This window comes from Corvus hawaiiensis, chromosome 1, assembly GCF_020740725.1.
Source record: "Corvus hawaiiensis isolate bCorHaw1 chromosome 1, bCorHaw1.pri.cur, whole genome shotgun sequence".
NCBI classification, from domain to species: domain Eukaryota; kingdom Metazoa; phylum Chordata; class Aves; order Passeriformes; family Corvidae; genus Corvus; species Corvus hawaiiensis.
Window position 1 is genome coordinate 79,094,244 of NC_063213.1, and position 71,560 is coordinate 79,165,803.

A 71,560-nucleotide genomic window follows, 5' to 3' on the forward strand; every position below is an offset into this window, starting at 1 on the left:
AGGGTTGAGAAAACCACAAAGACAGGAGCTCCAGGGACAATCACCATGCGAAAGGCAGGCCAAGTTGTGTACGGTACAGCCAAAACCTTGCTGCCCCCTCTTCTTTCTGCTTGGAACTCGCCACAGCCCAATGCCCGATTTCTGGCTCAAACGACAGTTAGGGTTAGGGTTACGCCTAGGGTTAGGGTTGAGAAAACCACAAAGCCAGGAGCTCCAGGGACAATCACCATGCGAAAGGCAGGCCAAGTTGTGTACGGTACAGCCAAAACCTTGCCGCCTCCTCTTCTTTCTGCTTGGAACTCGCCACAGCCCAATGCTCGATTTCTGACTCAAACTAGGCTTATGGTTATGGATACACCTAGAGTTAGGCTTTAGAAAACCACAAAGCCAAGGCCACCAGGGATACACACCATGCGAAAGGCAGGCCAAGTTGTGTACGGTACAGCCAAAACCTTGCCGCCTCCTCTTCTTTCTGCTTGGAACTCGCCACAGCCCACTGCGTGATTTCTGACGCACACTAGGCTTATGGTTATGGATACACCTAGAGTTAGGCTTGAGAAAACCACAAAGCCAGGAGCTCCAGGGACAATCACCATGCGGAAGGCAGGCCAAGGTGAGCGCAGTACAGCCAAAACCTTGCTGCCTCTTCTTTCTGATTGGAACTCACCACAGCCCAATGCTCGATTCCTGGCTCAAATGACAGTTAGGGTTAGGGTTAGGGTTACGCCTAGGGTTAGGGTTGAGAAAACCACAAAGCCAGGAGCTCCAGGGACAATCACCATGCGAAAGGCAGGCCAAGTTGTGTACGGTACAGCCAAAACCTTGCTGCACCCTCTTCTTTCTGCTTGGAACTCGCCACAGCCCAATGCCCGATTTCTGGCTCAAACTAGGGTTAGGGTTAGGGTTACGCCTAGGGTTAGGCTTGAGAAAACCACAAAGCCAGGAGCTCCAGGGACAATCACCATGCGAAAGGCAGGCCAAGTTGAGTACGGTACAGCCAAAACCTTGCCGCCTCCTCTTCTTTCTGCTTGGAACTCGCCACAGCCCACTGCGTGATTTCTGACGCACACTAGGCTTATGGTTATGGATACACCTAGAGTTAGGCTTGAGAAAACCACAAAGCCAGGAGCTCCAGGGACACTCACCATGCGAAAGGCAGGCCAAGGTGAGCGCAGTACAGCCAAAACCTTGCTGCCTCTTCTTCCTTCTGATTGGAACTCGCCACAGCCCAATGCCCAATTTCTGGCTCAAACGACAGTTAGGGTTAGGGTTAGGGTTACGCCTAGGGTTAGGGTTGAGAAAACCACAAAGACAGGAGCTCCAGGGACAATTTCCATGCGAAAGGCAGGCCAAGTTGAGTACGGTACAGCCAAAACCTTGCCGCCTCCTCTTCTTTCTGCTTGGAACTCGCCACAGCCCACTGCGTGATTTCTGACGCACACTAGGCTTATGGTTATGGATACACCTAGAGTTAGGCTTGAGAAAACCACAAAGCCAGGAGCTCCAGGGACACTCACCATGCGAAAGGCAGGCCAAGGTGAGCGCAGTACAGCCAAAACCTTGCTGCCTCTTCTTCTTTCTGATTGGAACTCACCACAGCCCAATGCTCGATTCCTGGCTCAAACGACAGTTAGGGTTCGGGTTAGGGTTACGCCTAGGGTTAGGCTTGAGAAAACCACAAAGCCAGGAGCTCCAGGGATACTCACCATGCGAAAGGCAGGCCAAGGTGAGCGCAGTACAGCCAAAACCTTGCTGCCTCTACTTCCTTCAGATTGGAACTCGCCACAGCCCAATGCCCGATTTCTGGCCGCCTCCTCTTCTTTCTGCTTGGAACTCGCCACAGCCCAATGCTCGATTTCTGACTCAAACTAGGCTTATGGTTATGGATACACCTAGATTTAGGCTTTAGAAAACCACAAAGCCAAGGCCACCAGGGATACTCACCATGCGAAAGGCAGGCCAAGTTGAGTACGGTACAGCCAAAACCTTGCCGCCTCCTCTTCTTTCTGCTTGGAACTCTCCACAGCCCACTGCGTGATTTCTGACGCACACTAGGCTTATGGTTATGGATACACCTAGAGTTAGGCTTGAGAAAACCACAAAGCCAGGAGCTCCAGGGACAATCACCATGCGAAAGGCAGGCCAAGTTGTGTACGGTACAGCCAAAACCTTGCTGCCTCTTCTTCTTTCTGCTTGGAACTCGCCACAGCCCAATGCCCGATTTCTGGCTCAAACTAGGGTTAGGGTTAGGGTTACGCCTAGGGTTAGTGTTGAGAAAACCACAAAGCCAGGAGCTCCAGGGACAATCACCATGCGAAAGGCAGGCCAAGTTTTGTACAGTACAGCCAAAACCTTGCTGCCCCCTCTTCTTTCTGCTTGGAACTCGCCACAGCCCACTGCGTGATTTCTGACGCACACTAGGCTTATGATTATGGATACACCTAGAGTTAGGCTTGAGAAAACCACAAAGCCAGGAGCTCCAGGGACACTCACCATGCGAAAGGCAGGCCAAGGTGAGCGCAGTACAGCCAAAACCTTGCTGCCTCTTCTTCCTTCTGATTGGAACTCGCCACAGCCCAATGCTCGATTCCTGGCTCAAACGACAGTTAGGGTTAGGGTTAGGGTTACGCCTAGGGTTAGGCTTGAGAAAACCACAAAGCCAGGAGCTCCAGGGACACTCACCATGCGAAAGGCAGGCCAAGGTGAGCGCAGTACAGCCAAAACCTTGCTGCCCCCTCTTCTTTCTGCTTGGAACTCGCCACAGCCCAATGCCCGATTTCTGGCTCAAACTAGGGTTAGGGTTAGGGTTACGCCTAGGGTTAGGCTTGAGAAAACCACAAAGCCAGGAGCTCCAGGGACAATCACCATGCGAAAGGCAGGCCAAGTTGTGTACGGTACAGCCAAAACCTTGCCGCCTCCTCTTCTTTCTGCTTGGAACTCGCCACAGCCCACTGCGTGATTTCTGACGCACACTAGGCTTATGGTTATGGATACACCTAGAGTTAGGCTTGAGAAAACCACAAAGCCAGGAGCTCCAGGGACACTCACCATGCGAAAGGCAGGCCAAGGTGAGTGCAGTACAGCCAAAACCTTGCTGCCTCTTCTTCTTTCTGCTTGGAACTCGCCACAGCCCAATGCCCGATTTCTGGCTCAAACTAGGGTTAGGGTTAGGGTTACGCCTAGGGTTAGGGTTGAGAAAACCACAAAGCCAGGAGCTCCAGGGACAATCACCATGCGAAAGGCAGGCCAAGGTGAGCGCAGTACAGCCAAAACCTTGCTGCCTCTTCTTCTTTCTGCTTGGAACTCGCCACAGCCCACTGCCCGATTTCTGGCTCAAACTAGGGTTAGGGTTAGGGTTACGCCTAGGGTTAGGGTTGAGAAAACCACAAAGCCAGGAGCTCCAGGGACAATCACCATGCGAAAGGCAGGCCAAGTTGTGTACGGTACAGCCAAAACCTTGCCGCCTCCTCTTCTTTCTGCTTGGAACTCGCCACAGCCCACTGCGTGATTTCTGACGCACACTAGTCTTATGGTTATGGATACACCTAGAGTTAGGCTTGAGAAAACCACAAAGCCAGGAGCTCCAGGGACACTCACCATGCGAAAGGCAGGCCAAGGTGAGCGCAGTACAGCCAAAACCTTGCTGCCTCTTCTTCTTTCTGATTGGAACTCGCCACAGCCCAATGCTCGATTCCTGGCTCAAACGACAGTTAGGGTTAGGGTTAGGGTTACGCCTAGGGTTAGGGTTGAGAAAACCACAAAGCCAGGAGCTCCAGGGACAATCACCATGCGAAAGGCAGGCCAAGGTGAGCGCAGTACAGCCAAAACCTTGCTGCCTCTTCTTCTTTCTGATTGGAACTCGCCACAGCCCAATGCTCGATTCCTGGCTCAAACGACAGTTAGGGTTAGGGTTAGGGTTACGCCTAGGGTTAGGGTTGAGAAAACCACAAAGCCAGGAGCTCCAGGGACAATCACCATGCGAAAGGCAGGCCAAGGTGAGCGCAGTACAGCCAAAACCTTGCTGCCTCTTCTTCTTTCTGCTTGGAACTCGCCACAGCCCAATGCCCGATTTCTGGCTCAAACGACAGTTAGGGTTAGGGTTACGCCTAGGGTTAGTGTTGAGAAAACCACAAAGCCAGGAGCTCCAGGGACACTCACCATGCGAAAGGCAGGCCAAGGTGAGCGCAGTACAGCCAAAACCTTGCTGCCTCTTCTTCCTTCAGATCGGAACTCGCCACAGCCCAATGCCCGATTTCTGGCTCAAACTAGGGTTAGGGTTAGGGTTACGCCTAGGGTTAGGGTTGAGAAAACCACAAAGCCAGGAGCTCCAGGGACAATCACCATGCGAAAGGCAGGCCAAGGTGAGCGCAGTACAGCCAAAACCTTGCTGCCTCTTCTTCCTTCTGAATGGAACTCGCCACAGCCCAATGCTCGATTCCTGGCTCAAACGACAGTTAGGGTTAGGGTTAGGGTTACGCCTAGGGTTAGGCTTGAGAAAACCACAAAGCCAGGAGCTCCAGGGACAATTACCATGCGAAAGGCAGGCCAAGTTGTGTACGGTACAGCCAAAACCTTGCCGCCTCCTCTTCTTTCTGCTTGGAACTCGCCACAGCCCACTGCGTGATTTCTGACGCACACTAGGCTTATGGTTATGGATACACCTAGAGTTAGGCTTGAGAAAATCACAAAGCCAGGAGCTCCAGGGACACTCACCATGCGAAAGTCAGGCCAAGGTGAGCGCAGTACAGCAAAAACCTTGCTGCCTCTTCTTCCTTCTGATTGGAACTCGCCACAGCCTAATGCTCGATTCCTGGCTCAAACGACAGTTAGGGTTAGGGTTAGGGTTACGCCTAGGGTTAGGGTTGAGAAAACCACAAAGCCAGGAGCTCCAGGGATACTCACCATGCGAAAGGCAGGCCAAGGTGAGCGCAGTACAGCCAAAACCTTGCTGCCTCTTCTTCCTTCAGATTGGAACTCGCCACAGCCCAATGCCCGATTTCTGGCTCAAACGACAGTTAGGGTTAGGGTTACGCCTAGGGTTAGGCTTGAGAAAACCACAAAGCCAGGAGCTCCAGGGACAATCACCATGCGAAAGGCAGGCCAAGTTGTGTACGGTACAGCCAAAACCTTGCCGCCTCCTCTTCTTTCTGCTTGGAACTCGCCACAGCCCAATGCTCGATTTCTGTCTCAAACTAGGCTTATGGTTATGGATACACCTAGATTTAGGCTTTAGAAAACCACAAAGCCAAGGCCACCAGGGATACTCACCATGCGAAAGGCAGGCCAAGTTGAGTACGGTACAGCCAAAACCTTGCCGCCTCCTCTTCTTTCTGCTTGGAACTCTCCACAGCCCACTGCGTGATTTCTGATGCACACTAGGCTTATGGTTATGGATACACCTAGAGTTAGGCTTGAGAAAACCACAAAGCCAGGAGCTCCAGGGACAATCACCATGCGAAAGGCAGGCCAAGTTGTGTACGGTACAGCCAAAACCTTGCTGCCTCTTCTTCTTTCTGCTTGGAACTCGCCACAGCCCAATGCCCGATTTCTGGCTCAAACTAGGGTTAGGGTTAGGGTTACGCCTAGGGTTAGTGTTGAGAAAACCACAAAGCCAGGAGCTCCAGGGACAATCACCATGCGAAAGGCAGGCCAAGTTTTGTACAGTACAGCCAAAACCTTGCTGCCCCCTCTTCTTTCTGCTTGGAACTCGCCACAGCCCACTGCGTGATTTCTGACGCACACTAGGCTTATGGTTATGGATACACCTAGAGTTAGGCTTGAGAAAACCACAAAGCCAGGAGCTCCAGGGACACTCACCATGCGAAAGGCAGGCCAAGGTGAGCGCAGTACAGCCAAAACCTTGCTGCCTCTTCTTCCTTCTGATTGGAACTCGCCACAGCCCAATGCTCGATTCCTGGCTCAAACGACAGTTAGGGTTAGGGTTAGGGTTACGCCTAGGGTTAGGGTTGAGAAAACCACAAAGCCAGGAGCTCCAGGGACACTCACCATGCGAAAGGCAGGCCAAGGTGAGCGCAGTACAGCCAAAACCTTGCTGCACCCTCTTCTTTCTGCTTGGAACTCGCCACAGCCCAATGCCCGATTTCTGGCTCAAACTAGGGTTAGGGTTAGGGTTACGCCTAGGGTTAGGCTTGAGAAAACCACAAAGCCAGGAGCTCCAGGGACACTCACCATGCGAAAGGCAGGCCAAGGTGAGCGCAGTACAGCCAAAACCTTGCTGCCTCTTCTTCCTTCTGATTGGAACTCGCCACAGCCCAATGCTCGATTCCTGGCTCAAACGACAGTTAGGGTTAGGGTTACGCCTAGGGTTAGGCTTAAGAAAACCACAAAGCCAGGAGCTCCAGGGACAATCACCATGCGAAAGGCAGGCCAAGTTGTGTACGGTACAGCCAAAACCTTGCTGCCCCCTCTTCTTTCTGCTTGGAACTCGCCACAGCCCAATGCCCGATTTCTGGCTCAAACTAGGGTTAGGGTTAGGGTTACGCCTAGGGTTAGGGTTGAGAAAACCACAAAGCCAGGAGCTCCAGGGACAATCACCATGCGAAAGGCAGGCCAAGGTGAGCGCAGTACAGCCAAAACCTTGCTGCCTCTTCTTCTTTCTGCTTGGAACTCGCCACAGCCCAATGCCCGATTTCTGGCTCAAACTAGGGTTAGGGTTAGGGTTACGCCTAGGGTTAGGGTTGAGAAAACCACAAAGCCAGGAGCTCCAGGGACAATCACCATGCGAAAGGCAGGCCAAGTTGTGTACGGTACAGCCAAAACCTTGCCGCCTCCTCTTCTTTCTGCTTGGAACTCGCCACAGCCCACTGCGTGATTTCTGACGCACACTAGGCTTATGGTTATGGATACACCTAGAGTTAGGCTTGAGAAAACCACAAAGCCAGGAGCTCCAGGGACAATCACCATGCGAAAGGCAGGCCAAGGTGAGCGCAGTACAGCCAAAACCTTGCTGCCTCTTCTTCCTTCAGATTGGAACTCGCCACAGCCCAATGCCCGATTTCTGGCTCAAACTAGGCTTAGGGTTAGGGTTACGCCTAGGGTTAGGCTTGAGAAAACCACAAAGCCAGGAGCTCCAGGGACAATCACCATGCGAAAGGCAGGCCAAGTTGTGTACGGTACAGCCAAAACCTTGCTGCCCCCTCTTCTTTCTGCTTGGAACTCGCCACAGCCCAATGCCCGATTTCTGGCTCAAACTAGGGTTAGGGTTAGGGTTACGCCTAGGGTTAGGGTTGAGAAAACCACAAAGCCAGGAGCTCCAGGGACACTCACCATGCGAAAGGCAGGCCAAGGTGAGCGCAGTACAGCCAAAACCTTGCTGCCTCTTCTTCCTTCAGATTGGAACTCGCCACAGCCCAATGCCCGATTTCTGGCTCAAACTAGGGTTAGGGTTAGGGTTACGCCTAGGGTTAGGCTTGAGAAAACCACAAAGCCAGGAGCTCCAGGGACAATCACCATGCGAAAGGCAGGCCAAGTTGTGTACGGTACAGCCAAAACCTTGGTGCCCCCTCTTCTTTCTGCTTGGAACTCGCCACAGCCCAATGCCCGATTTCTGGCTCAAACTAGGGTTGGGGTTAGGGTTACGCCTAGGGTTAGGCTTGAGAAAACCACAAAGCCAGGAGCTCCAGGGACAATCACCATGCGAAAGGCAGGCCAAGTTGAGTACGGTACAGCCAAAACCTTGCCGCCTCCTCTTCTTTCTGCTTGGAACTCGCCACAGCCCACTGCGTGATTTCTGACGCACACTAGGCTTATGGTTATGGATACACCTAGAGTTAGGCTTGAGAAAACCACAAAGCCAGGAGCTCCAGGGACACTCACCATGCGAAAGGCAGGCCAAGGTGAGTGCAGTACAGCCAAAACCTTGCTGCCTCTTCTTCCTTCAGATTGGAACTCGCCACAGCCCAATGCCCGATTTCTGGCTCAAACTAGGGTTGGGGTTAGGGTTACGCCTAGGGTTAGGCTTGAGAAAACCACAAAGCCAGGAGCTCCAGGGACAATCACCATGCGAAAGGCAGGCCAAGTTGTGTACGGTACAGCCAAAACCTTGCCGCCTCCTCTTCTTTCTGCTTGGAACTCGCCACAGCCCAATGCTCGATTTCTGACTCAAACTAGGCTTATGGTTATGGATACACCTAGATTTAGGCTTTAGAAAACCACAAAGCCAAGGCCACCAGGGATACTCACCATGCGAAAGGCAGGCCAAGTTGAGTACGGTACAGCCAAAACCTTGCCGCCTCCTCTTCTTTCTGCTTGGAACTCGCCACAGCCCAATGCCCAATTTCTGGCTCAAACGACAGTTAGGGTTAGGGTTAGGGTTACGCCTAGGGTTAGGGTTGAGAAAACCACAAAGACAGGAGCTCCAGGGACAATCACCATGCGAAAGGCAGGCCAAGTTGTGTACGGTACAGCCAAAACCTTGCTGCCCCCTCTTCTTTCTGCTTGGAACTCGCCACAGCCCAATGCCCGATTTCTGGCTCAAACGACAGTTAGGGTTAGGGTTACGCCTAGGGTTAGGGTTGAGAAAACCACAAAGCCAGGAGCTCCAGGGACAATCACCATGCGAAAGGCAGGCCAAGTTGTGTACGGTACAGCCAAAACCTTGCCGCCTCCTCTTCTTTCTGCTTGGAACTCGCCACAGCCCAATGCTCGATTTCTGACTCAAACTAGGCTTATGGTTATGGATACACCTAGATTTAGGCTTTAGAAAACCACAAAGCCAAGGCCACCAGGGATACACACCATGCGAAAGGCAGGCCAAGTTGTGTACGGTACAGCCAAAACCTTGCCGCCTCCTCTTCTTTCTGCTTGGAACTCGCCACAGCCCACTGCGTGATTTCTGACGCACACTAGGCTTATGGTTATGGATACACCTAGAGTTAGGCTTGAGAAAACCACAAAGCCAGGAGCTCCAGGGACACTCACCATGCGAAAGGCAGGCCAAGGTGAGCGCAGTACAGCCAAAACCTTGCTGCCTCTTCTTTCTGATTGGAACTCACCACAGCCCAATGCTCGATTCCTGGCTCAAATGACAGTTAGGGTTAGGGTTAGGGTTACGCCTAGGGTTAGGGTTGAGAAAACCACAAAGCCAGGAGCTCCAGGGACAATCACCATGCGAAAGGCAGGCCAAGTTGTGTACGGTACAGCCAAAACCTTGCTGCACCCTCTTCTTTCTGCTTGGAACTCACCACAGCCCAATGCCCGATTTCTGGCTCAAACTAGGGTTAGGGTTAGGGTTACGCCTAGGGTTAGGGTTGAGAAAACCACAAAGCCAGGAGCTCCAGGGACAATCACCATGCGAAAGGCAGGCCAAGGTGAGCGCAGTACAGCCAAAACCTTGCTGCCTCTTCTTCTTTCTGCTTGGAACTCGCCACAGCCCAATGCCCGATTTCTGGCTCAAACTAGGGTTAGGGTTAGGGTTACGCCTAGGGTTAGGGTTGAGAAAACCACAAAGCCAGGAGCTCCAGGGACACTCACCATGCGAAAGGCAGGCCAAGGTGAGCGCAGTACAGCCAAAACCTTGCTGCCTCTTCTTCCTTCAGATTGGAACTCGCCACAGCCCAATGCCCGATTTCTGGCTCAAACTAGGGTTAGGGTTAGGGTTACGCCTAGGGTTAGGGTTGAGAAAACCACAAAGCCAGGAGCTCCAGGGACAATCACCATGCGAAAGGCAGGCCAAGTTGTGTACGGTACAGCCAAAACCTTGGTGCCCCCTCTTCTTTCTGCTTGGAACTCGCCACAGCCCAATGCCCGATTTCTGGCTCAAACTAGGGTTGGGGTTAGGGTTACGCCTAGGGTTAGGCTTGAGAAAACCACAAAGCCAGGAGCTCCAGGGACAATCACCATGCGAAAGGCAGGCCAAGTTGAGTACGGTACAGCCAAAACCTTGCCGCCTCCTCTTCTTTCTGCTTGGAACTCGCCACAGCCCACTGCGTGATTTCTGACGCACACTAGGCTTATGGTTATGGATACACCTAGAGTTAGGCTTGAGAAAACCACAAAGCCAGGAGCTCCAGGGACACTCACCATGCGAAAGGCAGGCCAAGGTGAGCGCAGTACAGCCAAAACCTTGCTGCCTCTTCTTCCTTCTGATTGGAACTCGCCACAGCCCAATGCTCGATTCCTGGCTCAAACGACAGTTAGGGTTAGGGTTAGGGTTACGCCTAGGGTTAGGCTTGAGAAAACCACAAAGCCAGGAGCTCCAGGGACACTCACCATGCGAAAGGCAGGCCAAGGTGAGCGCAGTACAGCCAAAACCTTGCTGCCCCCTCTTCTTTCTGCTTGGAACTCGCCACAGCCCAATGCCCGATTTCTGGCTCAAACTAGGGTTAGGGTTAGGGTTACGCCTAGGGTTAGGGTTGAGAAAACCACAAAGCCAGGAGCTCCAGGGACAATCACCATGCGAAAGGCAGGCCAAGTTGAGTACGGTACAGCCAAAACCTTGCCGCCTCCTCTTCTTTCTGCTTGGAACTCGCCACAGCCCACAGCGTGATTTCTGACGCACACTAGGCTTATGGTTATGGATACACCTAGAGTTAGGCTTGAGAAAACCACAAAGCCAGGAGCTCCAGGGACACTCACCATGCGAAAGGCAGGCCAAGGTGAGCGCAGTACAGCCAAAACCTTGCTGCCTCTTCTTCCTTCAGATTGGAACTCGCCACAGCCCAATGCTCGATTCCTGGCTCAAACGACAGTTAGGGTTAGGGTTAGGGTTACGCCTAGGGTTAGGCTTGAGAAAACCACAAAGCCAGGAGCTCCAGGGACACTCACCATGCGAAAGGCAGGCCAAGGTGAGCGCAGTACAGCCAAAACCTTGCTGCCCCCTCTTCTTTCTGCTTGGAACTCGCCACAGCCCAATGCCCGATTTCTGGCTCAAACTAGGGTTAGGGTTAGGGTTACGCCTAGGGTTAGGCTTGAGAAAACCACAAAGCCAGGAGCTCCAGGGACAATCACCATGCGAAAGGCAGGCCAAGTTGTGTACGGTACAGCCAAAACCTTGCCGCCTCCTCTTCTTTCTGCTTGGAACTCGCCACAGCCCACTGCGTGATTTCTGACGCACACTAGGCTTATGGTTATGGATACATCTAGAGTTAGGCTTGAGAAAACCACAAAGCCAGGAGCTCCAGGGACACTCACCATGCGAAAGGCAGGCCAAGGTGAGTGCAGTACAGCCAAAACCTTGCTGCCTCTTCTTCTTTCTGCTTGGAACTCGCCACAGCCCAATGCCCGATTTCTGGCTCAAACTAGGGTTAGGGTTAGGGTTACGCCTAGGGTTAGGCTTGAGAAAACCACAAAGCCAGGAGCTCCAGGGACAATCACCATGCGAAAGGCAGGCCAAGGTGAGCGCAGTACAGCCAAAACCTTGCTGCCTCTTCTTCTTTCTGCTTGGAACTCGCCACAGCCCAATGCCCGATTTCTGGCTCAAACTAGGGTTAGGGTTAGGGTTACGCCTAGGGTTAGGCTTGAGAAAACCACAAAGCCAGGAGCTCCAGGGACAACCACCATGCGAAAGGCAGGCCAAGTTGTGTACGGTACAGCCAAAACCTTGCCGCCTCCTCTTCTTTCTGCTTGGAACTCGCCACAGCCCACTGCGTGATTTCTGACGCACACTAGTCTTATGGTTATGGATACACCTAGAGTTAGGCTTGAGAAAACCACAAAGCCAGGAGCTCTAGGGACAATCACCATGCGAAAGGCAGGCCAAGGTGAGCGCAGTACAGCCAAAACCTTGCTGCCTCTTCTTCCTTCAGATTGGAACTCGCCACAGCCCAATGCCCGATTTCTGGCTCAAACTAGGGTTAGGGTTAGGGTTACGCCTAGGGTTAGGCTTGAGAAAACCACAAAGCCAGGAGCTCCAGGGACAATCACCATGCGAAAGGCAGGCCAAGTTGTGTACGGTACAGCCAAAACCTTGCTGCCCCCTCTTCTTTCTGCTTGGAACTCGCCACAGCCCAATGCCCGATTTCTGGCTCAAACTAGGGTTAGGGTTAGGGTTACGCCTAGGGTTAGGCTTGAGAAAACCACAAAGCCAGGAGCTCCAGGGACAATCACCATGCGAAAGGCAGGCCAAGTTGAGTACGGTACAGCCAAAACCTTGCCGCCTCCTCTTCTTTCTGCTTGGAACTCGCCACAGCCCGCTGCGTGATTTCTGACGCACACTAGGCTTATGGTTATGGATACACCTAGAGTTAGGCTTGAGAAAACCACAAAGCCAGGAGCTCCAGGGACACTCACCATGCGAAAGGCAGGCCAAGGTGAGCGCAGTACAGCCAAAACCTTGCTGCCTCTTCTTCTTTCTGATTGGAACTCGCCACAGCCCAATGCCCGATTTCTGGCTCAAACGACAGTTAGGGTTAGGGTTAGGGTTACGCCTAGGGTTAGTGTTGAGAAAACCACAAAGCCAGGAGCTCCAGGGACACTCACCATGCGAAAGGCAGGCCAAGGTGAGCGCAGTACAGCCAAAACCTTGCTGCCTCTTCTTCCTTCAGATCGGAACTCGCCACAGCCCAATGCCCGATTTCTGGCTCAAACTAGGGTTAGGGTTAGGGTTACGCCTAGGGTTAGGCTTGAGAAAACCACAAAGCCAGGAGCTCCAGGGACAATCACCATGCGAAAGGCAGGCCAAGGTGAGCGCAGTACAGCCAAAACCTTGCTGCCTCTTCTTCCTTCTGAATGGAACTCGCCACAGCCCAATGCTCGATTCCTGGCTCAAACGACAGTTAGGGTTAGGGTTAGGGTTACGCCTAGGGTTAGGGTTGAGAAAACCACAAAGCCAGGAGCTCCAGGGACAATTACCATGCGAAAGGCAGGCCAAGTTGTGTACGGTACAGCCAAAACCTTGCTGCCTCCTCTTCTTTCTGCTTGGAACTCGCCACAGCCCACTGCGTGATTTCTGACGCACACTAGGCTTATGGTTATGGATACACCTAGAGTTAGGCTTGAGAAAATCACAAAGCCAGGAGCTCCAGGGACACTCACCATGCGAAAGTCAGGCCAAGGTGAGCGCAGTACAGCAAAAACCTTGCTGCCTCTTCTTCCTTCTGATTGGAACTCGCCACAGCCTAATGCTCGATTCCTGGCTCAAACGACAGTTAGGGTTAGGGTTAGGGTTACGCCTAGGGTTAGGGTTGAGAAAACCACAAAGCCAGGAGCTCCAGGGATACTCACCATGCGAAAGGCAGGCCAAGGTGAGCGCAGTACAGCCAAAACCTTGCTGCCTCTTCTTCCTTCTGATTGGAACTCGCCACAGCCCAATGCCCGATTTCTGGCTCAAACGACAGTTAGGGTTAGGGTTACGCCTAGGGTTAGGCTTGAGAAAACCACAAAGCCAGTAGCTCCAGGGACAATCACCATGCGAAAGGCAGGCCAAGTTGTGTACGGTACAGCCAAAACCTTGCCGCCTCCTCTTCTTTCTGCTTGGAACTCGCCACAGCCCAATGCTCGATTTCTGACTCAAACTAGGCTTATGGTTATGGATACACCTAGATTTAGGCTTTAGAAAACCACAAAGCCAAGGCCACCAGGGATACTCACCATGCGAAAGGCAGGCCAAGTTGAGTACGGTACAGCCAAAACCTTGCTGCCTCTTCTTCCTTCTGAATGGAACTCGCCACAGCCCAATGCTCGATTCCTGGCTCAAACGACAGTTAGGGTTAGGGTTAGGGTTACGCCTAGGGTTAGGGTTGAGAAAACCACAAAGCCAGGAGCTCCAGGGACAATTACCATGCGAAAGGCAGGCCAAGTTGTGTACGGTACAGCCAAAACCTTGCCGCCTCCTCTTCTTTCTGCTTGGAACTCGCCACAGCCCACTGCGTGATTTCTGACGCACACTAGGCTTATGGTTATGGATACACCTAGAGTTAGGCTTGAGAAAATCACAAAGCCAGGAGCTCCAGGGACACTCACCATGCGAAAGTCAGGCCAAGGTGAGCGCAGTACAGCAAAAACCTTGCTGCCTCTTCTTCCTTCTGATTGGAACTCGCCACAGCCTAATGCTCGATTCCTGGCTCAAACGACAGTTAGGGTTAGGGTTAGGGTTACGCCTAGGGTTAGGGTTGAGAAAACCACAAAGCCAGGAGCTCCAGGGACACTCACCATGCGAAAGGCAGGCCAAGGTGAGCGCAGTACAGCCAAAACCTTGCTGCCTCTTCTTCCTTCAGATTGGAACTCGCCACAGCCCAATGCCCGATTTCTGGCTCAAACGACAGTTAGGGTTAGGGTTACGCCTAGGGTTAGGCTTGAGAAAACCACAAAGCCAGGAGCTCCAGGGACAATCACCATGCGAAAGGCAGGCCAAGTTGTGTACGGTACAGCCAAAACCTTGCCGCCTCCTCTTCTTTCTGCTTGGAACTCGCCACAGCCCAATGCTCGATTTCTGTCTCAAACTAGGCTTATGGTTATGGATACACCTAGATTTAGGCTTTAGAAAACCACAAAGCCAAGGCCACCAGGGATACTCACCATGCGAAAGGCAGGCCAAGTTGAGTACGGTACAGCCAAAACCTTGCCGCCTCCTCTTCTTTCTGCTTGGAACTCTCCACAGCCCACTGCGTGATTTCTGACGCACACTAGGCTTGTGGTTATGGATACACCTAGAGTTAGGCTTGAGAAAACCACAAAGCCAGGAGCTCCAGGGACAATCACCATGCGAAAGGCAGGCCAAGTTGTGTACGGTACAGCCAAAACCTTGCTGCCTCTTCTTCTTTCTGCTTGGAACTCGCCACAGCCCAATGCCCGATTTCTGGCTCAAACTAGGGTTAGGGTTAGGGTTACGCCTAGGGTTAGTGTTGAGAAAACCACAAAGCCAGGAGCTCCAGGGACAATCACCATGCGAAAGGCAGGCCAAGTTTTGTACAGTACAGCCAAAACCTTGCCGCCTCCTCTTCTTTCTGCTTGGAACTCGCCACAGCCCACTGCGTGATTTCTGACGCACACTAGGCTTATGGTTATGGATACACCTAGAGTTAGGCTTGAGAAAACCACAAAGCCAGGAGCTCCAGGGACACTCACCATGCGAAAGGCAGGCCAAGGTGAGCGCAGTACAGCCAAAACCTTGCTGCCTCTTCTTCCTTCTGATTGGAACTCGCCACAGCCCAATGCTCGATTCCTGGCTCAAACGACAGTTAGGGTTAGGGTTAGGGTTACGCCTAGGGTTAGGGTTGAGAAAACCACAAAGCCAGGAGCTCCAGGGACACTCACCATGCGAAAGGCAGGCCAAGGTGAGCGCAGTACAGCCAAAACCTTGCTGCACCCTCTTCTTTCTGCTTGGAACTCGCCACAGCCCAATGCCCGATTTCTGGCTCAAACTAGGGTTAGGGTTAGGGTTACGCCTAGGGTTAGGCTTGAGAAAACCACAAAGCCAGGAGCTCCAGGGACACTCACCATGCGAAAGGCAGGCCAAGGTGAGCGCAGTACAGCCAAAACCTTGCTGCCTCTTCTTCCTTCTGATTGGAACTCGCCACAGCCCAATGCTCGATTCCTGGCTCAAACTAGGGTTAGGGTTAGGGTTACGCCTAGGGTTAGGCTTGAGAAAACCACAAAGCCAGGAGCTCCAGGGACAATCACCATGCGAAAGGCAGGCCAAGTTGTGTACGGTACAGCCAAAACCTTGCTGCCCCCTCTTCTTTCTGCTTGGAACTCGCCACAGCCCAATGCCCGATTTCTGGCTCAAACTAGGGTTAGGGTTAGGGTTACGCCTAGGGTTAGGGTTGAGAAAACCACAAAGCCAGGAGCTCCAGGGACAATCACCATGCGAAAGGCAGGCCAAGGTGAGCGCAGTACAGCCAAAACCTTGCTGCCTCTTCTTCTTTCTGCTTGGAACTCGCCACAGCCCAATGCCCGATTTCTGGCTCAAACTAGGGTTAGGGTTAGGGTTACGCCTAGGGTTAGGGTTGAGAAAACCACAAAGCCAGGAGCTCCAGGGACACTCACCATGCGAAAGGCAGGCCAAGGTGAGCGCAGTACAGCCAAAACCTTGCTGCCTCTTCTTCCTTCAGATTGGAACTCGCCACAGCCCAATGCCCGATTTCTGGCTCAAACTAGGGTTAGGGTTAGGGTTACGCCTAGGGTTAGGCTTGAGAAAACCACAAAGCCAGGAGCTCCAGGGACAATCACCATGCGAAAGGCAGGCCAAGTTGTGTACGGTACAGCCAAAACCTTGGTGCCCCCTCTTCTTTCTGCTTGGAACTCGCCACAGCCCAATGCCCGATTTCTGGCTCAAACTAGGGTTGGGGTTAGGGTTACGCCTAGGGTTAGGCTTGAGAAAACCACAAAGCCAGGAGCTCCAGGGACAATCACCATGCGAAAGGCAGGCCAAGTTGAGTACGGTACAGCCAAAACCTTGCCGCCTCCTCTTCTTTCTGCTTGGAACTCGCCACAGCCCACTGCGTGATTTCTGACGCACACTAGGCTTATGGTTATGGATACACCTAGAGTTAGGCTTGAGAAAACCACAAAGCCAGGAGCTCCAGGGACACTCACCATGCGAAAGGCAGGCCAAGGTGAGTGCAGTACAGCCAAAACCTTGCTGCCTCTTCTTCCTTCAGATTGGAACTCGCCACAGCCCAATGCCCGATTTCTGGCTCAAACTAGGGTTGGGGTTAGGGTTACGCCTAGGGTTAGGCTTAAGAAAACCACAAAGCCAGGAGCTCCAGGGACAATCACCATGCGAAAGGCAGGCCAAGTTGTGTACGGTACAGCCAAAACCTTGCCGCCTCCTCTTCTTTCTGCTTGGAACTCGCCACAGCCCAATGCTCGATTTCTGACTCAAACTAGGCTTATGGTTATGGATACACCTAGATTTAGGCTTTAGAAAACCACAAAGCCAAGGCCACCAGGGATACTCACCATGCGAAAGGCAGGCCAAGTTGAGTACGGTACAGCCAAAACCTTGCCGCCTCCTCTTCTTTCTGCTTGGAACTCGCCACAGCCCACTGCGTGATTTCTGACGCACACTAGGCTTATGGTTATGGATACACCTAGAGTTAGGCTTGAGAAAACCACAAAGCCAGGAGCTCCAGGGACACTCACCATGCGAAAGGCAGGCCAAGGTGAGCGCAGTACAGCCAAAACCTTGCTGCCTCTTCTTCCTTCTGATTGGAACTCGCCACAGCCCAATGCCCGATTTCTGGCTCAAACGACAGTTAGGGTTAGGGTTAGGGTTACGCCTAGGGTTAGGGTTGAGAAAACCACAAAGACAGGAGCTCCAGGGACAATCACCATGCGAAAGGCAGGCCAAGTTGTGTACGGTACAGCCAAAACCTTGCTGCCCCCTCTTCTTTCTGCTTGGAACTCGCCACAGCCCAATGCCCGATTTCTGGCTCAAACGACAGTTAGGGTTAGGGTTACGCCTAGGGTTAGGGTTGAGAAAACCACAAAGCCAGGAGCTCCAGGGACAATCACCATGCGAAAGGCAGGCCAAGTTGTGTACGGTACAGCCAAAACCTTGCCGCCTCCTCTTCTTTCTGCTTGGAACTCGCCACAGCCCAATGCTCGATTTCTGACTCAAACTAGGCTTATGGTTATGGATACACCTAGAGTTAGGCTTTAGAAAACCACAAAGCCAAGGCCACCAGGGATACACACCATGCGAAAGGCAGGCCAAGTTGTGTACGGTACAGCCAAAACCTTGCCGCCTCCTCTTCTTTCTGCTTGGAACTCGCCACAGCCCACTGCGTGATTTCTGACGCACACTAGGCTTATGGTTATGGATACACCTAGAGTTAGGCTTGAGAAAACCACAAAGCCAGGAGCTCCAGGGACAATCACCATGCGGAAGGCAGGCCAAGGTGAGCGCAGTACAGCCGAAACCTTGCTGCCTCTTCTTTCTGATTGGAACTCACCACAGCCCAATGCTCGATTCCTGGCTCAAATGACAGTTAGGGTTAGGGTTAGGGTTACGCCTAGGGTTAGGGTTGAGAAAACCACAAAGCCAGGAGCTCCAGGGACAATCACCATGCGAAAGGCAGGCCAAGTTGTGTACGGTACAGCCAAAACCTTGCTGCACCCTCTTCTTTCTGCTTGGAACTCGCCACAGCCCAATGCCCGATTTCTGGCTCAAACTAGGGTTAGGGTTAGGGTTACGCCTAGGGTTAGGCTTGAGAAAACCACAAAGCCAGGAGCTCCAGGGACACTCACCATGCGAAAGGCAGGCCAAGGTGAGCGCAGTACAGCCAAAACCTTGCTGCCTCTTCTTCCTTCTGATTGGAACTCGCCACAGCCCAATGCCCAATTTCTGGCTCAAACGACAGTTAGGGTTAGGGTTAGGGTTACGCCTAGGGTTAGGTTTGAGAAAACCACAAAGCCAGGAGCTCCAGGGACAATTTCCATGCGAAAGGCAGGCCAAGTTGAGTACGGTACAGCCAAAACCTTGCCGCCTCCTCTTCTTTCTGCTTGGAACTCGCCACAGCCCACTGCGTGATTTCTGACGCACACTAGGCTTATGGTTATGGATACACCTAGAGTTAGGCTTGAGAAAACCACAAAGCCAGGAGCTCCAGGGACACTCACCATGCGAAAGGCAGGCCAAGGTGAGCGCAGTACAGCCAAAACCTTGCTGCCTCTTCTTCTTTCTGATTGGAACTCACCACAGCCCAATGCTCGATTCCTGGCTCAAACGACAGTTAGGGTTCGGGTTAGGGTTACGCCTAGGGTTAGGCTTGAGAAAACCACAAAGCCAGGAGCTCCAGGGATACTCACCATGCGAAAGGCAGGCCAAGGTGAGCGCAGTACAGCCAAAACCTTGCTGCCTCTACTTCCTTCAGATTGGAACTCGCCACAGCCCAATGCCCGATTTCTGGCCGCCTCCTCTTCTTTCTGCTTGGAACTCGCCACAGCCCAATGCTCGATTTCTGACTCAAACTAGGCTTATGGTTATGGATACACCTAGATTTAGGCTTTAGAAAACCACAAAGCCAAGGCCACCAGGGATACTCACCATGCGAAAGGCAGGCCAAGTTGAGTACGGTACAGCCAAAACCTTGCCGCCTCCTCTTCTTTCTGCTTGGAACTCTCCACAGCCCACTGCGTGATTTCTGACGCACACTAGGCTTATGGTTATGGATACACCTAGAGTTAGGCTTGAGAAAACCACAAAGCCAGGAGCTCCAGGGACAATCACCATGCGAAAGGCAGGCCAAGTTGTGTACGGTACAGCCAAAACCTTGCTGCCTCTTCTTCTTTCTGCTTGGAACTCGCCACAGCCCAATGCCCGATTTCTGGCTCAAACTAGGGTTAGGGTTAGGGTTACGCCTAGGGTTAGTGTTGAGAAAACCACAAAGCCAGGAGCTCCAGGGACAATCACCATGCGAAAGGCAGGCCAAGTTTTGTACAGTACAGCCAAAACCTTGCTGCCCCCTCTTCTTTCTGCTTGGAACTCGCCACAGCCCACTGCGTGATTTCTGACGCACACTAGGCTTATGGTTATGGATACACCTAGAGTTAGGCTTGAGAAAACCACAAAGCCAGGAGCTCCAGGGACACTCACCATGCGAAAGGCAGGCCAAGGTGAGCGCAGTACAGCCAAAACCTTGCTGCCTCTTCTTCCTTCTGATTGGAACTCGCCACAGCCCAATGCTCGATTCCTGGCTCAAACGACAGTTAGGGTTAGGGTTAGGGTTACGCCTAGGGTTAGGCTTGAGAAAACCACAAAGCCAGGAGCTCCAGGGACACTCACCATGCGAAAGGCAGGCCAAGGTGAGCGCAGTACAGCCAAAACCTTGCTGCCCCTCTTCTTTCTGCTTGGAACTCGCCACAGCCCAATGCCCGATTTCTGGCTCAAACTAGGGTTAGGGTTAGGGTTACGCCTAGGGTTAGGCTTGAGAAAACCACAAAGCCAGGAGCTCCAGGGACAATCACCATGCGAAAGGCAGGCCAAGTTGTGTACGGTACAGCCAAAACCTTGCCGCCTCCTCTTCTTTCTGCTTGGAACTCGCCACAGCCCACTGCGTGATTTCTGACGCACACTAGGCTTATGGTTATGGATACACCTAGAGTTAGGCTTGAGAAAACCACAAAGCCAGGAGCTCCAGGGACACTCACCATGCGAAAGGCAGGCCAAGGTGAGTGCAGTACAGCCAAAACCTTGCTGCCTCTTCTTCTTTCTGCTTGGAACTCGCCACAGCCCAATGCCCGATTTCTGGCTCAAACTAGGGTTAGGGTTAGGGTTACGCCTAGGGTTAGGGTTGAGAAAACCACAAAGCCAGGAGCTCCAGGGACAATCACCATGCGAAAGGCAGGCCAAGGTGAGCGCAGTACAGCCAAAACCTTGCTGCCTCTTCTTCTTTCTGCTTGGAACTCGCCACAGCCCACTGCCCGATTTCTGGCTCAAACTAGGGTTAGGGTTAGGGTTACGCCTAGGGTTAGGGTTGAGAAAACCACAAAGCCAGGAGCTCCAGGGACAATCACCATGCGAAAGGCAGGCCAAGTTGTGTACGGTACAGCCAAAACCTTGCCGCCTCCTCTTCTTTCTGCTTGGAACTCGCCACAGCCCACTGCGTGATTTCTGACGCACACTAGTCTTATGGTTATGGATACACCTAGAGTTAGGCTTGAGAAAACCACAAAGCCAGGAGCTCTAGGGACAATCACCATGCGAAAGGCAGGCCAAGGTGAGCGCAGTACAGCCAAAACCTTGCTGCCTCTTCTTCCTTCAGATTGGAACTCGCCACAGCCCAATGCCCGATTTCTGGCTCAAACTAGGGTTAGGGTTAGGGTTACGCCTAGGGTTAGGCTTGAGAAAACCACAAAGCCAGGAGCTCCAGGGACACTCACCATGCGAAAGGCAGGCCAAGGTGAGCGCAGTACAGCCAAAACCTTGCTGCCTCTTCTTCTTTCTGATTGGAACTCGCCACAGCCCAATGCTCGATTCCTGGCTCAAACGACAGTTAGGGTTAGGGTTAGGGTTACGCCTAGGGTTAGGGTTGAGAAAACCACAAAGCCAGGAGCTCCAGGGACAATCACCATGCGAAAGGCAGGCCAAGATGAGCGCAGTACAGCCAAAACCTTGCTGCCTCTTCTTCTTTCTGCTTGGAACTCGCCACAGCCCAATGCCCGATTTCTGGCTCAAACGACAGTTAGGGTTAGGGTTACGCCTAGGGTTAGTGTTGAGAAAACCACAAAGCCAGGAGCTCCAGGGACACTCACCATGCGAAAGGCAGGCCAAGGTGAGCGCAGTACAGCCAAAACCTTGCTGCCTCTTCTTCCTTCAGATCGGAACTCGCCACAGCCCAATGCCCGATTTCTGGCTCAAACTAGGGTTAGGGTTAGGGTTACGCCTAGGGTTAGGGTTGAGAAAACCACAAAGCCAGGAGCTCCAGGGACAATCACCATGCGAAAGGCAGGCCAAGGTGAGCGCAGTACAGCCAAAACCTTGCTGCCTCTTCTTCCTTCTGAATGGAACTCGCCACAGCCCAATGCTCGATTCCTGGCTCAAACGACAGTTAGGGTTAGGGTTAGGGTTACGCCTAGGGTTAGGCTTGAGAAAACCACAAAGCCAGGAGCTCCAGGGACAATTACCATGCGAAAGGCAGGCCAAGTTGTGTACGGTACAGCCAAAACCTTGCCGCCTCCTCTTCTTTCTGCTTGGAACTCGCCACAGCCCACTGCGTGATTTCTGACGCACACTAGGCTTATGGTTATGGATACACCTAGAGTTAGGCTTGAGAAAATCACAAAGCCAGGAGCTCCAGGGACACTCACCATGCGAAAGTCAGGCCAAGGTGAGCGCAGTACAGCAAAAACCTTGCTGCCTCTTCTTCCTTCTGATTGGAACTCGCCACAGCCTAATGCTCGATTCCTGGCTCAAACGACAGTTAGGGTTAGGGTTAGGGTTACGCCTAGGGTTAGGGTTGAGAAAACCACAAAGCCAGGAGCTCCAGGGATACTCACCATGCGAAAGGCAGGCCAAGGTGAGCGCAGTACAGCCAAAACCTTGCTGCCTCTTCTTCCTTCAGATTGGAACTCGCCACAGCCCAATGCCCGATTTCTGGCTCAAACGACAGTTAGGGTTAGGGTTACGCCTAGGGTTAGGCTTGAGAAAACCACAAAGCCAGGAGCTCCAGGGACAATCACCATGCGAAAGGCAGGCCAAGTTGTGTACGGTACAGCCAAAACCTTGCCGCCTCCTCTTCTTTCTGCTTGGAACTCGCCACAGCCCAATGCTCGATTTCTGTCTCAAACTAGGCTTATGGTTATGGATACACCTAGATTTAGGCTTTAGAAAACCACAAAGCCAAGGCCACCAGGGATACTCACCATGCGAAAGGCAGGCCAAGTTGAGTACGGTACAGCCAAAACCTTGCCGCCTCCTCTTCTTTCTGCTTGGAACTCTCCACAGCCCACTGCGTGATTTCTGACGCACACTAGGCTTATGGTTATGGATACACCTAGAGTTAGGCTTGAGAAAACCACAAAGCCAGGAGCTCCAGGGACAATCACCATGCGAAAGGCAGGCCAAGTTGTGTACGGTACAGCCAAAACCTTGCTGCCTCTTCTTCTTTCTGCTTGGAACTCGCCACAGCCCAATGCCCGATTTCTGGCTCAAACTAGGGTTAGGGTTAGGGTTACGCCTAGGGTTAGTGTTGAGAAAACCACAAAGCCAGGAGCTCCAGGGACAATCACCATGCGAAAGGCAGGCCAAGTTTTGTACAGTACAGCCAAAACCTTGCTGCCCCCTCTTCTTTCTGCTTGGAACTCGCCACAGCCCACTGCGTGATTTCTGACGCACACTAGGCTTATGGTTATGGATACACCTAGAGTTAGGCTTGAGAAAACCACAAAGCCAGGAGCTCCAGGGACACTCACCATGCGAAAGGCAGGCCAAGGTGAGCGCAGTACAGCCAAAACCTTGCTGCCTCTTCTTCCTTCTGATTGGAACTCGCCACAGCCCAATGCTCGATTCCTGGCTCAAACGACAGTTAGGGTTAGGGTTAGGGTTACGCCTAGGGTTAGGGTTGAGAAAACCACAAAGCCAGGAGCTCCAGGGACACTCACCATGCGAAAGGCAGGCCAAGGTGAGCGCAGTACAGCCAAAACCTTGCTGCACCCTCTTCTTTCTGCTTGGAACTCGCCACAGCCCAATGCCCGATTTCTGGCTCAAACTAGGGTTAGGGTTAGGGTTACGCCTAGGGTTAGGCTTGAGAAAACCACAAAGCCAGGAGCTCCAGGGACACTCACCATGCGAAAGGCAGGCCAAGGTGAGCGCAGTACAGCCAAAACCTTGCTGCCTCTTCTTCCTTCTGATTGGAACTCGCCACAGCCCAATGCTCGATTCCTGGCTCAAACGACAGTTAGGGTTAGGGTTACGCCTAGGGTTAGGCTTAAGAAAACCACAAAGCCAGGAGCTCCAGGGACAATCACCATGCGAAAGGCAGGCCAAGTTGTGTACGGTACAGCCAAAACCTTGCTGCCCCCTCTTCTTTCTGCTTGGAACTCGCCACAGCCCAATGCCCGATTTCTGGCTCAAACTAGGGTTAGGGTTAGGGTTACGCCTAGGGTTAGGCTTGAGAAAACCACAAAGCCAGGAGCTCCAGGGACAATCACCATGCGAAAGGCAGGCCAAGGTGAGCGCAGTACAGCCAAAACCTTGCTGCCTCTTCTTCTTTCTGCTTGGAACTCGCCACAGCCCAATGCCCGATTTCTGGCTCAAACTAGGGTTAGGGTTAGGGTTACGCCTAGGGTTAGGGTTGAGAAAACCACAAAGCCAGGAGCTCCAGGGACACTCACCATGCGAAAGGCAGGCCAAGGTGAGCGCAGTACAGCCAAAACCTTGCCGCCTCCTCTTCTTTCTGCTTGGAACTCGCCACAGCCCACTGCGTGATTTCTGACGCACACTAGGCTTATGGTTATGGATACACCTAGAGTTAGGCTTGAGAAAACCACAAAGCCAGGAGCTCCAGGGACAATCACCATGCGAAAGGCAGGCCAAGGTGAGCGCAGTACAGCCAAAACCTTGCTGCCTCTTCTTCCTTCAGATTGGAACTCGCCACAGCCCAATGCCCGATTTCTGGCTCAAACTAGGCTTAGGGTTAGGGTTACGCCTAGGGTTAGGGTTGAGAAAACCACAAAGCCAGGAGCTCCAGGGACAATCACCATGCGAAAGGCAGGCCAAGTTGTGTACGGTACAGCCAAAACCTTGCTGCCCCCTCTTCTTTCTGCTTGGAACTCGCCACAGCCCAATGCCCGATTTCTGGCTCAAACGACAGTTAGGGTTAGGGTTACGCCTAGGGTTAGGGTTGAGAAAACCACAAAGCCAGGAGCTCCAGGGACACTCACCATGCGAAAGGCAGGCCAAGGTGAGCGCAGTACAGCCAAAACCTTGCTGCCTCTTCTTCCTTCAGATTGGAACTCGCCACAGCCCAATGCCCGATTTCTGGCTCAAACTAGGGTTAGGGTTAGGGTTACGCCTAGGGTTAGGGTTGAGAAAACCACAAAGCCAGGAGCTCCAGGGACAATCACCATGCGAAAGGCAGGCCAAGTTGTGTACGGTACAGCCAAAACCTTGGTGCCCCCTCTTCTTTCTGCTTGGAACTCGCCACAGCCCAATGCCCGATTTCTGGCTCAAACTAGGGTTGGGGTTAGGGTTACGCCTAGGGTTAGGCTTGAGAAAACCACAAAGCCAGGAGCTCCAGGGACAATCACCATGCGAAAGGCAGGCCAAGTTGAGTACGGTACAGCCAAAACCTTGCCGCCTCCTCTTCTTTCTGCTTGGAACTCGCCACAGCCCACTGCGTGATTTCTGACGCACACTAGGCTTATGGTTATGGATACACCTAGAGTTAGGCTTGAGAAAACCACAAAGCCAGGAGCTCCAGGGACACTCACCATGCGAAAGGCAGGCCAAGGTGAGTGCAGTACAGCCAAAACCTTGCTGCCTCTTCTTCCTTCAGATTGGAACTCGCCACAGCCCAATGCCCGATTTCTGGCTCAAACTAGGGTTGGGGTTAGGGTTACGCCTAGGGTTAGGCTTGAGAAAACCACAAAGCCAGGAGCTCCAGGGACAATCACCATGCGAAAGGCAGGCCAAGTTGTGTACGGTACAGCCAAAACCTTGCCGCCTCCTCTTCTTTCTGCTTGGAACTCGCCACAGCCCAATGCTCGATTTCTGACTCAAACTAGGCTTATGGTTATGGATACACCTAGATTTAGGCTTTAGAAAACCACAAAGCCAAGGCCACCAGGGATACTCACCATGCGAAAGGCAGGCCAAGTTGAGTACGGTACAGCCAAAACCTTGCCGCCTCCTCTTCTTTCTGCTTGGAACTCGCCACAGCCCAATGCCCGATTTCTGGCTCAAACGACAGTTAGGGTTAGGGTTAGGGTTACGCCTAGGGTTAGGGTTGAGAAAACCACAAAGACAGGAGCTCCAGGGACAATCACCATGCGAAAGGCAGGCCAAGTTGTGTACGGTACAGCCAAAACCTTGCTGCCCCCTCTTCTTTCTGCTTGGAACTCGCCACAGCCCAATGCCCGATTTCTGGCTCAAACGACAGTTAGGGTTAGGGTTACGCCTAGGGTTAGGGTTGAGAAAACCACAAAGCCAGGAGCTCCAGGGACAATCACCATGCGAAAGGCAGGCCAAGTTGTGTACGGTACAGCCAAAACCTTGCCGCCTCCTCTTCTTTCTGCTTGGAACTCGCCACAGCCCAATGCTCGATTTCTGACTCAAACTAGGCTTATGGTTATGGATACACCTAGATTTAGGCTTTAGAAAACCACAAAGCCAAGGCCACCAGGGATACACACCATGCGAAAGGCAGGCCAAGTTGTGTACGGTACAGCCAAAACCTTGCCGCCTCCTCTTCTTTCTGCTTGGAACTCGCCACAGCCCACTGCGTGATTTCTGACGCACACTAGGCTTATGGTTATGGATACACCTAGAGTTAGGCTTGAGAAAACCACAAAGCCAGGAGCTCCAGGGACACTCACCATGCGAAAGGCAGGCCAAGGTGAGCGCAGTACAGCCAAAACCTTGCTGCCTCTTCTTTCTGATTGGAACTCACCACAGCCCAATGCTCGATTCCTGGCTCAAATGACAGTTAGGGTTAGGGTTAGGGTTACGCCTAGAGTTAGGGTTGAGAAAACCACAAAGCCAGGAGCTCCAGGGACAATCACCATGCGAAAGGCAGGCCAAGTTGTGTACGGTACAGCCAAAACCTTGCTGCACCCTCTTCTTTCTGCTTGGAACTCACCACAGCCCAATGCCCGATTTCTGGCTCAAACTAGGGTTAGGGTTAGGGTTACGCCTAGGGTTAGGCTTGAGAAAACCACAAAGCCAGGAGCTCCAGGGACAATCACCATGCGAAAGGCAGGCCAAGTTGAGTACGGTACAGCCAAAACCTTGCCGCCTCCTCTTCTTTCTGCTTGGAACTCGCCACAGCCCACTGCGTGATTTCTGACGCACACTAGGCTTATGGTTATGGATACACCTAGAGTTAGGCTTGAGAAAACCACAAAGCCAGGAGCTCCAGGGACACTCACCATGCGAAAGGCAGGCCAAGGTGAGCGCAGTACAGCCAAAACCTTGCTGCCTCTTCTTCCTTCTGATTGGAACTCGCCACAGCCCAATGCCCAATTTCTGGCTCAAACGACAGTTAGGGTTAGGGTTAGGGTTACGCCTAGGGTTAGGGTTGAGAAAACCACAAAGCCAGGAGCTCCAGGGACAATTTCCATGCGAAAGGCAGGCCAAGTTGAGTACGGTACAGCCAAAACCTTGCCGCCTCCTCTTCTTTCTGCTTGGAACTCGCCACAGCCCACTGCGTGATTTCTGACGCACACTAGGCTTATGGTTATGGATACACCTAGAGTTAGGCTTGAGAAAACCACAAAGCCAGGAGCTCCAGGGACACTCACCATGCGAAAGGCAGGCCAAGGTGAGCGCAGTACAGCCAAAACCTTGCTGCCTCTTCTTCTTTCTGATTGGAACTCACCACAGCCCAATGCTCGATTCCTGGCTCAAACGACAGTTAGGGTTCGGGTTAGGGTTACGCCTAGGGTTAGGCTTGAGAAAACCACAAAGCCAGGAGCTCCAGGGACAATCACCATGCGAAAGGCAGGCCAAGGTGAGCGCAGTACAGCCAAAACCTTGCTGCCTCTTCTTCCTTCAGATCGGAACTCGCCACAGCCCAATGCCCGATTTCTGGCTCAAACTAGGGTTAGGGTTAGGGTTACGCCTAGGGTTAGGCTTGAGAAAACCACAAAGCCAGGAGCTCCAGGGACAATCACCATGCGAAAGGCAGGCCAAGTTGAGTACGGTACAGCCAAAACCTTGCCGCCTCCTCTTCTTTCTGCTTGGAACTCGCCACAACCCAATGCTCGATTTCTGACTTAAACTAGGCTTATGGTTATGGATACACCTAGATTTAGGCTTTAGAAAACCACAAAGCCAAGGCCACCAGGGATACTCACCATGCGAAAGGCAGGCCAAGTTGAGTACGGTACAGCCAAAACCTTGCCGCCTCCTCTTCTTTCTGCTTGGAACTCGCCACAGCCCACTGCGTGATTTCTGACGCACATTAGGATTAGGGTTATGGATACACCTAGAGTTAGGGTTGAGAAAACCACAAAGCCAGGAGCTCCAGGGACACTCACCATGCGAAAGGCAGGCCAAGGTGAGTGCAGTACAGCCAAAACCTTGCTGCCTCTTCTTCCTTCTGATTGGAACTCGCCACAGCCCAATGCTCGATTCCTGGCTCAAACGACAGTTAGGGTTAGGGTTACGCCTAGGGTTAGGGTTGAGAAAACCACAAAGCCAGGAGCTCCAGGGACAATCACCATGCGAAAGGCAGGCCAAGTTGTGTACGGTACAGCCAAAACCTTGCTGCCCCCTCTTCTTTCTGCTTGGAACTCGCCACAGCCCAATGCCCGATTTCTGGCTCAAACGACAGTTAGGGTTAGGGTTACGCCTAGGGTTAGGGTTGAGAAAACCACAAAGCCAGGAGCTCCAGGGACAATCACCATGCGAAAGGCAGGCCAAGTTGTGTACGGTACAGCCAAAACCTTGCCGCCTCCTCTTCTTTCTGCTTGGAACTCGCCACAGCCCAATGCTCGATTTCTGACTCAAACTAGGCTTATGGTTATGGATACACCTAGATTTAGGCTTTAGAAAACCACAAAGCCAAGGCCACCAGGGATACTCACCATGCGAAAGGCAGGCCAAGTTGAGTACGGTACAGCCAAAACCTTGCCGCCTCCTCTTCTTTCTGCTTGGAACTCGCCACAGCCCACTGCGTGATTTCTGACGCACACTAGGCTTATGGTTATGGATACACCTAGAGTTAGGCTTGAGAAAACCACAAAGCCAGGAGCTCCAGGGACACTCACCATGCGAAAGGCAGGCCAAGGTGAGCGCAGTACAGCCAAAACCTTGCTGCCTCTTCTTCTTTCTGATTGGAACTCACCACAGCCCAATGCTCGATTCCTGGCTCAAACGACAGTTAGGGTTAGGGTTAGGGTTACGCCTAGGGTTAGGGTTGAGAAAACCACAAAGCCAGGAGCTCCAGGGACAATCACCATGCGAAAGGCAGGCCAAGGTGAGCGCAGTACAGCCAAAACCTTGCTGCCTCTTCTTCTTTCTGCTTGGAACTCGCCACAGCCCAATGCCCGATTTCTGGCTCAAACTAGGGTTAGGGTTAGGGTTACGCCTAGGGTTAGGCTTGAGAAAACCACAAAGCCAGGAGCTCCAGGGACAATCACCATGCGAAAGTCAGGCCAAGTTGAGTACGGTACAGCCAAAACCTTGCCGCCTCCTCTTCTTTCTGCTTGGAACTCGCCACAGCCCACTGCGTGATTTCTGACGCACACTAGGCTTATGGTTATGGATACACCTAGAGTTAGGCTTGAGAAAACCACAAAGCCAGGAGCTCCAGGGACAATCACCATGCGAAAGGCAGGCCAAGGTGAGCGCAGTACAGCCAAAACCTTGCTGCCTCTTCTTCCTTCTGATTGGAACTCGCCACAGCCCAATGCCCAATTTCTGGCTCAAACGACAGTTAGGGTTAGGGTTAGGGTTACGCCTAGGGTTAGGGTTGAGAAAACCACAAAGCCAGGAGCTCCAGGGACAATTACCATGCGAAAGGCAGGCCAAGCTGAGTACGGTACAGCCAAAACCTTGCCGCCTCCTCTTCTTTCTGCTTGGAACTCACCACAGCCCAATGCACGATTTCTGACTCAAACTAGGCTTATGGTTATGGATACACCTAGATTTAGGCTTTAGAAAACCACAAAGCCAAGGCCACCTGGGATACTCACCATGCGAAAGGCAGGCCAAGTTGAGTACGGTACAGCCAAAACCTTGCCGCCTCCTCTTCTTTCTGCTTGGAACTCGCCACAGCCCAATGCTCGATTTCTGACGCACACTAGGCTTATGGTTATGGATACACCTAGAGTTAGGCTTGAGAAAACCACAAAGCCAGGAGCTCCAGGGACACTCACCATGCGAAAGGCAGGCCAAGGTGAGCGCAGTACAGCCAAAACCTTGCTGCCTCTTCTTCCTTCAGATTGGAACTCGCCACAGCCCAATGCCCGATTTCTGGCTCAAACTAGGGTTGGGGTTAGGGTTACGCCTAGGGTTAGGCTTAAGAAAACCACAAAGCCAGGAGCCCCAGGGACAATCACCATGCGAAAGGCAGGCCAAGTTGTGTACGGTACAGCCAAAACCTTGCCGCCTCCTCCTCTTTCTGCTTGGAACTCGCCACAGCCCAATGCTCGATTTCTGACTCAAACTAGGCTTATGGTTATGGATACACCTAGATTTAGGCTTTAGAAAACCACAAAGCCAAGGCCACCAGGGATACTCACCATGCGAAAGGCAGGCCAAGTTGAGTACGGTACAGCCAAAACCTTGCCGCCTCCTCTTCTTTCTGCTTGGAACTCGCCACAGCCCACTGCGTGATTTCTGACACACACTAGGCTTATGGTTATGGATACACCTAGAGTTAGGCTTGAGAAAACCACAAAGCCAGGAGCTCCAGGGACAATCACCATGCGAAAGGCAGGCCAAGGTGAGCGCAGTACAGCCAAAACCTTGCTGCCTCTTCTTCTTTCTGCTTGGAACTCGCCACAGCCCAATGCCCGATTTCTGGCTCAAACTAGGGTTAGGGTTAGGGTTACGCCTATGGTTAGGGTTGAGAAAACCACAAAGCCAGGAGCTCCAGGGACAATCACCATGCGAAAGGCAGGCCAAGTTGAGTACGGTACAGCCAAAACCTTGCCGCCTCCTCTTCTTTCTGCTTGGAACTCGCCACAGCCCACTGCGTGATTTCTGACGCACACTAGGCTTATGGTTATGGATACACCTAGAGTTAGGGTTGAGAAAACCACAAAGCCAGGAGCTCCAGGGACACTCACCATGCGAAAGGCAGGCCAAGGTGAGCGCAGTACAGCCAAAACCTTGCTGCCTCTTCTTCTTTCTGATTGGAACTCACCACAGCCCAATGCTCGATTCCTGGCTCAAACGACAGTTAGGGTTAGGGTTAGGGTTAGGGTTACGCCTAGGGTTAGGGTTGAGAAAACCACAAAGCCAGGAGCTCCAGGGACACTCACCATGCGAAAGGCAGGCCAAGGTGAGCGCAGTACAGCCAAAATCTTGCTGCCTCTTCTTCCTTCTGATTGGAACTCGCCACAGCCCAATGCCCGATTTCTGGCTCAAACGACAGTTAGGGTTAGGGTTACGCCTAGGGTTAGGCTTGAGAAAACCACAAAGCCAGGAGCTCCAGGGACAATCACCATGCGAAAGGCAGGCCAAGGTGAGCGCAGCACAGCCAAAACCTTGCTGCCTCTTCTTCCTTCAGATCGGAACTCGCCACAGCCCAATGCCCGATTTCTGGCTCAAACGACAGTTAGGGTTAGGGTTACGCCTAGGGTTAGGCTTGAGAAAACCACAAAGCCAGGAGCTCCAGGGACAATCACCATGCGAAAGGCAGGCCAAGGTGAGCGCAGTACAGCCAAAACCTTGCTGCCTCTTCTTCCTTCTGAATGGAACTCGCCACAGCCCAATGCTCGATTCCTGGCTCAAACGACAGTTAGGGTTAGGGTTACGCCTAGGGTTAGGGTTGAGAAAACCACAAAGCCAGGAGCTCCAGGGACAATTACCATGCGAAAGGCAGGCCAAGTTGTGTACGGTACAGCCAAAACCTTGCCGCCTCCTCTTCTTTCTGCTTGGAACTCGCCACAGCCCACTGCGTGATTTCTGACGCACACTAGGCTTATGGTTATGGATACACCTAGAGTTAGGCTTGAGAAAATCACAAAGCCAGGAGCTCCAGGGATACTCACCATGCGAAAGTCAAGCCAAGGTGAGCGCAGTACAGCCAAAACCTTGCTGCCTCTTCTTCCTTCTGATTGGAACTCGCCACAGCCCAATGCTCGATTCCTGGCTCAAACGACAGTTAGGGTTAGGGTTAGGGTTACGCCTAGGGTTAGGGTTGAGAAAACCACAAAGCCAGGAGCTCCAGGGATACTCACCATGCAAAAGGCAGGCCAAGGTGAGCGCAGTACAGCCAAAACCTTGCTGCCTCTTCTTCCTTCTGATTGGAACTCGCCACAGCCCAATGCCCGATTTCTGGCTCAAACGACAGTTAGGGTTAGGGTTACGCCTAGGGTTAGGCTTGAGAAAACCACAAAGCCAGGAGCTCCAGGGACAATCACCATGCGAAAGGCAGGCCAAGTTGTGTACGGTACAGCCAAAACCTTGCCGCCTCCTCTTCTTTCTGCTTGGAACTCGCCACAGCCCAATGCTCGATTTCTGACTCAAACTAGGCTTATGGTTATGGATACACCTAGATTTAGGCTTTAGAAAACCACAAAGCCAAGGCCACCAGGGATACTCACCATGCGAAAGGCAGGCCAAGTTGAGTACGGTACAGCCAAAACCTTGCCGCCTCCTCTTCTCTCTGCTTGGAACTCGCCACAGCCCACTGCGTGATTTCTGACGCACACTAGGCTTATGGTTATGGATACACCTAGAGTTAGGCTTGAGAAAACCACAAAGCCAGGAGCTCCAGGGACACTCACCATGCGAAAGGCAGGCCAAGGTGAGCGCAGTACAGCCAAAACCTTGCTGCCTCTTCTTCCTTCAGATTGGAACTCGCCACAGCCCAATGCTCGATTCCTGGCTCAAACGACAGTTAGGGTTAGGGTTAGGGTTACGCCTAGGGTTAGGGTTGAGAAAACCACAAAGCCAGGAGCTCCAGGGACAATCACCATGCGAAAGGCAGGCCAAGTTGTGTACGGTACAGCCAAAACCTTGCTGCACCCTCTTCTTTCTGCTTGGAACTCGCCACAGCCCAATGCCCGATTTCTGGCTCAAACTAGGGTTAGGGTTAGGGTTACGCCTAGGGTTAGGCTTGAGAAAACCACAAAGCCAGGAGCTCCAGGGACACTCACCATGCGAAAGGCAGGCCAAGGTGAGCGCAGTACAGCCAAAACCTTGCTGCCTCTTCTTCCTTCAGATTGGAACTCGCCACAGCCCAATGCCCGATTTCTGGCTCAAACTAGGGTTAGGGTTAGGGTTACGCCTAGGGTTAGGCTTGAGAAAACCACAAAGCCAGGAGCTCCAGGGACAATCACCATGCGAAAGGCAGGCCAAGGTGAGCGCAGTACAGCCAAAACCTTGCTGCCTCTTCTTCTTTCTGCTTGGAACTCGCCACAGCCCAATGCCCGATTTCTGGCTCAAACTAGGGTTAGGGTTAGGGTTACGCCTAGGGTTAGGGTTGAGAAAACCACAAAGCCAGGAGCTCCAGGGACAATCACCATGCGAAAGGCAGGCCAAGTTGTGTACGGTACAGCCAAAACCTTGCCGCCTCCTCTTCTTTCTGCTTGGAACTCGCCACAGCCCACTGCGTGATTTCTGACGCACACTAGGCTTATGGTTATGGATACACCTAGAGTTAGGCTTGAGAAAACCACAAAGCCAGGAGCTCCAGGGACAATCACCATGCGAAAGGCAGGCCAAGGTGAGCGCAGTACAGCCAAAACCTTGCTGCCTCTTCTTCCTTCAGATTGGAACTCGCCACAGCCCAATGCCCGATTTCTGGCTCAAACTAGGGTTAGGGTTAGGGTTACGCCTAGGGTTAGGCTTGAGAAAACCACAAAGCCAGGAGCTCCAGGGACAATCACCATGCGAAAGGCAGGCCAAGTTTTGTACGGTACAGCCAAAACCTTGCTGCCCCCTCTTCTTTCTGCTTGGAACTCGCCACAGCCCAATGCCCGATTTCTGGCTCAAACGACAGTTAGGGTTAGGGTTACGCCTAGGGTTAGGGTTGAGAAAACCACAAAGCCAGGAGCTCCAGGGACACTCACCATGCGAAAGGCAGGCCAAGGTGAGCGCAGTACAGCCAAAACCTTGCTGCCTCTTCTTCTTTCTGATTGGAACTCGCCACAGCCCAATGCTCGATTCCTGGCTCAAACGACAGTTAGGGTTAGGGTTAGGGTTACGCCTAGGGTTAGGGTTGAGAAAACCACAAAGCCAGGAGCTCCAGGGACAATCACCATGCGAAAGGCAGGCCAAGGTGAGCGCAGTACAGCCAAAACCTTGCTGCCTCTTCTTCTTTCTGCTTGGAACTCGCCACAGCCCAATGCCCGATTTCTGGCTCAAACGACAGTTAGGGTTAGGGTTACGCCTAGGGTTAGTGTTGAGAAAACCACAAAGCCAGGAGCTCCAGGGACACTCACCATGCGAAAGGCAGGCCAAGGTGAGCGCAGTACAGCCAAAACCTTGCTGCCTCTTCTTCCTTCAGATCGGAACTCGCCACAGCCCAATGCCCGATTTCTGGCTCAAACTAGGGTTAGGGTTAGGGTTACGCCTAGGGTTAGGGTTGAGAAAACCACAAAGCCAGGAGCTCCAGGGACAATCACCATGCGAAAGGCAGGCCAAGGTGAGCGCAGTACAGCCAAAACCTTGCTGCCTCTTCTTCCTTCTGAATGGAACTCGCCACAGCCCAATGCTCGATTCCTGGCTCAAACGACAGTTAGGGTTAGGGTTAGGGTTACACCTAGGGTTAGGCTTGAGAAAACCACAAAGCCAGGAGCTCCAGGGACAATTACCATGCGAAAGGCAGGCCAAGTTGTGTACGGTACAGCCAAAACCTTGCCGCCTCCTCTTCTTTCTGCTTGGAACTCGCCACAGCCCACTGCGTGATTTCTGACGCACACTAGGCTTATGGTTATGGATACACCTAGAGTTAGGCTTGAGAAAATCACAAAGCCAGGAGCTCCAGGGACACTCACCATGCGAAAGTCAGGCCAAGGTGAGCGCAGTACAGCAAAAACCTTGCTGCCTCTTCTTCCTTCTGATTGGAACTCGCCACAGCCTAATGCTCGATTCCGTGCTCAAACGACAGTTAGGGTTAGGGTTAGGGTTACGCCTAGGGTTAGGGTTGAGAAAACCACAAAGCCAGGAGCTCCAGGGATACTCACCATGCGAAAGGCAGGCCAAGGTGAGCGCAGTACAGCCAAAACCTTGCTGCCTCTTCTTCCTTCAGATTGGAACTCGCCACAGCCCAATGCCCGATTTCTGGCTCAAACGACAGTTAGGGTTAGGGTTACGCCTAGGGTTAGGCTTGAGAAAACCACAAAGCCAGGAGCTCCAGGGACAATCACCATGCGAAAGGCAGGCCAAGTTGTGTACGGTACAGCCAAAACCTTGCCGCCTCCTCTTCTTTCTGCTTGGAACTCGCCACAGCCCAATGCTCGATTTCTGTCTCAAACTAGGCTTATGGTTATGGATACACCTAGATTTAGGCTTTAGAAAACCACAAAGCCAAGGCCACCAGGGATACTCACCATGCGAAAGGCAGGCCAAGTTGAGTACGGTACAGCCAAAACCTTGCCGCCTCCTCTTCTTTCTGCTTGGAACTCTCCACAGCCCACTGCGTGATTTCTGACGCACACTAGGCTTATGGTTATGGATACACCTAGAGTTAGGCTTGAGAAAACCACAAAGCCAGGAGCTCCAGGGACAATCACCATGCGAAAGGCAGGCCAAGTTGTGTACGGTACAGCCAAAACCTTGCTGCCTCTTCTTCTTTCTGCTTGGAACTCGCCACAGCCCAATGCCCGATTTCTGGCTCAAACTAGGGTTAGGGTTAGGGTTACGCCTAGGGTTAGTATTGAGAAAACCACAAAGCCAGGAGCTCCAGGGACAATCACCATGCGAAAGGCAGGCCAAGTTTTGTACAGTACAGCCAAAACCTTGCTGCCCCCTCTTCTTTCTGCTTGGAACTCGCCACAGCCCACTGCGTGATTTCTGACGCACACTAGGCTTATGGTTATGGATACACCTAGAGTTAGGCTTGAGAAAACCACAAAGCCAGGAGCTCCAGGGACACTCACCATGCGAAAGGCAGGCCAAGGTGAGCGCAGTACAGCCAAAACCTTGCTGCCTCTTCTTCCTTCTGATTGGAACTCGCCACAGCCCAATGCTCGATTCCTGGCTCAAACGACAGTTAGGGTTAGGGTTAGGGTTACGCCTAGGGTTAGGGTTGAGAAAACCACAAAGCCAGGAGCTCCAGGGACACTCACCATGCGAAAGGCAGGCCAAGGTGAGCGCAGTACAGCCAAAACCTTGCTGCCTCTTCTTCCTTCAGATTGGAACTCGCCACAGCCCAATGCCCGATTTCTGGCTCAAACTAGGGTTGGGGTTAGGGTTACGCCTAGGGTTAGGCTTGAGAAAACCACAAAGCCAGGAGCTCCAGGGACAATCACCATGCGAAAGGCAGGCCAAGTTGAGTACGGTACAGCCAAAACCTTGCCGCCTCCTCTTCTTTCTGCTTGGAACTCGCCACAGCCCACTGCGTGATTTCTGACGCACACTAGGCTTATGGTTATGGATACACCTAGAGTTAGGCTTGAGAAAACCACAAAGCCAGGAGCTCCAGGGACACTCACCATGCGAAAGGCAGGCCAAGGTGAGTGCAGTACAGCCAAAACCTTGCTGCCTCTTCTTCCTTCAGATTGGAACTCGCCACAGCCCAATGCCCGATTTCTGGCTCAAACTAGGGTTGGGGTTAGGGTTACGCCTAGGGTTAGGCTTGAGAAAACCACAAAGCCAGGAGCTCCAGGGACAATCACCATGCGAAAGGCAGGCCAAGTTGTGTACGGTACAGCCAAAACCTTGCCGCCTCCTCTTCTTTCTGCTTGGAACTCGCCACAGCCCAATGCTCGATTTCTGACTCAAACTAGGCTTATGGTTATGGATACACCTAGATTTAGGCTTTAGAAAACCACAAAGCCAAGGCCACCAGGGATACTCACCATGCGAAAGGCAGGCCAAGTTGAGTACGGTACAGCCAAAACCTTGCCGCCTCCTCTTCTTTCTGCTTGGAACTCGCCACAGCCCAATGCCCGATTTCTGGCTCAAACGACAGTTAGGGTTAGGGTTAGGGTTACGCCTAGGGTTAGGGTTGAGAAAACCACAAAGACAGGAGCTCCAGGGACAATCACCATGCGAAAGGCAGGCCAAGTTGTGTACGGTACAGCCAAAACCTTGCTGCCCCCTCTTCTTTCTGCTTGGAACTCGCCACAGCCCAATGCCCGATTTCTGGCTCAAACGACAGTTAGGGTTAGGGTTACGCCTAGGGTTAGGCTTGAGAAAACCACAAAGCCAGGAGCTCCAGGGACAATCACCATGCGAAAGGCAGGCCAAGTTGTGTACGGTACAGCCAAAACCTTGCCGCCTCCTCTTCTTTCTGCTTGGAACTCGCCACAGCCCAATGCTCGATTTCTGACTCAAACTAGGCTTATGGTTATGGATACACCTAGATTTAGGCTTGAGAAAACCACAAAGCCAAGGCCACCAGGGATACTCACCATGCGAAAGGCAGGCCAAGTTGAGTACAGTACAGTTAAAACCTTGCCGCCTCCTCTTCTTTCTGCTTGGAACTCGCCACAGCCCACTGCGTGATTTCTGACGCACACTAGGCTTATGGTTATGGATACACCTAGAGTTAGGCTTGAGAAAACCACAAAGCCAGGAGCTCCAGGGACACTCACCATGCGAAAGGCAGGCCAAGGTGAGCGCAGTACAGCCAAAACCTTGCTGCCTCTTCTTTCTGATTGGAACTCACCACAGCCCAATGCTCGATTCCTGGCTCAAATGACAGTTAGGGTTAGGGTTAGGGTTACGCCTAGGGTTAGGATTGAGAAAACCACAAAGCCAGGAGCTCCAGGGACAATCACCATGCGAAAGGCAGGCCAAGTTGTGTACGGTACAGCCAAAACCTTGCTGCACCCTCTTCTTTCTGCTTGGAACTCACCACAGCCCAATGCCCGATTTCTGGCTCAAACTAGGGTTAGGGTTAGGGTTACGCCTAGGGTTAGGCTTGAGAAAACCACAAAGCCAGGAGCTCCAGGGACAATCACCATGCGAAAGGCAGGCCAAGTTGAGTACGGTACAGCCAAAACCTTGCCGCCTCCTCTTCTTTCTGCTTGGAACTCGCCACAGCCCACTGCGTGATTTCTGACGCACACTAGGCTTATGGTTATGGATACACCTAGAGTTAGGCTTGAGAAAACCACAAAGCCAGGAGCTCCAGGGACACTCACCATGCGAAAGGCAGGCCAAGGTGAGCGCAGTACAGCCAAAACCTTGCTGCCTCTTCTTCCTTCTGATTGGAACTCGCCACAGCCCAATGCCCAATTTCTGGCTCAAACGACAGTTAGGGTTCGGGTTAGGGTTACGCCTAGGGTTAGGGTTGAGAAAACCACAAAGCCAGGAGCTCCAGGGACAATTTCCATGCGAAAGGCAGGCCAAGTTGAGTACGGTACAGCCAAAACCTTGCCGCCTCCTCTTCTTTCTGCTTGGAACTCGCCACAGCCCACTGCGTGATTTCTGACGCACACTAGGCTTATGGTTATGGATACACCTAGAGTTAGGCTTGAGAAAACCACAAAGCCAGGAGCTCCAGGGACACTCACCATGCGAAAGGCAGGCCAAGGTGAGCGCAGTACAGCCAAAACCTTGCTGCCTCTTCTTCTTTCTGATTGGAACTCACCACAGCCCAATGCTCGATTCCTGGCTCAAACGACAGTTAGGGTTCGGGTTAGGGTTACGCCTAGGGTTAGGCTTGAGAAAACCACAAAGCCAGGAGCTCCAGGGATACTCACCATGCGAAAGGCAGGCCAAGGTGAGCGCAGTACAGCCAAAACCTTGCTGCCTCTACTTCCTTCAGATTGGAACTCGCCACAGCCCAATGCCCGATTTCTGGCCGCCTCCTCTTCTTTCTGCTTGGAACTCGCCACAGCCCAATGCTCGATTTCTGACTCAAACTAGGCTTATGGTTATGGATACACCTAGATTTAGGCTTTAGAAAACCACAAAGCCAAGGCCACCAGGGATACTCACCATGCGAAAGGCAGGCCAAGTTGAGTACGGTACAGCCAAAACCTTGCCGCCTCCTCTTCTTTCTGCTTGGAAGTCTCCACAGCCCACTGCGTGATTTCTGACACACACTAGGCTTATGGTTATGGATACACCTAGAGTTAGGCTTGAGAAAACCACAAGGCCAGGAGCTCCAGGGACAATCACCATGCGAAAGGCAGGCCAAGGTGAGCGCAGTACAGCCAAAACCTTGCTGCCTCTTCTTCCTTCAGATCGGAACTCGCCACAGCCCAATGCCCGATTTCTGGCTCAAACTAGGGTTAGGGTTAGGGTTACGCCTAGGGTTAGGCTTGAGAAAACCACAAAGCCAGGAGCTCCAGGGACAATCACCATGCGAAAGGCAGGCCAAGTTGAGTACGGTACAGCCAAAACCTTGCCGCCTCCTCTTCTTTCTGCTTGGAACTCGCCACAACCCAATGCTCGATTTCTGACTTAAACTAGGCTTATGGTTATGGATACACCTAGATTTAGGCTTTAGAAAAACACAAAGCCAAGGCCACCAGGGATACTCACCATGCGAAAGGCAGGCCAAGTTGAGTACGGTACAGCCAAAACCTTGCCGCCTCCTCTTCTTTCTGCTTGGAACTCGCCACAGCCCACTGCGTGATTTCTGACGCACATTAGGATTAGGGTTATGGATACACCTAGAGTTAGGGTTGAGAAAACCACAAAGCCAGGAGCTCCAGGGACACTCACCATGCGAAAGGCAGGCCAAGTTGTGTACGGTACAGCCAAAACCTTGCTGCCCCCTCTTCTTTCTGCTTGGAACTCGCCACAGCCCAATGCCCGATTTCTGGCTCAAACGACAGTTAGGGTTAGGGTTACGCCTAGGGTTAGGGTTGAGAAAACCACAAAGCCAGGAGCTCCAGGGACAATCACCATGCGAAAGGCAGGCCAAGTTGTGTACGGTACAGCCAAAACCTTGCCGCCTCCTCTTCTTTCTGCTTGGAACTCGCCACAGCCCAATGCTCGATTTCTGACTCAAACTAGGCTTATGGTTATGGATACACCTAGAGTTAGGCTTTAGAAAACCACAAAGCCAAGGCCACCAGGGATACACACCATGCGAAAGGCAGGCCAAGTTGTGTACGGTACAGCCAAAACCTTGCCGCCTCCTCTTCTTTCTGCTTGGAACTCGCCACAGCCCACTGCGTGATTTCTGACGCACACTAGGCTTATGGTTATGGATACACCTAGAGTTAGGCTTGAGAAAACCACAAAGCCAGGAGCTCCAGGGACACTCACCATGCGAAAGGCAGGCCAAGGTGAGCGCAGTACAGCCAAAACCTTGCTGCCTCTTCTTTCTGATTGGAACTCACCACAGCCCAATGCTCGATTCCTGGCTCAAATGACAGTTAGGGTTAGGGTTAGGGTTACGCCTAGGGTTAGGATTGAGAAAACCACAAAGCCAGGAGCTCCAGGGACAATCACCATGCGAAAGGCAGGCCAAGTTGTGTACGGTACAGCCAAAACCTTGCTGCACCCTCTTCTTTCTGCTTGGAACTCACCACAGCCCAATGCCCGATTTCTGGCTCAAACTAGGGTTAGGGTTAGGGTTACGCCTAGGGTTAGGCTTGAGAAAACCACAAAGCCAGGAGCTCCAGGGACAATCACCATGCGAAAGGCAGGCCAAGTTGAGTACGGTACAGCCAAAACCTTGCCGCCTCCTCTTCTTTCTGCTTGGAACTCGCCACAGCCCACTGCGTGATTTCTGACGCACACTAGGCTTATGGTTATGGATACACCTAGAGTTAGGCTTGAGAAAACCACAAAGCCAGGAGCTCCAGGGACACTCACCATGCGAAAGGCAGGCCAAGGTGAGCGCAGTACAGCCAAAACCTTGCTGCCTCTTCTTCCTTCTGATTGGAACTCGCCACAGCCCAATGCCCAATTTCTGGCTCAAACGACAGTTAGGGTTAGGGTTAGGGTTACGCCTAGGGTTAGGGTTGAGAAAACCACAAAGCCAGGAGCTCCAGGGACAATTTCCATGCGAAAGGCAGGCCAAGTTGAGTACGGTACAGCCAAAACCTTGCCGCCTCCTCTTCTTTCTGCTTGGAACTCGCCACAGCCCACTGCGTGATTTCTGACGCACACTAGGCTTATGGTTATGGATACACCTAGAGTTAGGCTTGAGAAAACCACAAAGCCAGGAGCTCCAGGGACACTCACCATGCGAAAGGCAGGCCAAGGTGAGCGCAGTACAGCCAAAACCTTGCTGCCTCTTCTTCTTTCTGATTGGAACTCACCACAGCCCAATGCTCGATTCCTGGCTCAAACGACAGTTAGGGTTCGGGTTAGGGTTACGCCTAGGGTTAGGCTTGAGAAAACCACAAAGCCAGGAGCTCCAGGGATACTCACCATGCGAAAGGCAGGCCAAGGTGAGCGCAGTACAGCCAAAACCTTGCTGCCTCTACTTCCTTCAGATTGGAACTCGCCACAGCCCAATGCCCGATTTCTGGCCGCCTCCTCTTCTTTCTGCTTGGAACTCGCCACAGCCCAATGCTCGATTTCTGACTCAAACTAGGCTTATGGTTATGGATACACCTAGATTTAGGCTTTAGAAAACCACAAAGCCAAGGCCACCAGGGATACTCACCATGCGAAAGGCAGGCCAAGTTGAGTACGGTACAGCCAAAACCTTGCCGCCTCCTCTTCTTTCTGCTTGGAACTCTCCACAGCCCACTGCGTGATTTCTGACACACACTAGGCTTATGGTTATGGATACACCTAGAGTTAGGCTTGAGAAAACCACAAGGCCAGGAGCTCCAGGGACAATCACCATGCGAAAGGCAGGCCAAGGTGAGCGCAGTACAGCCAAAACCTTGCTGCCTCTTCTTCCTTCAGATCGGAACTCGCCACAGCCCAATGCCCGATTTCTGGCTCAAACTAGGGTTAGGGTTAGGGTTACGCCTAGGGTTAGGCTTGAGAAAACCACAAAGCCAGGAGCTCCAGGGACAATCACCATGCGAAAGGCAGGCCAAGGTGAGCGCAGTACAGCCAAAACCTTGCTGCCCCCTCTTCTTTCTGCTTGGAACTCGCCACAGCCCAATGCCCGATTTCTGGCTCAAACGACAGTTAGGGTTAGGGTTACGCCTAGGGTTAGGGTTGAGAAAACCACAAAGCCAGGAGCTCCAGGGACAATCACCATGCGAAAGGCAGGCCAAGTTGTGTACGGTACAGCCAAAACCTTGCCGCCTCCTCTTCTTTCTGCTTGGAACTCGCCACAGCCCAATGCTCGATTTCTGACTCAAACTAGGCTTATGGTTATGGATACACCTAGATTTAGGCTTTAGAAAACCACAAAGCCAAGGCCACCAGGGATACTCATCATGCGAAAGGCAGGCCAAGTTGAGTACGGTACAGCCAAAACCTTGCCGCCTCCTCTTCTTTCTGCTTGGAACTCGCCACAGCCCACTGCGTGATTTCTGACGCACACTAGGCTTATGGTTATGGATACACCTAGAGTTAGGCTTGAGAAAACCACAAATCCAGGAGCTCCAGGGACACTCACCATGCGAAAGGCAGGCCAAGGTGAGCGCAGTACAGCCAAAACCTTGCTGCCTCTTCTTCTTTCTGATTGGAACTCACCACAGCCCAATGCTCGATTCCTGGCTCAAACGACAGTTAGGGTTAGGGTTAGGGTTACGCCTAGGGTTAGGGTTGAGAAAACCACAAAGCCAGGAGCTCCAGGGACAATCACCATGCGAAAGGCAGGCCAAGGTGAGCCTGTACAGCCAAAACCTTGCTGCCTCTTCTTCTTTCTGCTTGGAACTCGCCACAGCCCAATGCCCGATTTCTGGCTCAAACTAGGGTTAGGGTTAGGGTTACGCCTAGGGTTAGGCTTGAGAAAACCACAAAGCCAGGAGCTCCAGGGACAATCACCATGCGAAAGTCAGGCCAAGTTGAGTACGGTACAGCCAAAACCTTGCCGCCTCCTCTTCTTTCTGCTTGGAACTCGCCACAGCCCACTGCGTGATTTCTGACGCACACTAGGCTTATGGTTATGGATACACCTAGAGTTAGGCTTGAGAAAACCACAAAGCCAGGAGCTCCAGGGACAATCACCATGCGAAAGGCAGGCCAAGGTGAGCGCAGTACAGCCAAAACCTTGCTGCCTCTTCTTCCTTCTGATTGGAACTCGCCACAGCCCAATGCCCAATTTCTGGCTCAAACGACAGTTAGGGTTAGGGTTAGGGTTACGCCTAGGGTTAGGGTTGAGAAAACCACAAAGCCAGGAGCTCCAGGGACAATTACCATGCGAAAGGCAGGCCAAGCTGAGTACGGTACAGCCAAAACCTTGCCGCCTCCTCTTCTTTCTGCTTGGAACTCGCCACAGCCCAATGCTCGATTTCTGACTCAAACTAGGCTTATGGTTATGGATACACCTAGATTTAGGCTTTAGAAAACCACAAAGCCAAGGCCACCTGGGATACTCACCATGCGAAAGGCAGGCCAAGTTGAGTACGGTACAGCCAAAACCTTGCCGCCTCCTCTTCTTTCTGCTTGGAACTCGCCACAGCCCACTGCGTGATTTCTGACGCACACTAGGCTTATGGTTATGGATACACCTAGAGTTAGGCTTGAGAAAACCACAAAGCCAGGAGCTCCAGGGACACTCACCATGCGAAAGGCAGGCCAAGGTGAGCGCAGTACAGCCAAAACCTTGCTGCCTCTTCTTCCTTCAGATTGGAACTCGCCACAGCCCAATGCCCGATTTCTGGCTCAAACTAGGGTTGGGGTTAGGGTTACGCCTAGGGTTAGGCTTAAGAAAACCACAAAGCCAGGAGCTCCAGGGACAATCACCATGCGAAAGGCAGGCCAAGTTGTGTACGGTACAGCCAAAACCTTGCCGCCTCCTCCTCTTTCTGCTTGGAACTCGCCACAGCCCAATGCTCGATTTCTGACTCAAACTAGGCTTATGGTTATGGATACACCTAGATTTAGGCTTTAGAAAACCACAAAGCCAAGGCCACCAGGGATACTCACCATGCGAAAGGCAGGCCAAGTTGAGTACGGTACAGCCAAAACCTTGCCGCCTCCTCTTCTTTCTGCTTGGAACTCGCCACAGCCCACTGCGTGATTTCTGACACACACTAGGCTTATGGTTATGGATACACCTAGAGTTAGGCTTGAGAAAACCACAAAGCCAGGAGCTCCAGGGACAATCACCATGCGAAAGGCAGGCCAAGGTGAGCGCAGTACAGCCAAAACCTTGCTGCCTCTTCTTCCTTCAGATTGGAACTCGCCACAGCCCAATGCCCGATTTCTGGCTCAAACTAGGGTTAGGGTTAGGGTTACGCCTAGGGTTAGGGTTGAGAAAACCACAAAGCCAGGAGCTCCAGGGACAATCACCATGCGAAAGGCAGGCCAAGTTGTGTACGGTACAGCCAAAACCTTGCTGCCCCCTCTTCTTTCTGCTTGGAACTCGCCACAGCCCAATGCCCGATTTCTGGCTCAAACTAGGGTTAGGGTTAGGGTTACGCCTATGGTTAGGGTTGAGAAAACCACAAAGCCAGGAGCTCCAGGGACAATCACCATGCGAAAGGCAGGCCAAGTTGAGTACGGTACAGCCAAAACCTTGCCGCCTCCTCTTCTTTCTGCTTGGAACTCGCCACAGCCCACTGCGTGATTTCTGACGCACACTAGGATTATGGTTATGGATACACCTAGAGTTAGGGTTGAGAAAACCACAAAGCCAGGAGCTCCAGGGACACTCACCATGCGAAAGGCAGGCCAAGGTGAGCGCAGTACAGCCAAAACCTTGCTGCCTCTTCTTCTTTCTGATTGGAACTCACCACAGCCCAATGCTCGATTCCTGGCTCAAACGACAGTTAGGGTTAGGGTTAGGGTTAGGGTTACGCCCAGGGTTAGGGTTGAGAAAACCACAAAGCCAGGAGCTCCAGGGACACTCACCATGCGAAAGGCAGGCCAAGGTGAGCGCAGTACAGCCAAAATCTTGCTGCCTCTTCTTCCTTCTGATTGGAACTCGCCACAGCCCAATGCCCGATTTCTGGCTCAAACGACAGTTAGGGTTAGGGTTACGCCTAGGGTTAGGCTTGAGAAAACCACAAAGCCAGGAGCTCCAGGGACAATCACCATGCGAAAGGCAGGCCAAGGTGAGCGCAGTACAGCCAAAACCTTGCTGCCTCTTCTTCCTTCAGATTGGAACTCGCCACAGCCCAATGCCCGATTTCTGGCTCAAACTAGGGTTAGGGTTAGGGTTACGCCTATGGTTAGGGTTGAGAAAACCACAAAGCCAGGAGCTCCAGGGACAATCACCATGCGAAAGGCAGGCCAAGTTGTGTACGGTACAGCCAAAACCTTGCCGCCTCCTCTTCTTTCTGCTTGGAACTCGCCACAGCCCACTGCGTGATTTCTGACGCACACTAGGCTTATGGTTATGGATACACCTAGAGTTAGGCTTGAGAAAACCACAAAGCCAGGAGCTCCAGGGACACTCACCATGCGAAAGGCAGGCCAAGGTGAGCGCAGTACAGCCAAAACCTTGCTGCCTCTTCTTCTTTCTGATTGGAACTCGCCACAGCCCAATGCTCGATTCCTGGCTCAAACGACAGTTAGGGTTAGGGTTAGGGTTACGCCTAGGGTTAGGCTTGAGAAAACCACAAAGCCAGGAGCTCCAGGGACAATCACCATGCGAAAGGCAGGCCAAGGTGAGCGCAGTACAGCCAAAACCTTGCTGCCTCTTCTTCTTTCTGCTTGGAACTCGCCACAGCCCAATGCCCGATTTCTGGCTCAAACTAGGGTTAGGGTTAGGGTTACGCCTAGGGTTAGTGTTGAGAAAACCACAAAGCCAGGAGCTCCAGGGACAATCACCATGCGAAAGGCAGGCCAAGGTGAGCGCAGTACAGCCAAAACCTTGCTGCCTCTTCTTCCTTCAGATCGGAACTCGCCACAGCCCAATGCCCGATTTCTGGCTCAAACGACAGTTAGGCTTAGGGTTACGCCTAGGGTTAGGGTTGAGAAAACCACAAAGCCAGGAGCTCCAGGGACAATCACCATGCGAAAGGCAGGCCAAGGTGAGCGCAGTACAGCCAAAACCTTGCTGCCTCTTCTTCCTTCTGAATGGAACTCGCCACAGCCCAATGCTCGATTCCTGGCTCAAACGACAGTTAGGGTTAGGGTTACGCCTAGGGTTAGGGTTGAGAAAACCACAAAGCCAGGAGCTCCAGGGACAATTACCATGCGAAAGGCAGGCCAAGTTGTGTACGGTACAGCCAAAACCTTGCCGCCTCCTCTTCTTTCTGCTTGGAACTCGCCACAGCCCACTGCGTGATTTCTGACGCACACTAGGCTTATGGTTATGGATACACCTAGAGTTAGGCTTGAGAAAATCACAAAGCCAGGAGCTCCAGGGATACTCACCATGCGAAAGTCAAGCCAAGGTGAGCGCAGTACAGCCAAAACCTTGCTGCCTCTTCTTCCTTCTGATTGGAACTCGCCACAGCCCAATGCTCGATTCCTGGCTCAAACGACAGTTAGCGTTAGGGTTAGGGTTACGCCTAGGGTTAGGGTTGAGAAAACCACAAAGCCAGGAGCTCCAGGGATACTCACCATGCGAAAGGCAGGCCAAGGTGAGCGCAGTACAGCCAAAACCTTGCTGCCTCTTCTTCCTTCAGATTGGAACTCGCCACAGCCCAATGCCCGATTTCTGGCTCAAACGACAGTTAGGGTTAGGGTTACGCCTAGGGTTAGGCTTGAGAAAACCACAAAGCCAGGAGCTCCAGGGACAATCACCATGCGAAAGGCAGGCCAAGTTGTGTACGGTACAGCCAAAACCTTGCCGCCTCCTCTTCTTTCTGCTTGGAACTCGCCACAGCCCAATGCTCGATTTCTGACTCAAACTAGGCTTATGGTTATGGATACACCTAGATTTAGGCTTTAGAAAACCACAAAGCCAAGGCCACCAGGGATACTCACCATGCGAAAGGCAGGCCAAGTTGAGTACGGTACAGCCAAAACCTTGCCGCCTCCTCTTCTCTCTGCTTGGAACTCGCCACAGCCCACTGCGTGATTTCTGACGCACACTAGGCTTATGGTTATGGATACACCTAGAGTTAGGCTTGAGAAAACCACAAAGCCAGGAGCTCCAGGGACACTCACCATGCGAAAGGCAGGCCAAGGTGAGCGCAGTACAGCCAAAACCTTGCTGCCTCTTCTTCCTTCAGATTGGAACTCGCCACAGCCCAATGCTCGATTCCTGGCTCAAACGACAGTTAGGGTTAGGGTTAGGGTTACGCCTAGGGTTAGGGTTGAGAAAACCACAAAGCCAGGAGCTCCAGGGACAATCACCATGCGAAAGGCAGGCCAAGGTGAGCGCAGTACAGCCAAAACCTTGCTGCCTCTTCTTCTTTCTGCTTGGAACTCGCCACAGCCCAATGCCCGATTTCTGGCTCAAACTAGGGTTAGGGTTAGGGTTACGCCTAGGGTTAGGGTTGAGAAAACCACAAAGCCAGGAGCTCCAGGGACAATCACCATGCGAAAGGCAGGCCAAGTTGTGTACGGTACAGCCAAAACCTTGCCGCCTCCTCTTCTTTCTGCTTGGAACTCGCCACAGCCCACTGCGTGATTTCTGACGCACACTAGGCTTATGGTTATGGATACACCTAGAGTTAGGCTTGAGAAAACCACAAAGCCAGGAGCTCCAGGGACAATCACCATGCGAAAGGCAGGCCAAGGTGAGCGCAGTACAGCCAAAACCTTGCTGCCTCTTCTTCCTTCAGATTGGAACTCGCCACAGCCCAATGCCCGATTTCTGGCTCAAACTAGGGTTAGGGTTAGGGTTACGCCTAGGGTTAGGCTTGAGAAAACCACAAAGCCAGGAGCTCCAGGGACAATCACCATGCGAAAGGCAGGCCAAGTTTTGTACGGTACAGCCAAAACCTTGCTGCCCCCTCTTCTTTCTGCTTGGAACTCGCCACAGCCCAATGCCCGATTTCTGGCTCAAACTAGGGTTAGGGTTAGGGTTACGCCTAGGGTTAGGGTTGAGAAAACCACAAAGCCAGGAGCTCCAGGGACAATCACCATGCGAAAGGCAGGCCAAGTTGTGTACGGTACAGCCAAAACCTTGCTGCCCCCTCTTCTTTCTGCTTGGAACTCGCCACAGCCTAATGCCCGATTTCTGGCTCACACGACAGTTAGGGTTAGGGTTACGCCTAGGGTTAGGGTTGAGAAAACCACAAAGCCAGGAGCTCCAGGGACAATCACCATGCGAAAGGCAGGCCAAGTTGTGTACGGTACAGCCAAAACCTTGCCGCCTCCTCTTCTTTCTGCTTGGAACTCGCCACAACCCAATGCTCGATTTCTGACTCAAACTAGGCTTATGGTTATGGATACACCTAGATTTAGGCTTTAGAAAACCACAAAGCCAAGGCCACCAGGGATACACACCATGCGAAAGGCAGGCCAAGTTGTGTACGGTACAGCCAAAACCTTGCCGCCTCCTCTTCTTTCTGCTTGGAACTCGCCACAGCCCACTGCGTGATTTCTGACGCACACTAGGCTTATGGTTATGGATACACCTAGAGTTAGGCTTGAGAAAACCACAAAGCCAGGAGCTCCAGGGACACTCACCATGCGAAAGGCAGGCCAAGGTGAGCGCAGTACAGCCAAAACCTTGCTGCCTCTTCTTCTTTCTGATTGGAACTCACCACAGCCCAATGCTCGATTCCTGGCTCAAACGACAGTTAGGGTTAGGGTTAGGGTTACGCCTAGGGTTAGGGTTGAGAAAACCACAAAGCCAGGAGCTCCAGGGACAATCACCATGCGAAAGGCAGGCCAAGTTGTGTACGGTACAGCCAAAACCTTGCTGCACCCTCTTCTTTCTGCTTGGAACTCGCCACAGCCCAATGCCCGATTTCTGGCTCAAACTAGGGTTAGGGTTAGGGTTACGCCTAGGGTTAGGCTTGAGAAAACCACAAAGCCAGGAGCTCCAGGGACAATCACCATGCGAAAGGCAGGCCAAGGTGAGCGCAGTACAGCCAAAACCTTGCTGCCTCTTCTTCCTTCAGATTGGAACTCGCCACAGCCCAATGCCCGATTTCTGGCCGCCTCCTCTTCTTTCTGCTTGGAACTCGCCACAGCCCAATGCTCGATTTCTGACTCAAACTAGGCTTATGGTTATGGATACACCTAGATTTAGGCTTTAGAAAACCAAAAAGCCAAGGCCACCCGGGATACTCACCATGCGAAAGGCAGGCCAAGTTGAGTACGGTACAGCCAAAACCTTGCCGCCTCCTCTTCTTTCTGCTTGGAAGTCTCCACAGCCCACTGCGTGATTTCTGACACACACTAGGCTTATGGTTATGGATACACCTAGAGTTAGGCTTGAGAAAACCACAAGGCCAGGAGCTCCAGGGACAATCACCATGCGAAAGGCAGGCCAAGGTGAGCACAGTACAGCCAAAACCTTGCTGCCCCCTCTTCTTTCTGCTTGGAACTCGCCACAGCCCAATGCCCGATTTCTGGCTCAAACTAGGGTTAGGGTTAGGGTTACGCCTAGGGTTAGGGTTGAGAAAACCACAAAGCCAGGAGCTCCAGGGACAATCACCATGCGAAAGGCAGGCCAAGTTGAGTACGGTACAGCCAAAACCTTGCCGCCTCCTCTTCTTTCTGCTTGGAACTCGCCACAACCCAATGCTCGATTTCTGACTTAAACTAGGCTTATGGTTATGGATACACCTAGATTTAGGCTTTAGAAAACCACAAAGCCAAGGCCACCAGGGATACTCACCATGCGAAAGGCAGGCCAAGTTGAGTACGGTACAGCCAAAACCTTGCCGCCTCCTCTTCTTTCTGCTTGGAACTCGCCACAGCCCACTGCGTGATTTCTGACGCACACTAGGCTTATGATTATGGATACACCTAGAGTTAGGCTTTAGAAAACCACAAAGCCAGGAGCTCCAGGGACACTCACCATGCGAAAGGCAGGCCAAGGTGAGCGCAGTACAGCCAAAACCTTGCTGCCTCTTCTTCCTTCAGATTGGAACTCGCCACAGCCCAATGCCCAATTTCTGGCTCAAACGACAGTTAGGGTTAGGGTTACGCCTAGGGTTAGGGTTGAGAAAACCACAAAGCCAGGAGCTCCAGGGACAATCACCATGCGAAAGGCAGGCCAAGTTGAGTACGGTACAGCCAAAACCTTGCTGCCTCCTCTTCTCTCTGCTTGGAACTCGCCACAGCCCACTGCGTGATTTCTGACGCACACTAGGCTTATGGTTATGGATACACCTAGAGTTAGGGTTGAGAAAACCACAAAGCCAGGAGCTCCAGGGACAATCACCATGCGAAAGGCAGGCCAAGGTGAGCGCAGTACAGCCAAAACCTTGCTGCCTCTTCTTCCTTCAGATTGGAACTCGCCACAGCCCAATGCCCAATTTCTGGCTCAAACAACAGTTAGGGTTAGGGTTAGGGTTACGCCTAGGGTTAGGCTTGAGAAAACCACAAAGCCAGGAGCTCCAGGGACAATTACCATGCGAAAGGCAGGCCAAGCTGAGTACGGTACAGCCAAAACCTTGCCGCCTCCTCTTCTTTCTGCTTGGAACTCGCCACAGCCCAATGCCCGATTTCTGGCTCAAACTAGGGTTAGGGTTAGGGTTACGCCTAGGGTTAGGCTTTAGAAAACCACAAAGCCAAGGCCACCAGGGATACTCACCATGCGAAAGGCAGGCCAAGTTGAGTACGGTACAGCCAAAACCTTGCCGCCTCCTCTTCTTTCTGCTTGGAACTCGCCACAGCCCACTGCGGGACTTCTGACGCACACTAGGCTTATGGTTATGGATACACCTAGAGTTAGGCTTGAGAAAACCACAAAGCCAGGAGCTCCAGGGACACTCACCATGCGAAAGGCAGGCCAAGGTGAGCGCAGTACAGCCAAAACCTTGCTGCCTCTTCTTCCTTCAGATTGGAACTCGCCACAGCCCAATGCCCAATTTCTGGCTCAAACGACAGTTAGGGTTAGGGTTACGCCTAGGGTTAGGGTTGAGAAAACCACAAAGCCAGGAGCTCCAGGGACAATCACCATGCGAAAGGCAGGCCAAGTTGAGTACGGTACAGCCAAAACCTTGCTGCCTCCTCTTCTCTCTGCTTGGAACTCGCCACAGCCCACTGCGTGATTTCTGACGCACACTAGGCTTATGGTTATGGATACACCTAGAGTTAGGGTTGAGAAAACCACAAAGCCAGGAGCTCCAGGGACAATCACCATGCGAAAGGCAGGCCAAGGTGAGCGCAGTACAGCCAAAACCTTGCTGCCTCTTCTTCCTTCAGATTGGAACTCGCCACAGCCCAATGCCCAATTTCTGGCTCAAACGACAGTTAGGGTTAGGGTTAGGGTTACGCCTAGGGTTAGGCTTGAGAAAACCACAAAGCCAGGAGCTCCAGGGACAATTACCATGCGAAAGGCAGGCCAAGCTGAGTACGGTACAGCCAAAACCTTGCCGCCTCCTCTTCTTTCTGCTTGGAACTCGCCACAGCCCAATGCCCGATTTCTGGCTCAAACTAGGGTTAGGGTTAGGGTTACGCCTAGGGTTAGGCTTTAGAAAACCACAAAGCCAAGGCCACCAGGGATACTCACCATGCGAAAGGCAGGCCAAGTTGAGTACGGTACAGCCAAAACCTTGCCGCCTCCTCTTCTTTCTGCTTGGAACTCGCCACAGCCCACTGCGGGACTTCTGACGCACACTAGGCTTATGGTTATGGATACACCTAGAGTTAGGCTTGAGAAAACCACAAAGCCAGGAGCTCCAGGGACACTCACCATGCGAAAGGCAGGCCAAGGTGAGCGCAGTACAGCCAAAACCTTGCTGCCTCTTCTTCTTTCTGCTTGGAACTCGCCACAGCCCAATGCCCGATTTCTGGCTCAAACTAGGGTTAGGGTTAGGGTTACGCCTAGGGTTAGTGTTGAGAAAACCACAAAGCCAGGAGCTCCAGGGACAATCACCATGCGAAAGGCAGGCCAAGGTGAGCGCAGTACAGCCAAAACCTTGCTGCCTCTTCTTCCTTCAGATCGGAACTCGCCACAGCCCAATGCCCGATTTCTGGCTCAAACGACAGTTAGGGTTAGGGTTACGCCTAGGGTTAGGGTTGAGAAAACCACAAAGCCAGGAGCTCCAGGGACAATTACCATGCGAAAGGCAGGCCAAGTTGTGTACGGTACAGCCAAAACCTTGCCGCCTCCTCTTCTTTCTGCTTGGAACTCGCCACAGCCCACTGCGTGATTTCTGACGCACACTAGGCTTATGGTTATGGATACACCTAGAGTTAGGCTTGAGAAAATCACAAAGCCAGGAGCTCCAGGGATACTCACCATGCAAAAGTCAGGCCAAGGTGAGCGCAGTACAGCCAAAACCTTGCTGCCTCTTCTTCCTTCTGATTGGAACTCGCCACAGCCCAATGCTCGATTCCTGGCTCAAACGACAGTTAGGGTTAGGGTTAGGGTTACGCCTAGGGTTAGGGTTGAGAAAACCACAAAGCCAGGAGCTCCAGGGATACTCACCATGCGAAAGGCAGGCCAAGGTGAGCGCAGTACAGCCAAAACCTTGCTGCCTCTTCTTCCTTCAGATTGGAACTCGCCACAGCCCAATGCCCGATTTCTGGCTCAAACGACAGTTAGGGTTAGGGTTACGCCTAGGGTTAGGCTTGAGAAAACCACAAAGCCAGGAGCTCCAGGGACAATCACCATGCGAAAGGCAGGCCAAGTTGTGTACGGTACAGCCAAAACCTTGCCGCCTCCTCTTCTTTCTGCTTGGAACTCGCCACAGCCCAATGCTCGATTTCTGACTCAAACTAGGCTTATGGTTATGGATACACCTAGATTTAGGCTTTAGAAAACCACAAAGCCAAGGCCACCAGGGATACTCACCATGCGAAAGGCAGGCCAAGTTGAGTACGGTACAGCCAAAACCTTGCCGCCTCCTCTTCTCTCTGCTTGGAACTCGCCACAGCCCACTGCGTGATTTCTGACGCACACTAGGCTTATGGTTATGGATACACCTAGAGTTAGGCTTGAGAAAACCACAAAGCCAGGAGCTCCAGGGACACTCACCATGCGAAAGGCAGGCCAAGGTGAGCGCAGTACAGCCAAAACCTTGCTGCCTCTTCTTCCTTCTGATTGGAACTCGCCACAGCCCAATGCTCGATTCCTGGCTCAAACGACAGTTAGGGTTAGGGTTAGGGTTACGCCTAGGGTTAGGGTTGAGAAAACCACAAAGCCAGGAGCTCCAGGGACAATCACCATGCGAAAGGCAGGCCAAGTTGTGTACGGTACAGCCAAAACCTTGCTGCACCCTCTTCTTTCTGCTTGGAACTCGCCACAGCCCAATGCCCGATTTCTGGCTCAAACTAGGGTTAGGGTTAGGGTTACGCCTAGGGTTAGGCTTGAGAAAACCACAAAGCCAGGAGCTCCAGGGACACTCACCATGCGAAAGGCAGGCCAAGGTGAGCGCAGTACAGCCAAAACCTTGCTGCCTCTTCTTCCTTCAGATTGGAACTCGCCACAGCCCAATGCCCGATTTCTGGCTCAAACTAGGGTTAGGGTTAGGGTTACGCCTAGGGTTAGGGTTGAGAAAACCACAAAGCCAGGAGCTCCAGGGACAATCACCATGCGAAAGGCAGGCCAAGGTGAGCGCAGTACAGCCAAAACCTTGCTGCCTCTTCTTCTTTCTGCTTGGAACTCGCCACAGCCCAATGCCCGATTTCTGGCTCAAACTAGGGTTAGGGTTAGGGTTACGCCTAGGGTTAGGGTTGAGAAAACCACAAAGCCAGGAGCTCCAGGGACAATCACCATGCGAAAGGCAGGCCAAGTTGTGTACGGTACAGCCAAAACCTTGCCGCCTCCTCTTCTTTCTGCTTGGAACTCGCCACAGCCCACTGCGTGATTTCTGACGCACACTAGGCTTATGGTTATGGATACACCTAGAGTTAGGCTTGAGAAAACCACAAAGCCAGGAGCTCCAGGGACAATCACCATGCGAAAGGCAGGCCAAGGTGAGCGCAGTACAGCCAAAACCTTGCTGCCTCTTCTTCCTTCAGATTGGAACTCGCCACAGCCCAATGCCCGATTTCTGGCTCAAACTAGGGTTAGGGTTAGGGTTACGCCTAGGGTTAGGGTTGAGAAAACCACAAAGCCAGGAGCTCCAGGGACAATCACCATGCGAAAGGCAGGCCAAGTTGTGTACGGTACAGCCAAAACCTTGCTGCCCCCTCTTCTTTCTGCTTGGAACTCGCCACAGCCTAATGCCCGATTTCTGGCTCACACGACAGTTAGGGTTAGGGTTACGCCTAGGGTTAGGGTTGAGAAAACCACAAAGCCAGGAGCTCCAGGGACAATCACCATGCGAAAGGCAGGCCAAGTTGTGTACGGTACAGCCAAAACCTTGCCGCCTCCTCTTCTTTCTGCTTGGAACTCGCCACAACCCAATGCTCGATTTCTGACTCAAACTAGGCTTATGGTTATGGATACACCTAGATTTAGGCTTTAGAAAACCACAAAGCCAAGGCCACCAGGGATACACACCATGCGAAAGGCAGGCCAAGTTGTGTACGGTACAGCCAAAACCTTGCCGCCTCCTCTTCTTTCTGCTTGGAACTCGCCACAGCCCACTGCGTGATTTCTGACGCACACTAGGCTTATGGTTATGGATACACCTAGAGTTAGGCTTGAGAAAACCACAAAGCCAGGAGCTCCAGGGACACTCACCATGCAAAAGGCAGGCCAAGGTGAGCGCAGTACAGCCAAAACCTTGCTGCCTCTTCTTCTTTCTGATTGGAACTCACCACAGCCCAATGCTCGATTCCTGGCTCAAACGACAGTTAGGGTTAGGGTTAGGGTTACGCCTAGGGTTAGGGTTGAGAAAACCACAAAGCCAGGAGCTCCAGGGACAATCACCATGCGAAAGGCAGGCCAAGTTGTGTACGGTACAGCCAAAACCTTGCTGCACCCTCTTCTTTCTGCTTGGAACTCGCCACAGCCCAATGCCCGATTTCTGGCTCAAACTAGGGTTAGGGTTAGGGTTACGCCTAGGGTTAGGCTTGAGAAAACCACAAAGCCAGGAGCTCCAGGGACAATCACCATGCGAAAGGCAGGCCAAGTTGAGTACGGTACAGCCAAAACCTTGCCGCCTCCTCTTCTTTCTGCTTGGAACTCGCCACAGCCCACTGCGTGATTTCTGACGCACACTAGGCTTATGGTTATGGATACACCTAGAGTTAGGCTTGAGAAAACCACAAAGCCAGGAGCTCCAGGGACACTCACCATGCGAAAGGCAGGCCAAGGTGAGCGCAGTACAGCCAAAACCTTGCTGCCTCTTCTTCCTTCTGATTGGAACTCGCCACAGCCCAATGCCCAATTTCTGGCTCAAACGACAGTTAGGGTTAGGGTTAGGGCTACGCCTAGGGTTAGGGTTGAGAAAACCACAAAGCCAGGAGCTCCAGGGACAATTACCATGCGAAAGGCAGGCCAAGTTGAGTACGGTACAGCCAAAACCTTGCCGCCTCCTCTTCTTTCTGCTTGGAACTCGCCACAGCCCACTGCGTGATTTCTGACACACACTAGGCTTATGGTTATGGATACACCTAGAGTTAGGCTTGAGAAAACCACAAAGCCAGGAGCTCCAGGGACACTCACCATGCGAAAGGCAGGCCAAGGTGAGCGCAGTACAGCCAAAACCTTGCTGCCTCTTCTTCTTTCTGATTGGAACTCACCACAGCCCAATGCTCGATTCCTGGCTCAAACGACAGTTAGGGTTAGGGTTAGGGTTACGCCTAGGGTTAGGCTTGAGAAAAGCACAAAGCCAGGAGCTCCAGGGATACTCACCATGCGAAAGGCAGGCCAAGGTGAGCGCAGTACAGCCAAAACCTTGCTGCCTCTTCTTCCTTCAGATTGGAACTCGCCACAGCCCAATGCCCGATTTCTGGCCGCCTCCTCTTCTTTCTGCTTGGAACTCGCCACAGCCCAATGCTCGATTTCTGACTCAAACTAGGCTTATGGTTATGGATACACCTAGATTTAGGCTTTAGAAAACCACAAAGCCAAGGCCACCCGGGATACTCACCATGCGAAAGGCAGGCCAAGTTGAGTACGGTACAGCCAAAACCTTGCTGCCTCCTCTTCTTTCTGCTTGGAAGTCTCCACAGCCCACTGCGTGATTTCTGACACACACTAGGCTTATGGTTATGGATACACCTAGAGTTAGGCTTGAGAAAACCACAAGGCCAGGAGCTCCAGGGACAATCACCATGCGAAAGGCAGGCCAAGGTGAGCACAGTACAGCCAAAACCTTGCTGCCCCCTCTTCTTTCTGCTTGGAACTCGCCACAGCCCAATGCCCGATTTCTGGCTCAAACTAGGGTTAGGGTTAGGGTTACGCCTAGGGTTAGGCTTGAGAAAACCACAAAGCCAGGAGCTCCAGGGACAATTACCATGCGAAAGGCAGGCCAAGCTGAGTACGGTACAGCCAAAACCTTGCCGCCTCCTCTTCTTTCTGCTTGGAACTCGCCACAGCCCAATGCCCGATTTCTGGCTCAAACTAGGGTTAGGGTTAGGGTTATGCCTAGGGTTAGGCTTTAGAAAACCACAAAGCCAAGGCCACCAGGGATACTCACCATGCGAAAGGCAGGCCAAGTTGAGTACGGTACAGCCAAAACCTTGCCGCCTCCTCTTCTTTCTGCTTGGAACTCGCCACAGCCCACTGCGGGACTTCTGACGCACACTAGGCTTATGGTTATGGATACACCTAGAGTTAGGCTTGAGAAAACCACAAAGCCAGGAGCTCCAGGGACACTCACCATGCGAAAGGCAGGCCAAGGTGAGCGCAGTACAGCCAAAACCTTGCTGCCTCTTCTTCCTTCAGATTGGAACTCGCCACAGCCCAATGCCCAATTTCTGGCTCAAACGACAGTTAGGGTTAGGGTTACGCCTAGGGTTAGGGTTGAGAAAACCACAAAGCCAGGAGCTCCAGGGACAATCACCATGCGAAAGGCAGGCCAAGTTGAGTACGGTACAGCCAAAACCTTGCTGCCTCCTCTTCTCTCTGCTTGGAACTCGCCACAGCCCACTGCGTGATTTCTGACGCACACTAGGCTTATGGTTATGGATACACCTAGAGTTAGGGTTGAGAAAACCACAAAGCCAGGAGCTCCAGGGACAATCACCATGCGAAAGGCAGGCCAAGGTGAGCGCAGTACAGCCAAAACCTTGCTGCCTCTTCTTCCTTCTGATTGGAACTCGCCACAGCCCAATGCCCAATTTCTGGCTCAAACGACAGTTAGGGTTAGGGTTAGGGTTACGCCTAGGGTTAGGCTTGAGAAAACCACAAAGCCAGGAGCTCCAGGGACAATTACCATGCGAAAGGCAGGCCAAGCTGAGTACGGTACAGCCAAAACCTTGCCGCCTCCTCTTCTTTCTGCTTGGAACTCGCCACAGCCCAATGCCCGATTTCTGGCTCAAACTAGGGTTAGGGTTAGGGTTACGCCTAGGGTTAGGCTTTAGAAAACCACAAAGCCAAGGCCACCAGGGATACTCACCATGCGAAAGGCAGGCCAAGTTGAGTACGGTACAGCCAAAACCTTGCCGCCTCCTCTTCTTTCTGCTTGGAACTCGCCACAGCCCACTGCGGGACTTCTGACGCACACTAGGCTTATGGTTATGGATACACCTAGAGTTAGGCTTGAGAAAACCACAAAGCCAGGAGCTCCAGGGACACTCACCATGCGAAAGGCAGGCCAAGGTGAGCGCAGTACAGCCAAAACCTTGCTGCCTCTTCTTCCTTCAGATTGGAACTCGCCACAGCCCAATGCCCGATTTCTGGCTCAAACTAGGGTTAGGGTTAGGGTTACGCCTAGGGTTAGGCTTGAGAAAACCACAAAGCCAGGAGCTCCAGGGACAATCACCATGCGAAAGGCAGGCCAAGTTGTGTACGGTACAGCCAAAACCTTGCCGCCTCCTCTTCTTTCTGCTTGGAACTCGCCACAGCCCAATGCTCGATTTCTGACTCAAACTAGGCTTATGGTTATGGATACACCTAGATTTAGGCTTTAGAAAACCACAAAGCCAAGGCCACCAGGGATACTCACCATGCGAAAGGCAGGCCAAGTTGAGTACGGTACAGCCAAAACCTTGCCGCCTCCTCTTCTTTCTGCTTGGAACTCGCCACAGCCCACTGCGTGATTTCTGACGCACACTAGGCTTATGGTTATGGATACACCTAGAGTTAGGCTTGAGAAAACCACAAAGCCAGGAGCTCCAGGGACACTCACCATGCGAAAGGCAGGCCAAGGTGAGCGCAGTACAGCCAAAACCTTGCTGCCTCTTCTTCTTTCTGATTGGAACTCGCCACAGCCCAATGCTCGATTCCTGGCTCAAACGACAGTTAGGGTTAGGGTTAGGGTTACGCCTAGGGTTAGGCTTGAGAAAACCACAAAGCCAGGAGCTCCAGGGACAATCACCATGCGAAAGGCAGGCCAAGTTGTGTACGGTACAGCCAAAACCTTGCTGCACCCTCTTCTTTCTGCTTGGAACTCGCCACAGCCCAATGCCCGATTTCTGGCTCAAACTAGGGTTAGGGTTAGGGTTAGGGCTAGGGTTAGGCTTGAGAAAACCACAAAGCCAGGAGCTCCAGGGACAATCACCATGCGAAAGGCAGGCCAAGTTGAGTACGGTACAGCCAAAACCTTGCCGCCTCCTCTTCTTTCTGCTTGGAACTCGCCACAGCCCACTGCGTGATTTCTGACGCACACTAGTCTTATGGTTATGGATACACCTAGAGTTAGGCTTGAGAAAACCACAAAGCCAGGAGCTCCAGGGACACTCACCATGCGAAAGGCAGGCCAAGGTGAGCACAGTACAGCCAAAACCTTGCTGCCTCTTCTTCTTTCTGATTGGAACTCACCACAGCCCAATGCTCGATTCCTGGCTCAAACGACAGTTAGGGTTAAGGTTAGGGTTACGCCTAGGGTTAGGCTTGAGAAAACCACAAAGCCAGGAGCTCCAGGGACAATCACCATGCGAAAGGCAGGCCAAGGTGAGCGCAGTACAGCCAAAACCTTGCTGCCTCTTCTTCCTTCAGATTGGAACTCGCCACAGCCCAATGCCCGATTTCTGGCCGCCTCCTCTTCTTTCTGCTTGGAACTCGCCACAGCCCAATGCTCGATTTCTGACTCAAACTAGGCTTATGGTTATGGATACACCTAGATTTAGGCTTTAGAAAACCACAAAGCCAAGGCCACCAGGGCTACTCACCATGCGAAAGGCAGGCCAAGTTGAGTACGGTACAGCCAAAACCTTGCCGCCTCCTCTTCTTTCTGCTTGGAACTCGCCACAGCCCACTGCGTGATTTCTGACGCACACTAGGCTTATGATTATGGATACACCTAGAGTTAGGCTTGAGAAAACCACAAAGCCAGGAGCTCCAGGGACACTCACCATGCGAAAGGCAGGCCAAGGTGAGCGCAGTACAGCCAAAACCTTGCTGCCTCTTCTTCCTTCTGATTGGAACTCGCCACAGCCCAATGCTCGATTCCTGGCTCAAACGACAGTTAGGGTTAGGGTTACGCCTAGGGTTAGGCTTGAGAAAACCACAAAGCCAGGAGCTCCAGGGACAATCACCATGCGAAAGGCAGGCCAAGTTTTGTACGGTACAGCCAAAACCTTGCTGCCCCCTCTTCTTTCTGCTTGGAACTCGCCACAGCCCAATGCCCGATTTCTGGCTCAAACTAGGGTTAGGGTTAGGGTTACGCCTAGGGTTAGGGTTGAGAAAACCACAAAGCCAGGAGCTCCAGGGACAATCACCATGCGAAAGGCAGGCCAAGTTGAGTACGGTACAGCCAAAACCTTGCTGCCTCCTCTTCTTTCTGCTTGGAACTCGCCACAGCCCACTGCGTGATTTCTGACGCACACTAGGCTTATGGTTATGGATACACCTAGAGTTAGGCTTGAGAAAACCACAAAGCCAGGAGCTCCAGGGACAATCACCATGCGAAAGGCAGGCCAAGGTGAGCGCAGTACAGCCAAAACCTTGCTGCCTCTTCTTCCTTCAGATTGGAACTCGCCACAGCCCAATGCCCGATTTCTGGCCGCCTCCTCTTCTTTCTGCTTGGAACTCGCCACAGCCCAATGCTCGATTTCTGACTCAAACTAGGCTTATGGTTATGGATACACCTAGATTTAGGCTTTAGAAAACCACAAAGCCAAGGCCACCAGGGATACTCACCATGCGAAAGGCAGGCCAAGTTGAGTACGGTACAGCCAAAACCTTGCCGCCTCCTCTTCTTTCTGCTTGGAACTCGCCACAGCCCACTGCGTGATTTCTGACGCACACTAGGCTTATGATTATGGATACACCTAGAGTTAGGCTTGAGAAAACCACAAAGCCAGGAGCTCCAGGGACACTCACCATGCGAAAGGCAGGCCAAGGTGAGCGCAGTACAGCCAAAACCTTGCTGCCTCTTCTTCCTTCTGATTGGAACTCGCCACAGCCCAATGCTCGATTCCTGGCTCAAACGACAGTTAGGGTTAGGGTTACGCCTAGGGTTAGGCTTGAGAAAACCACAAAGCCAGGAGCTCCAGGGACAATCACCATGCGAAAGGCAGGCCAAGTTTTGTACGGTACAGCCAAAACCTTGCTGCCCCCTCTTCTTTCTGCTTGGAACTTGCCACAGCCCAATGCCCGATTTCTGGCTCAAACTAGGGTTAGGGTTAGGGTTACGCCTAGGGTTAGGGTTGAGAAAACCACAAAGCCAGGAGCTCCAGGGACAATCACCATGCGAAAGGCAGGCCAAGTTGAGTACGGTACAGCCAAAACCTTGCTGCCTCCTCTTCTTTCTGCTTGGAACTCGCCACAGCCCACTGCGTGATTTCTGACGCACACTAGGCTTATGGTTATGGATACACCTAGAGTTAGGCTTGAGAAAACCACAAAGCCAGGAGCTCCAGGGACAATCACCATGCGAAAGGCAGGCCCAGGTGAGCGCAGTACAGCCAAAACCTTGCTGCCTCTTCTTCTTTCTGCTTGGAACTCGCCACAGCCCAATGCTCGATTCCTGGCTCAAACGACAGTTAGGGTTAGGGTTAGGGTTACGCCTAGGGTTAGGGTTGAGAAAACCACAAAGCCAGGAGCTCCAGGGACAATCACCATGCGAAAGGCAGGCCAAGCTGAGTACGGTACAGCCAAAACCTTGCCGCCTCCTCTTCTTTCTGCTTGGAACTCGCCACAGCCCAATGCTCGATTTCTGACTCAAACTAGGCTTATGGTTATGGATACACCTAGATTTAGGCTTTAGAAAACCACAAAGCCAAGGCCACCAGGGATACTCACCATGCGAAAGGCAGGCCAAGTTGAGTACGGTACAGCCAAAACCTTGCCGCCTCCTCTTCTTTCTGCTTGGAACTCGCCACAGCCCACTGCGTGATTTCTGACGCACACTAGGCTTATGGTTATGGATACACCTAGAGTTAGGCTTGAGAAAACCACAAAGCCAGGAGCTCCAGGGACAATCATCATGCGAAAGGCAGGCCAAGGTGAGCGCAGTACAGCCAAAACCTTGCTGCCTCTTCTTCTTTCTGCTTGGAACTCGCCACAGCCCAATGCCCGATTTCTGGCTCAAACTAGGGTTAGGGTTAGGGTTACGCCTAGGGTTAGGGTTGAGAAAACCACAAAGCCAGGAGCTCCAGGGACAATCACCATGCGAAAGGCAGGCCAAGTTGTGTACGGTACAGCCAAAACCTTGCTGCCCCCTCTTCTTTCTGCTTGGAACTCGCCACAGCCCAATGCTCGATTTCTGACTCAAACTAGGCTTATGGTTATGGATACACCTAGATTTAGGCTTTAGAAAACCACAAAGCCAAGGCCACCAGGGCTACTCACCATGCGAAAGGCAGGCCAAGTTGAGTACGGTACAGCCAAAACCTTGCCGCCTCCTCTTCTTTCTGATTGGAACTCGCCACAGCCCACTGCGTGATTTCTGACGCACACTAGGCATATGGTTATGGATACACCTAGAGTTAGGCTTGAGAAAACCACAAAGCCAGGAGCTCCAGGGACACTCACCATGCGAAAGGCAGGCCCAGGTGAGCGCAGTACAGCCAAAACCTTGCTGCCTCTTCTTCTTTCTGATTGGAACTCACCACAGCCCAATGCTCGATTCCTGGCTCAAACGACAGTTAGGGTTAGGGTTACGCCTAGGGTTAGGCTTGAGAAAACCACAAAGCCAGGAGCTCCAGGGACAATCACCATGCGAAAGGCAGGCCAAGGTGAGCGCAGTACAGCCAAAACCTTGCTGCCTCTTCTTCTTTCTGCTTGGAACTCGCCACAGCCCAACGCCCGATTTCTGACTCAAACTAGGGTTAGGGTTATGGATACACCTACATTTAGGCTTGAGAAAACCTCAATGCCAAGGCCACCAGGGATACACACCATGCTAAAGGCAGGCCAAGTTGAGTACGGTACAGCCAAAACCTTGCCGCCTCCTCTTCTTTCTGCTTGGAACTCGCCACAGCCCACTGCGTGATTTCTGACGCACACTAGGCTTATGGTTATGGATACACCTAGAGTTAGGCTTGAGAAAACCACAAGGCCAGGAGCTCCAGGGACAATCACCATGCGAAAGGCAGGCCAAGGTGAGCGCAGTACAGCCAAAACCTTGCTGCCTCTTCTTCTTTCTGCTTGGAACTCGCCACAGCCCAATGCCCGATTTCTGGCTCAAACTAGGGTTAGGGTTAGGGTTACGCCTAGGGTTAGGCTTAAGAAAACCACAAAGCCAGGAGCTCCAGGGACAATCACCATGCGAAAGGCAGGCCAAGTTGTGTACGGTACAGCCAAAACCTTGCCGCCTCCTCTTCTTTCTGCTTGGAACTCGCCACAGCCCAATGCTCGATTTCTGACTCAAACTAGGCTTATGGTTATGGATACACCTAGATTTAGGCTTTAGAAAAACACAAAGCCAAGGCCACCAGGGATACTCACCATGCGAAAGGCAGGCCAAGTTGAGTACGGTACAGCCAAAACCTTGCCGCCTCCTCTTCTTTCTGCTTGGAACTCGCCACAGCCCACTGCGTGATTTCTGACGCACACTAGGCTTATGGTTATGGATACACCTAGAGTTAGGCTTGAGAAAACCACAAAGCCAGGAGCTCCAGGGACACTCACCATGCGAAAGGCAGGCCAAGGTGAGCGCAGTACAGCCAAAACCTTGCTGCCTCTTCTTCCTTCAGATTGGAACTCGCCACAGCCCAATGCCCGATTTCTGGCTCAAACGACAGTTAGGGTTAGGGTTAGGGTTACGCCTAGGGTTAGGGTTGAGAAAACCACGAAGCCAGGAGCTCCAGGGACAATCACCATGCGAAAGGCAGGCCAAGTTGTGTACGGTACAGCCAAAACCTTGCTGCCCCCTCTTCTTTCTGCTTGGAACTCGCCACAGCCTAATGCCCGATTTCTGGCTCAAACGACAGTTAGGGTTAGGGTTACGCCTAGGGTTAGGGTTGAGAAAACCACAAAGCCAGGAGCTCCAGGGACAATCACCATGCGAAAGGCAGGCCAAGTTGTGTACGGTACAGCCAAAACCTTGCCGCCTCCTCTTCTTTCTGCTTGGAACTCGCCACAACCCAATGCTCGATTTCTGACTCAAACTAGGCTTATGGTTATGGATACACCTAGATTTAGGCTTTAGAAAACCACAAAGCCAAGGCCACCAGGGATACTCACCATGCGAAAGGCAGGCCAAGTTGAGTACGGTACAGCCAAAACCTTGCCGCCTCCTCTTCTTTCTGCTTGGAACTCGCCACAGCCCACTGCGTGATTTCTGACGCACACTAGGCTTATGGTTATGGATACACCTAGAGTTAGGCTTGAGAAAACCACAAAGCCAGGAGCTCCAGGGACACTCACCATGCGAAAGGCAGGCCAAGGTGAGCGCAGTACAGCCAAAACCTTGCTGCCTCTTCTTCTTTCTGATTGGAACTCGCCACAGCCCAATGCTCGATTCCTGGCTCAAACGACAGTTAGGGTTAGGGTTAGGGTTACGCCTAGGGTTAGGCTTGAGAAAACCACAAAGCCAGGAGCTCCAGGGACAATCACCATGCGAAAGGCAGGCCAAGTTGTGTACGGTACAGCCAAAACCTTGCTGCACCCTCTTCTTTCTGCTTGGAACTCGCCACAGCCCAATGCCCAATTTCTGGCTCAAACGACAGTTAGGGTTAGGGTTAGGGTTACGCCTAGGGTTAGGGTTGAGAAAACCACAAAGCCAGGAGCTCCAGGGACAATTACCATGCGAAAGGCAGGCCAAGTTGAGTACGGTACAGCCAAAACCTTGCCGCCTCCTCTTCTTTCTGCTTGGAACTCGCCACAGCCCACTGCGTGATTTCTGACACACACTAGGCTTATGGTTATGGATACACCTAGAGTTAGGCTTGAGAAAACCACAAAGCCAGGAGCTCCAGGGACAATCACCATGCGAAAGGCAGGCCAAGGTGAGCGCAGTACAGCCAAAACCTTGCTGCCTCTTCTTCTTTCTGCTTGGAACTCGCCACAGCCCAATGCCCAATTTCTGGCTCAAACGACAGTTAGGGTTAGGGTTAGGGTTACGCCTAGGGTTAGGGTTGAGAAAACCACAAAGCCAGGAGCTCCAGGGACAATTACCATGCGAAAGGCAGGCCAAGCTGAGTACGGTACAGCCAAAACCTTGCCGCCTCCTCTTCTTTCTGCTTGGAACTCGCCACAGCCCAATGCTCGATTTCTGACTCAAACTAGGCTTATGGTTATGGATACACCTAGATTTAGGCTTTAGAAAACCACAAAGCCAAGGCCACCAGGGATACTCACCATGCGAAAGGCAGGCCAAGTTGAGTACGGTACAGCCAAAACCTTGCCGCCTCCTCTTCTTTCTGCTTGGAACTCGCCACAGCCCACTGCGTGATTTCTGACGCACACTAGGCTTATGGTTATGGATACACCTAGAGTTAGGCTTGAGAAAACCACAAAGCCAGGAGCTCCAGGGACACTCACCATGCGAAAGGCAGGCCAAGGTGAGCGCAGTACAGCCAAAACCTTGCTGCCTCTTCTTCCTTCAGATTGGAACTCGCCACAGCCCAATGCCCGATTTCTGGCTCAAACTAGGGTTAGGGTTAGGGTTACGCCTAGGGTTAGGCTTAAGAAAACCACAAAGCCAGGAGCTCCAGGGACAATCACCATGCGAAAGGCAGGCCAAGTTGTGTACGGTACAGCCAAAACCTTGCCGCCTCCTCTTCTTTCTGCTTGGAACTCGCCACAGCCCAATGCTCGATTTCTGACTCAAACTAGGCTTATGGTTATGGATACACCTAGATTTAGGCTTTAGAAAACCACAAAGCCAAGGCCACCAGGGATACTCACCATGCGAAAGGCAGGCCAAGTTGAGTACGGTGCAGCCAAAACCTTGCCGCCTCCTCTTCTTTCTGCTTGGAACTCGCCACAGCCCACTGCGTGATTTCTGACGCACACTAGGCTTATGGTTATGGATACACCTAGAGTTAGGCTTGAGAAAACCACAAAGCCAGGAGCTCCAGGGACACTCACCATGCGAAAGGCAGGCCAAGGTGAGCGCAGTACAGCCAAAACCTTGCTGCCTCTTCTTCCTTCTGATTGGAACTCGCCACAGCGCAATGCCCGATTTCTGGCTCAAACAACAGTTAGGGTTAGGGTTAGGGTTACGCCTAGGGTTAGGGTTGAGAAAACCACAAAGCCAGGAGCTCCAGGGACAATCACCATGCGAAAGGCAGGCCAAGTTGTGTACGGTACAGCCAAAACCTTGCCGCCTCCTCTTCTTTCTGCTTGGAACTCGCCACAGCCCACTGCGTGATTTCTGACGCACACTAGGCTTATGGTTATGGATACACCTAGAGTTAGGCTTGAGAAAACCACAAAGCCAGGAGCTCCAGGGACACTCACCATGCGAAAGGCAGGCCAAGGTGAGCGCAGTACAGCCAAAACCTTGCTGCCTCTTCTTCTTTCTGATTGGAACTCACCACAGCCCAATGCTCGATTCCTGGCTCAAACGATAGTTAGGGTTAGGGTTAGGGTTACGCCTAGGGTTAGGGTTGAGAAAACCACAAAGCCAGGAGCTCCAGGGACAATCACCATGCGAAAGGCAGGCCAAGTTGTGTACGGTACAGCCAAAACCTTGCTGCACCCTCTTCTTTCTGCTTGGAACTCGCCATAGCCCAATGCCCGATTTCTGGCTCAAACTAGGGTTAGGGTTAGGGTTACGCCTAGGGTTAGGCTTGAGAAAACCACAAAGCCAGGAGCTCCAGGGACAATCACCATGCGAAAGGCAGGCCAAGTTGAGTACGGTGCAGCCAAAACCTTGCTGCCTCCTCTTCTTTCTGCTTGGAACTCGCCACAGCCCACTGCGTGATTTCTGACGCACACTAGTCTTATGGTTATGGATACACCTAGAGTTAGGCTTGAGAAAACCACAAAGCCAGGAGCTCCAGGGACACTCACCATGCGAAAGGCAGGCCAAGGTGAGCGCAGTACAGCCAAAACCTTGCTGCCTCTTCTTCCTTCTGATTGGAACTCGCCACAGCCCAATGCCCAATTTCTGGCTCAAACGACAGTTAGGGTTAGGGTTAGGGTTACGCCTAGGGTTAGGCTTGAGAAAACCACAAAGCCAGGAGCTCCAGGGACAATCACCATGCGAAAGGCAGGCCAAGCTGAGTACGGTACAGCCAAAACCTTGCCGCCTCCTCTTCTTTCTGCTTGGAACTCGCCACAGCCCACTGCGTGATTTCTGACGCACACTAGTCTTATGGTTATGGATACACCTAGAGTTAGGCTTGAGAAAACCACAAAGCCAGGAGCTCCAGGGACACTCACCATGCGAAAGACAGGCCAAGGTGAGCGCAGTACAGCCAAAACCTTGCTGCCTCTTCTTCCTTCAGATTGGAACTCGCCACAGCCCAATGCCCGATTTCTGGCCGCCTCCTCTTCTTTCTGCTTGGAACTCGCCACAGCCCAATGCTCGATTTCTGACTCAAACTAGGCTTATGGTTATGGATACACCTAGATTTAGGCTTTAGAAAACCACAAAGCCAAGGCCACCAGGGATACTCACCATGCGAAAGGCAGGCCAAGTTGAGTACGGTACAGCCAAAACCTTGCCGCCTCCTCTTCTTTCTGCTTGGAAGTCTCCACAGCCCACTGCGTGATTTCTGACACACACTAGGCTTATGGTTATGGATACACCTAGATTTAGGCTTTAGAAAACCACAAAGCCAAGGCCACCAGGGATACTCACCATGCGAAAGGCAGGCCAAGTTGAGTACGGTACAGCCAAAACCTTGCCGCCTCCTCTTCTTTCTGCTTGGAACTCTCCACAGCCCACTGCGTGATTTCTGACGCACACTAGGCTTATGGTTATGGATACACCTAGAGTTAGGCTTGAGAAAACCACAAAGCCAGGAGCTCCAGGGACACTCACCATGCGAAAGGCAGGCCAAGGTGAGCGCAGTACAGCCAAAACCTTGCTGCCTCTTCTTCCTTCAGATTGGAACTCGCCACAGCCCAATGCCCGATTTCTGGCTCAAACTAGGGTTGGGGTTAGGGTTACGCCTAGGGTTAGGCTTAAGAAAACCACAAAGCCAGGAGCTCCAGGGACAATCACCATGCGAAAGGCAGGCCAAGTTGTGTACGGTACAGCCAAAACCTTGCCGCCTCCTCTTCTTTCTGCTTGGAACTCGCCACAGCCCAATGCTCGATTTCTGACTCAAACTAGGCTTATGGTTATGGATACACCTAGATTTAGGCTTTAGAAAACCACAAAGCCAAGGCCACCAGGGATACTCACCATGCGAAAGGCAGGCCAAGTTGAGTACGGTGCAGCCAAAACCTTGCCGCCTCCTCTTCTTTCTGCTTGGAACTCGCCACAGCCCACTGCGTGATTTCTGACGCACACTAGGCTTATGGTTATGGATACACCTAGAGTTAGGCTTGAGAAAACCACAAAGCCAGGAGCTCCAGGGACACTCACCATGCGAAAGGCAGGCCAAGGTGAGCGCAGTACAGCCAAAACCTTGCTGCCTCTTCTTCCTTCTGATTGGAACTCGCCACAGCGCAATGCCCGATTTCTGGCTCAAACTAGGGTTAGGGTTAGGGTTACGCCTAGGGTTAGGGTTGAGAAAACCACAAAGCCAGGAGCTCCAGGGACAATCACCATGCGAAAGGCAGGCCAAGTTGTGTACGGTACAGCCAAAACCTTGCCGCCTCCTCTTCTTTCTGCTTGGAACTCGCCACAGCCCACTGCATGATTTCTGACGCACACTAGGCTTATGGTTATGGATACACCTAGAGTTAGGCTTGAGAAAACCACAAAGCCAGGAGCTCCAGGGACACTCACCATGCGAAAGGCAGGCCAAGGTGAGCGCAGTACAGCCAAAACCTTGCTGCCTCTTCTTCCTTCAGATTGGAACTCGCCACAGCCCAATGCCCGATTTCTGGCTCAAACGACAGTTAGGGTTAGGGTTAGGGTTACGCCTAGGGTTAGGGTTGAGAAAACCACGAAGCCAGGAGCTCCAGGGACAATCACCATGCGAAAGGCAGGCCAAGTTGTGTACGGTACAGCCAAAACCTTGCTGCCCCCTCTTCTTCCTGCTTGGAACTCGCCACAGCCTAATGCCCGATTTCTGGCTCAAACGACAGTTAGGGTTAGGGTTACGCCTAGGGTTAGGGTTGAGAAAACCACAAAGCCAGGAGCTCCAGGGACAATCACCATGCGAAAGGCAGGCCAAGTTGTGTACGGTACAGCCAAAACCTTGCCGCCTCCTCTTCTTTCTGCTTGGAACTCGCCACAACCCAATGCTCGATTTCTGACTCAAACTAGGCTTATGGTTATGGATACACCTAGATTTAGGCTTTAGAAAACCACAAAGCCAAGGCCACCAGGGATACACACCATGCGAAAGGCAGGCCAAGTTGTGTACGGTACAGCCAAAACCTTGCCGCCTCCTCTTCTTTCTGCTTGGAACTCGCCACAGCCCACTGCGTGATTTCTGACGCACACTAGGCTTATGGTTATGGATACACCTAGAGTTAGGCTTGAGAAAACCACAAAGCCAGGAGCTCCAGGGACACTCACCATGCGAAAGGCAGGCCAAGGTGAGCGCAGTACAGCCAAAACCTTGCTGCCTCTTCTTCTTTCTGCTTGGAACTCGCCACAGCCCAATGCCCGATTTCTGGCTCAAACTAGGGTTAGGGTTAGGGTTACGCCTAGGGTTAGGGTTGAGAAAACCACAAAGCCAGGAGCTCCAGGGACAATCACCATGCGAAAGGCAGGCCAAGTTGTGTACGGTACAGCCAAAACCTTGCTGCACCCTCTTCTTTCTGCTTGGAACTCGCCACAGCCCAATGCCCGATTTCTGGCTCAAACTAGGGTTAGGGTTAGGGTTAGGGCTAGGGTTAGGCTTGAGAAAACCACAAAGCCAGGAGCTCCAGGGACAATCACCATGCGAAAGGCAGGCCAAGTTGAGTACGGTGCAGCCAAAACCTTGCCGCCTCCTCTTCTTTCTGCTTGGAACTCGCCACAGCCCACTGCGTGATTTCTGACGCACACTAGGCTTATGGTTATGGATACACCTAGAGTTAGGCTTGAGAAAACCACAAAGCCAGGAGCTCCAGGGACAATCACCATGCGAAAGGCAGGCCAAGGTGAGCGCAGTACAGCCAAAACCTTGCTGCCTCTTCTTCCTTCTGATTGGAACTCGCCACAGCCCAATGCCCAATTTCTGGCTCAAACGACAGTTAGGGTTAGGGTTAGGGTTACGCCTAGGGTTAGGGTTGAGAAAACCACAAAGCCAGGAGCTCCAGGGACAATTACCATGCGAAAGGCAGGCCAAGCTGAGTACGGTACAGCCAAAACCTTGCCGCCTCCTCTTCTTTCTGCTTGGAACTCGCCACAGCCCAATGCTCGATTTCTGACTCAAACTAGGCTTATGGTTATGGATACACCTAGATTTAGGCTTTAGAAAACCACAAAGCCAAGGCCACCAGGGATACTCACCATGCGAAAGGCAGGCCAAGTTGAGTACGGTACAGCCAAAACCTTGCCGCCTCCTCTTCTTTCTGCTTGGAACTCGCCACAGCCCACTGCGTGATTTCTGACGCACACTAGGCTTATGGTTATGGATACACCTAGAGTTAGGCTTGAGAAAACCACAAAGCCAGGAGCTCCAGGGACACTCACCATGCGAAAGGCAGGCCAAGGTGAGCGCAGTACAGCCAAAACCTTGCTGCCTCTTCTTCCTTCAGATTGGAACTCGCCACAGCCCAATGCCCGATTTCTGGCTCAAACTAGGGTTAGGGTTAGGGTTACGCCTAGGGTTAGGCTTAAGAAAACCACAAAGCCAGGAGCTCCAGGGACAATCACCATGCGAAAGGCAGGCCAAGTTGTGTACGGTACAGCCAAAACCTTGCCGCCTCCTCTTCTTTCTGCTTGGAACTCGCCACAGCCCAATGCTCGATTTCTGACTCAAACTAGGCTTATGGTTATGGATACACCTAGATTTAGGCTTTAGAAAACCACAAAGCCAAGGCCACCAGGGATACTCACCATGCGAAAGGCAGGCCAAGTTGAGTACGGTGCAGCCAAAACCTTGCTGCCTCTTCTTCTTTCTGCTTGGAACTCGCCACAGCCCACTGCGTGATTTCTGACGCACACTAGGCTTATGGTTATGGATACACCTAGAGTTAGGCTTGAGAAAACCACAAAGCCAGGAGCTCCAGGGACACTCACCATGCGAAAGGCAGGCCAAGGTGAGCGCAGTACAGCCAAAACCTTGCTGCCTCTTCTTCCTTCTGATTGGAACTCGCCACAGCGCAATGCCCGATTTCTGGCTCAAACAACAGTTAGGGTTAGGGTTAGGGTTACGCCTAGGGTTAGGCTTGAGAAAACCACAAAGCCAGGAGCTCCAGGGACAATCACCATGCGAAAGGCAGGCCAAGTTGTGTACGGTACAGCCAAAACCTTGCCGCCTCCTCTTCTTTCTGCTTGGAACTCGCCACAGCCCACTGCGTGATTTCTGACGCACACTAGGCTTATGGTTATGGATACACCTAGAGTTAGGCTTGAGAAAACCACAAAGCCAGGAGCTCCAGGGACACTCACCATGCGAAAGGCAGGCCAAGGTGAGCGCAGTACAGCCAAAACCTTGCTGCCTCTTCTTCTTTCTGATTGGAACTCACCACAGCCCAATGCTCGATTCCTGGCTCAAACGATAGTTAGGGTTAGGGTTAGGGTTACGCCTAGGGTTAGGGTTGAGAAAACCACAAAGCCAGGAGCTCCAGGGACAATCACCATGCGAAAGGCAGGCCAAGTTGTGTACGGTACAGCCAAAACCTTGCTGCACCCTCTTCTTTCTGCTTGGAACTCGCCATAGCCCAATGCCCGATTTCTGGCTCAAACTAGGGTTAGGGTTAGGGTTACGCCTAGGGTTAGGCTTGAGAAAACCACAAAGCCAGGAGCTCCAGGGACACTCACCATGCGAAAGGCAGGCCAAGGTGAGCGCAGTACAGCCAAAACCTTGCTGCCTCTTCTTCCTTCAGATTGGAACTCGCCACAGCCCAATGCCCGATTTCTGGCCGCCTCCTCTTCTTTCTGCTTGGAACTCGCCACAGCCCAATGCTCGATTTCTGACTCAAACTAGGCTTATGGTTATGGATACACCTAGATTTAGGCTTTAGAAAACCACAAAGCCAAGGCCACCAGGGATACTCACCATGCGAAAGGCAGGCCAAGTTGAGTACGGTGCAGCCAAAACCTTGCCGCCTCCTCTTCTTTCTGCTTGGAACTCGCCACAGCCCACTGCGTGATTTCTGACGCACACTAGGCTTATGGTTATGGATACACCTAGAGTTAGGCTTGAGAAAACCACAAAGCCAGGAGCTCCAGGGACACTCACCATGCGAAAGGCAGGCCAAGGTGAGCGCAGTACAGCCAAAACCTTGCTGCCTCTTCTTCCTTCTGATTGGAACTCGCCACAGCCCAATGCCCGATTTCTGGCTCAAACAACAGTTAGGGTTAGGGTTAGGGTTACGCCTAGGGTTAGGCTTTAGAAAACCACAAAGCCAAGGCCACCAGGGATACTCACCATGCGAAAGGCAGGCCAAGTTGAGTACGGTACAGCCAAAACCTTGCCGCC